This window comes from Mugil cephalus, chromosome 15 (genome assembly GCF_022458985.1).
Source record: "Mugil cephalus isolate CIBA_MC_2020 chromosome 15, CIBA_Mcephalus_1.1, whole genome shotgun sequence".
Taxonomy (NCBI): domain Eukaryota; kingdom Metazoa; phylum Chordata; class Actinopteri; order Mugiliformes; family Mugilidae; genus Mugil; species Mugil cephalus.
In genome coordinates this window covers 21671704-21732651 of record NC_061784.1, presented here as the reverse complement: position 1 = coordinate 21732651, position 60948 = coordinate 21671704, and the positions used below count along the sequence as shown (strand labels likewise).

Genomic DNA, 60948 nt, shown 5'->3' with positions numbered 1-60948 from the left:
ACCTTGGTGCCGTTAACGTGTGACGGGCCAATCAGCGAGCAGAGTTGGTTGAAAGGTTGCTATGAAAACAAAACAAAGAGGATGACCCAGAGACGTTCAATCTCTTCCTTAAATGCCCCGGAAGGAAGGATAACTTGTGCATTAACTATTGTTTTCAACAGCAGTCAGGAAATATTGTTGGCAAACATTTCCCCCTATGTCATAAAGGCGTTTTTATGAATTCTGAAGTTCATAAAAGGTGGATTTTACCAGGACCACCACAGCAGGCATATTGTCAAGCTGAACATTTGCTTTGAGGCATGAGTGAACTATTCAGCAAAGCATTGTAGGATTTCATGTGAGACTGATCAGAGGTAAAAAGGGCAGGGGTTGTCCATCTAAATTGTATGAGGCTCCACATGTACATCAGACAAATGGCCCGTGAACCATCACAACATAATACTTCACCCATGGAAAACACTGCAGAGAAAATAGGAGGCACAACAATGAGGAGAGCCATAAATAATTGATCGCAAACATAACTTCATTATTATCTTGCAAAACGTTTTGTTGCAGTTCTTGGTTTAAGAAAGACAAAACTTTAGTTTTGACAGAGCCATATATAATATAGAATGTGGACATTTTAAGTCATAAACCAAATATAGAAATAAACAAAAACTTACTAATTACTTTCTCTTTGACAAAATACAAAGTGCTGACCATTTACTCACAATACTATCTGTACATAAGTTGATAAAACAAGTGACAGACCGCAGAACGTGCAAGGATATTTAATGTTAAATCAGAATTTCTACTATGGACTTTTAAATCTTAACTTTCGAGGAAAAGTTTTGAGAGAAATTTTCATCAATCCCATGTCTAATTTGCGAAACTGTATTTTAATTTCTCCACAACTAGACGCTAAAAAAAGAACATACTTGAATGTAATTTATCCTTTATTTTTCTGTTGTTTTTTTTAATGTTATGTGATTTATTGAAATTCCATGGGTCGTGACCTATACACAATTCAGTCACGTGACATCAAGTCCTTAGAAACACCAAACCAGGCGTTAATGATTCAAAGTATCCAATTATTAATGTTATCATTGTCACAAATGGAAATAATAGATTGTGTGATTAGTCCAAAAAAAGTGCATCCTTAATGCACCCCTTAAAACTTAAAAGTGCTTAATATTAAAGCTGAAAGTCATCATTTCCTTTTTACTGCAACTTATTACAATCTTAGTTCTGCAAAAAGTTTATATATTGTGAAAAAAATCATGGATGAAATTAATATATTTATGAAAACATACAAAAGGTTAATCAGGCTGAACTTAAGTGTAAAATCTGGCCATTTTTATTACGTTGGCTACATTTGGTGGTACTATGGATACATTTTGTGTAAGGACGAGTAACAACACTAAACTGGATGTTGTGTCCAAGACATTTCATTTTGATATGTTTTGAAGAGAACATCGCTCTCTGCTGGTCTTATTTCCTGTAAGGCCTGATCAAATGAAGAGAAAATGGAAACTACACAAAAGGCTGTTGCTCACATCCAGGTCAACATGTGACTGCAACACAACTAGAGGGTTGTTCGGCAGGAAAACTCTCCTTGACATATTTGTCCCCGTGCTTCATGGTGTTTGTTTCACTCAGTTAACAACTTTGCCGAGGATTCAGCTGAGGATGCTTTTACCATGGTTACTGGTTTAGCAGTAATGAGCAAATGATACAGCAACATTTTCCATTTAAATATGATATTTACAGGACATGATATATATACACATAGGCTCAGCACATAATTGTATTCATAAAGAAACATTGATTTTAGTAGATTTGTCCTCTCATCAAGTGAATCCTTGAAAAGAAGTCAGACAAAAAAGTAGCTGACAGTAGTTTGAATAAACAAGTGATCGCTGATTAAACGTCTTCGCTTAAAACTTAGATGCAGAGACTTTAACTAAGCCCTACCACTTGGCAAAGTAATCGAATTTCAGTTCATTGCTGAAAGAAACATAACATTTATTTACTTTTTTTTTTTTTTTTAATTAATGCTATTTTGAATTAAATTCTTGCTGTGATCCTCTATAATGTCTGTGTGTGTCTGTGTCTTCATGCACACACAAACCCTACATCAGGTCTCATGTTGAAAGTTGCCCTCAGCAGTCACTCAGTCGCAGTTATTTTTGTAGTTTTGTTATGATCAACATGGAGCCATCTGGCAGCCTTTGGTTGTGGAGACTGAACCCAAAAACGTCTCCTTTTATTATTTTGTTCGTGGAATATTTTTGTGCACTTTGACATGTTTGGACCAATTCTTTATACGCACTTGGTACGGTTCAGATCCAGAGCAAGACTGGAGCTATAACAGACTCCAGACAGAGAGATAATGAGGAGGAGGATTTATTGAACTAGTTGGCTGAAGTTTGGCAGTAATTTTAGATTAATCCTGTTAAGTGTCCACTTCCTTGTCCAAACTAAATATGTAGTCTTTCATGTAAATAAATAAACCCGGAATTACCAACGATCACGTGAGCACTGCGTCATCGTCAGACGCCTAGGTACGTTAATTATCAGGTGGAGACGTTTTCAATAAAGATTTGAAAAAAAAAAAAAAAATCAGTTGGAGATGGACAAGAAGATGGAGACGACCGCCAAGGCAGAGAAGAGGTGAGAAAGAAGACCACCACTGATATACCAGTAGAGTTAATGCAACATAATTAATGAGTGTGGCCCATCGGGAACTCTTGTTGAAAATTGGTCAAAGTGTGTTTTCATAAATTTGGGGGAAATAACGGGAGAGGGGTTGCTTTTATAACCTTTTTATTTCGGGGGAAAATTGCTTGGTCACAGTAGCTTCGTTACACGTAAAAGAAACACTCTTAAAGAACGACAAATAAAAAAACTAAATAAAAAGAATTAGCACACGAACAGTGGCTAACTAGTGAATAGTAGTTAGCTAGCTAGTAGCTTAATCACTGGTTTGAAAATTATAGATATTTTTTAAACCAAAGTTTTGACAGAACAAGGAAAGAGCAGGTGTAATTAATTAACATGAAATAATGCCCAAAGGGCCTTTCAACTGTGCCTGTTTAAATGGGGAATGGGATAGCTACATGATTAACAGTATAGACGCCTCAATACGGCCGCCATCTTAGGCTGGGGTTTCTGACCAACGGTCAGACCAACGGTCAGACCAACCGTCGTCAGTGCATCTGACTGACACCAAAATTACTTTTTTTTTTTTTTTCGTTTACAGATGTTCCCGTGAAAGAAACACCGAAACCAATCAGGGACAGGGAAACAGAGGATACCATTTCACAAGTGAGAAGATGTTTCATATTATTTAACCGATATGAACATGTTGTATCTTTAAAGCTAAGTTAACCTCAATTAAAATAGCTGTAGTGGTCAGTGCCTCGGTGCGTTGTATGTGTTATTTCACGCATACTTTTCATGTAACTTTATCTCGTTTTGTTTTGATTATTATGTCATATATGGTATATCATCTCGTATTATTATTTAGTATATTATTATTTTGTTATATTTTATTATTATATATCATTCTGTTTTGATGATGCACACTAATACCTACAAGCTTTTCAGTGGTGTTGCACACTGTCTGCATTTTTACTTTAACCAATCTCTATTGTATCATAAATATATGTCGACATTTATAGTACACCAAACGGCTTGAAAATCGGTCTAAAATCCAGTGAGTTATAGTTAGACTTCTGCCTTCATTGACTCATACAGTAAGCGGACACGACTTACCTCCTGCCCAAGATAAATTTATAAATATATATAAATTCAGTTAAATTGAATATGCAATGAAGTTGTTTCTGACTTGGCCTGTAACTGAGGGTAGACTCCAGTGCTACATTTAAAAAAAATAAATAAATAAATAAAAAAAAATTAGGATGTTGTGAAACAGCCACTGGTGCAAGGCCATACTCATCTTCTGCTACCGCTTATTCTCATTAGGGTCGTGGGGGTCACTGGAGCCTATGCATGGCCACACTTTAAGTACTTAAGTATAAAAATGTGTTGATTCTCTGGCATTTATTGTAGCGTGTTACCATATATACGCCATCATCTTCCTTCTGACAAATGGCTCCACGTATGAATGTATTGTGAGAAGGTGACACACTGCAAGGCCAGTCTTCCAAGAGAACAAAGATTTAATCATGCTGCGGTGGTTTCTGAGTCAAATGTCGTAACCTAACATAATTTCTTAAACTCAGGGGGACCCTCACATAAAAAAGAGATCCATACTGTTCAGTCGTCCTGAATGTAGGTTAGTACAATAATTCTCAGATTGTGTTCCACTCTCTCATCTGGCCGTTTGCCAGGCCTATACAGTAAAATCCTGAGCCTGAATGGAGGATAAAAGTCACAGCTGTGGAAGCAGCAGGCAGTCAGGCAAAAGTAAATGGAGTCATTCTCCAAATCAAGGCCAACTCATTGGGCTGCTGGAGTTGTAACCCAATTATTCCCAGGCCACATGTTTTCAAAGCAGGGGCGTCGGGCAGAGGGGGAAGCCCTCCTTCTCCTGCAGACACCCCATTAAAACATGGAGCATCGAGAAGGCAAGAGAAAGTTGGGAAGCCTTAAGTGTTATTCCACATGACCCAAGTATAAAACCAGTTTCAAATGTTGTGGCTATGGGTAAATGCTGGCATATATTGTAGTGTGGTACATATGGAAAAACGATTCCCGTATGCATGGGAATTCCACTTCCAAAACACAGCTATGGCAGCCAAGGAGGTGTGAATGGAAATAGTATTCATGCTATGCTAATTTTACACAAGGATTAAAACACATTTTATAACCAAGCCAAAACATAAACACTGTTCTAATTGAGTAAGGTGAATTCTTGTAAACGCACTGATGGGTGACGTTGGGACATTTTTAATACTGAAGAGACAGAATTTAAAAAGAAATCTTGGACAGAGTGCACAGCGAGGCAGTGAATAACTAAAAGAGACTGCAGCCTCAGCACAGAAAAACTGAGGCAGGTCTGGAAGAGGAGATGGATGTGGTTTGCACTACAGTGGATCATTTTAGAATGAGCAGTCGTTCCAGGGAACCGTACAAGAAGTCCACACTCATTTAACTCTCATCAACGTACCATTTACTATCCTCCCCATCCACTTCCTTGACTTTTTCCCTTAGTTTCTCATCGAGTCCAAGGACTGACAGCCATCCTGCTCTGTGAAACTGGGACAAAAACGGGACGTCTGACACTACAAATGGGTGAGTTTTTTTTTTTTTTGCCATATTGCAGTTTAAATGCTTTTGATCATTAGTGTATGCAACCTCTAAATGTAGTAGTTACTTCAAGTATGCTGATGATATTTTTTTTCATACTTGACTATTATTTTTTTTTGGTGTATGGCGTCATCATGTGGACATTGGTGGTCAGTGCAGTACTTGAAAATTTGACTTTGACTAACTGGTTTGTGGTAGCAAAAAGAAAATAAAGACAGAAAAATGACAGTCATCAAGCATAAGCACAGTTATTTGTTAAACTGTATATTTAAAAACCCTTTAATAAGCCATCAATGATTTACAAAAACTTGGAGCACTGCAGAAAACAAAAGGCATTGATTTCTTTTATTCGAATGAATGTTTATGCATATTCCACAGTTTTACAATCAGCTCAAGTTTCAAAAAATTGTTGTAATTATCATTGTGCACTCAACTACATTATAAAAACATTTTTTCTTTCTTTTAAACATAATTTATTGTTACAAAAGCAATATACATGGTTTAAGCAAAATATTACACAGTCGAAGTTCAGTGAAATGTACTTTTATCTAGAGCTGTTAATGTGACATGAAGAATACATTTTTTCTATAGTTAAAGTACCAATAAAACTAAAACAAGCATTGGTTATATTTTAAAGGTTGCTAGTTTCACAAATGGCTTCTCGCATATGTGGTTTTGGTTGATACTGCTGCATTCAGAGTGCAGCAGTGTTGCACTTCCTCTTTATAGTCTGGTTTGTTATATGAGGCGAAGATCTATTTAAAGAGGAATCTATTTGTCATCCACTGTGAGCTTGCAAAGACATCAAATACACATCAAATATACATACATGAATGCATAGCGGACTATTCGATTTCAGAGTTAGAGTTAGTGGCAAGGATGGAAAGTGGATGGATGCCTCATTACCTTCACATACTGTAGATTTGAGGCCTTTGTAATGTGAATTATAGTTCTCATGACATCTGTCCTACATTACATAGTGGGTAACATAAATACATTGAACTATGAGCAGAGACTCCTTTCGCCTCTTTCTGTTGTAGGTAGAAATAAAACTGATGAGATCATTGTCTAAACAACAATTCTAGATCACCCATTACATAGGTCAGATGAAAAGAGTATTGACCAGTCTGCACAGTACTGAATATTCTCTCTATGTGTACTTGTGTGCACTACAGTTTATAAAGCATCATTCAACGGTGCCACTGTTTGTAATCGGGCTGGGGACACTCTAACATCTGAGTAGATTATTTCAACTTCAGTGTTGTCTGAAAGAAGTAAGAACAAACATGTATCTCAGGTAAGCCATTACAGTTACAATCAATTACAATTTTACACGAATCTTTTAATGAACTTCAGTCTTGATCAGTGTTTGATTAACTTCTGATTTTTTTTATCACATTTATGTTAGTGTTTGTGATGACATCACACATTTTTTGTTAAAAAACACACCCTTTAAAGCTCATTAAATCTCCAATTACAAACTGCACTTCGACCCCCCCCGCCACCCCCCCCATCCCCCCACCCCCCCCACACCCACACACATTTACTTTGATTCATGCATCTTTGAAGGAACAGGATAAAAGATATAGTTCAAAACCCCTCACCTAAACAGTTACATGCAAAATTTGGCAAGACATTTAATGTGCCTCTTACCTTCAGTCACAGGGCTTGGTGTCTTTTTACAATGCTTTATACTGACAACCACAGCCAGGAAGAGAAATAGAAATGCAATGCCTGCCATCACAGCAATGACCAAAGTGACTGACAAGTGACCTAAAACTACAAAAGTTAAAACATATTAGGCTCTGATACAATGTACATGTTAATTGTCATTTAATGGACTCTGACGTCTAAATGCTTTTGTCTTATTTGGTGTCTATGCATTGTATACATTATGTTGTATACTGATGTATACATTATACATCTTTTAAAGCAGATACTGCTAGGAGATTAGTTTCCCAGTCATTTCAATGCAAAATGAAAGAATTGAATTACATGGAATTTAATGAATGATTTCTAAAAGAAAATACCTGAACTAGAACAGCTTGTGAGCTGGATGACTGTTTGTTCTCTGCTGACGTTGTTTTGCACATCACATGTCAGGTTTCCTATCAGTTCACTGCGTAAACTGACAACAACGCTTAAGGCATTTTGTTTTGCTGTAGCTCTCCTTTGTATCAATAAGTTATTATCCAAAGATAAAATGATCTCTGCTCCATCTCCCTCAGAGGAGCAGCTGACCTTCATCTGTTCTAGTGACAAACATGTCTGAGACACAACTGGTTTAGACACAGGAGCTAGAAAACAGATATATGATCACATTAGTGCCAACAGAAATGTTCAGATGGTAAAACAGTGTTTGTTGTAGCGCTGTAATTTTTAGTCTTACCTTGTATTTCGAGTTGGATGACAGTTTTGGTCAATAACTCACCACTGGTAAAATTATATGTTTCCAACGTGTAACTCCCAGAATCTGCCTTTGTTGCCTTGTTGAGCTGGAATGACCCTTTATTAAAATATGTAAAACGTTCTTTGCCTTTGAAATCCATAATTGATGCTTCTGAATCATTTGTTATGCGGATAATGACACAGCTGTCGTGTGTCAACTTTTTCTTTGTATTTGTTTCCACGGGCAGGTGAAAAGTCAGTGGCTTCCCAAGTTGTCCAACACACAGCTTGTTTTCAGTAGATTCAGTAAAGTTGCACTTCAGATGCCCTGATAGGAATAAAGAAAAAGATATTTTTATACATAAAAGCATTTCATTTTAGTAGAAAAAAGGTACATACACTACCGGTCAAAAGTTTTAGAACACCCTAATTTTTCCAGTTATTTATTGCAATTCAAGTCATGCAAGCTCAATGAATAGCTTGAAATGGTACAAAGGTAAGTACTGAACAGTCAGAGGTTAAAAAAAAAAAAGGTTTGGATACCCAAAACTGAAAAATAATGTACATTTCAGAATTATAAAAAAAGGCCTTTTTCAGGGAACATGAAGTGGGTTAACAATTTAAAGCTGTTCTGCAGCCAATGAAGGTGGAATCAGACTTGAAAGCTGGTGCTACTAATTCCTACAGGTGTTCCAACTTTTCTGGATTACTTACAACCCCCTGTGTCTGCATAAAAGCAGTGTTGGAACACACTGTGGTACCAGACCCTCATGAGCATTTGATGAACAGTATTGCACTGCAGAAAGTAGTGTGTTGCTACAAAAATGACAAGTAACAATGGAAGAGAGACAGACCATCATAACACTTAAAAATGTAGGTCTTTCCTACAGGGAAATTGCAAAGAAAGTCAAGGTGTCAGTGAGTACAGTTTTCTTCACCATCAAAAGGCACTGAGAAACTGGGGGAAACTCTGACAGGAAGCGATCTGGCAGACCCAAAGCCACAACTGATTCAGACAAGTTTCTGAGAGTTAACAGCTTGTATGATAGGCGGGACAACAGCTTCAAGCACTGCTTAATAGTAGTCGTAGTAAGCAAGTCTCATTTTCAACTGTGAAGAGAAGACTTCGAACTGCAGGTTTGACAGGATGAGTTGCAGCAATAAAGCCATTGCTAAGATGTCAGAATAAGACAAAGAGGCTCTCCTGGACCACAAAACACCGCCATTGGACTACTGAAGACTGGAAGAAGGTATTATGGACTGATGAATCAAAATTTCAAATCTTCGGTTCATCACACAAGACCTTTGTACGCTGTTGAGTAGGCGAGAGGATGGTTCCACAGGATGTGACATTAACACACTGGACAAACATGGAGGAGGACGTGTGATGGTCTGGGGCTGTTTTGCTAGATCCAGGGTCGGTGACTTGTACAGAGTGAGTGGCACCAAAACGGCTACCACAGCATTCTGCAGCGCCATGCAATACCCTCTGGTATGCGCCTAGTTGGTCAGAAGTTCATCCTACATCAAGATAATGACCCAAAACACAAGTCCAAGCTATGCCAAAACCACCTCAGGAAAAAAGTACAAGAGGGCTTGAAAACATGGAGTGGCCAGCACAGTCTCCAGACTTAAACCCCATCGAGCTGGTTTGGGATGAATTGGACAGAAGAGTGAAAGCCAAGCAACCTGCAAGTGCCACACATTTATGGGAACCTCTGCAACAGACTTGGGAAGAACTTTCTGAAGAATATTTGATTTCTATTGTAGAAAGAATGCCATGAGTGTGTTCAGCTGTTTTATCCACCAGAGGTGGCTACTTTGATAAGTCAAAAGTTTTAGATACATTTTGGTCTATAAATTGATTCCATGATTTCTTTTTCAATTCAAATTGCTTATTTGTTCTATGCTTTCATTTCAGAGTGCAATGACACAATAAACTGAATCGTTTTCAGGAAAAAGAAAAAGTGTGGTGTTCTAAAACTTTTGACTGGTAGTGTATATGGACTCATTTCTAAAAAAGGGTACTGGACATGTCCTCAAGACCCTGCCGCCAAGTTAAATTAACCAGTCAACCAAACAATTAGAGATGTGACGTTCACAAACAAACTGAATCTTTTGACAGGCTCTTTGAATTAAACAGTAGGAACGGAGTCGCAGTTGCAAGCCATTCTTCCTTTCTTCTTTTTTCCGCTGCATTTTACACAGATGCACACAGAGGCTCCTGCTTTGCTTTGAGACGCTGGTGATGTATGAATGTCTTCATATTTTTTATGTGATAAAGCATATGTCTGTCTAGAATCTATATTTTAGATAAACTGTATATAGACTCAGATATCCCACCAGGAGAATATGTATTTTATATTGTGTCTTACCCTATCACAGTGCTTATTTTGACGATAAAATAAGTTACCGCCAGGTTGGCATCTTAAAAATGAATAAACATCAAAATGAGCCAGCCATTTAGATAGCTGTTTAAAAGAAACTGATCACAAGATCCGGATCCCTCAAAGAGTCATAAATCCCATCTGTACTAACAAGCATGTCTGTCATGTCAGACTGTGGAAGAAGCTAGATAACCTGGAGAAAACCCATGCAGGCACAGGGAGAACATCTAAATTCCAGCCCACAAGGAAAGGCCAGAATCCAGAACGCTTCTGTTGTGAGGTCTTAGTGCTTACTAATGCACCACCAGGCAATGACTAAAATATAAATATTAAAATATTTATAATAATGCAATGTTAAATATTGAACTGTACCTTTTACCAGAGTTGTCATTGCCAGAAATGTGATGACCATGTAGATCCAAATCATTTTCTCCTACAACAGAATCAGTAAAACACTACATGGTCAAGTTAAGTCCAGTCAAACATTAAAACAAAAAAAAAACTTAGTTTCTTCAAGTTTAAATACTAGTGTACTGCCAAGTTGATGCTTATTTAAAATTGAAAAGATAAATATTGCACCTGGACAATGAGAATCAGAATGTAGTTATTTATATACTTGATTGAGAAAATCATATAACAATGACTGAAACACTTTTTACATTCGAGTCTGATTTAACTCACCACAGTTAAAATAGGATGTCTTCTTCCTAGAGAACTGACTGGCCGATAAGTTTCTGTCTGACCACCAGGTGCTATATTTGTCTTCTGAGAAGAAAACTGAGGAAGTAGTTATTTGCACAGAGAAAGGTACACTGGAGAAGTTACAATATTCAAAGCAAAACTGCTCTTTTATCAAGTCACCAGTTCTTTGTTCTTGTTTCATAAAAGCCCAGAAAGTCAGTTTACTAACTTTAACAGCCAATTAGCTTTCTTTGTTGTGTACCTGGCAACTATGGATAGATGAGAACTGGATTTTAGGAAACACAAATCATATCTTGAAATGAGGGCAAATTGTCAGCAGTGGAGTACAAGGATTTATCTGAAAATATTAATTGTATATGCTTGATTTGTATGGTGCATTTAACAGAAATTTGCAGAAAGTTACAAAATAGAAAAACATTGTGCCATACATGGACAAACCAAACATTTAAGGAAAGAAGATCATCCCTAAAAAATTTAGCTTTTTCCTTTTTTCCCCCTTCATTCTGTATTTGACATAAGTAGATGTGCTTATTAAAAGTTTGATAATTTAACTTGACAGCAAGATAATAGTTTACTGCTGATATTGTTTCAGACCCTGAACTTAAAAAGACAGGACAATGCGTCCAACATGGTTACAGCACATACCACAGACATGCATAATACCATAGAATATATTTTTATATATATATTTGCCCAGTTAATCAAAGTTTGTGTACTTACCCACCGACAATTTCTCTTTGCTTATTGTAAAAAACCAAAACAATGCAAAACAATAACTCACAAGTATGCCGCTTACAATTTGGTAAATTCTGCTCAGTTTGTTTCACATGCTGTTGCAATCCAGTTCAGTTATCTTTAAAACAATCCAGAAACTTTTAAGCTGACTAAGTTTAAAAAGACTTTTGAGTAATATTGGACACTATAGACACACTGTAGATCATCTATACAGTTTTAACTGTGAGGATTTGCGTCTTTTCAAATAGAAATTAGGCTCTTTTCTGCACTCTGTTGTCAACACTCACCTTCAGTACGAAGTCTTCTCTGTGCTTATTCACTGATCTCTGACTTCCACTGACGGCAGAGAAGTGTGGTCTATCTAATGTATTTGTCTTGTTGAGAGCATTGAGGAAGTGAATATTTAGATTCTCTGAACCACTGCTGAGGTACTAGGCTGTTCTTATTTTAAGTTTAAGGTAATTGAGTGATGTTGTATTGTGATAAACTTTATTCTTAACCAGTGGGTAACAAATTATAAATTTACAAAACAAAAATGTGTTCTCTTCCTGTGTGCAGTTAGATATCACTTATCATGTTGTGGTGTTGAAGATCATCTTGGTTGATTTAGTTGTTGAAAGTTATAAAGAGTAGTTTGTTGGTGTGCTAAATATGCAAGGAATTATGAAAGGCCTCCTTTTATTTTGGAAAATGAAAAACACAAGAATTACCAGAATGTAAGGAGAAGGTAGAAGTGTGTTGGCAATATGTAGTTATTGGGAGAGATTAATCACTGAATGTGGAAAGCTGACGTTACCTGATTACAACATATTTAACTCTGAGGACATGGACAGAGGAAATCATATTCTATATCCATGTAATGTTATTATTCACACACTCTTCGCTATGGTCTGCATCAGCAAACTTTAAGGGAACTAAAACAAGTATGAACTTAGACATGAAAACCTACCGTGGGATGGTATCTGTTGAAACCACAGTAGCTGACTGGAGTACCGTTTTAGCTACAAAGACAGAATAATAGCCCAGAGGTGCAGAACACAAAAGCAAAAGCTAAGTAGAGCAGATATGGTTGCAGTATCTTTTAGTTTGTCTAAGGGTTCTGATAGGAGAACATTAAGCATGAAAACCAAAACTGGTTGGACTACTTATAAATATATAAAGCCATCTACTATTGAATAGAAACAAAAGTGGACATTTGAACATCCATGCTTCAAGTTTTTTGGAGGACAGCAGCTCTTCAGCATATTATCTGTGTAGATAAGAAAAGATACGTAGTAATGCACAGTGAATTGTATTTTTGTAGCTGCAGCCAGTAGAAGGGAGTGTCTGGGGTGGCTGGGCAGTTCCAGGTTCTTCTTGGCCCTTAACCTGCACCGTTTTGATGTAGACTGTTAAGGTGACAGTGACAGCTGGTTAATAAAAAGCCTGGTATTTAGAGTAAACACATCACACTAAACTGGAGACTGGTACCACAGTGGAAACATTTTATAGTGTAAACTGCTGTTTTTACTGAACAGCTTGAAAGCTTGAATTTGAGAACTTTTGGCTCCATCGTGTGGTCAGAAATGTTTCCTACAGGTCTCTCAGTCTAGACTTCAAGCTCCCTTGTAATAAGTGACAAAACCTGCCTTGTGAAATACACAGATCAGCCACATTAAAACCACTGATAGGAGAAGTAAATAACATTGACTATCTTGTGACAATTCAGCTTTTGGACCTGAGATTCATGTTACTTAGACATGTAGCACCCACTCAGACCAGACCAGGCCTCCTTATCCCGTACTAATGACACTCCAAGCAGGAAAATGTGAAGAGCAGCACAAGGTGTTGACCTGGCCTCCAAATTCAGTCGATCCCAAACTGATCAAGTATCTGCGGGATGATCCGCAGAGAGCCCTCCTCTCAGCCCATAGGACCCACAGGGCCCCGCTAACAACACTGTGTAACCAGACACCACAGAACGACCCATGTCCATTCTTTGATGAATCTCAACTGTTTGGGAGCACATCATCAGGAAGGTGGTCATAATGTTATGCCTGATCGTGTAACTTGAAGACCAAAGAAGTAATGCTTGTTACCTTTAATGGCCGTTGTCTCCATCATGTGGTCAGTGATGCTGACTGCATTGCTACTGACTAAATTCGGTTGTTGTCAAGACATCCCAGGTATTCCACATTTTAAACATGAGCTCAGTGCTGAATAATAGGGCAGTTAATGATCATATTCTAATATGTATGGAAAAAAACTATTCATAGCTCAGAATCCCAAGCAGTTTCTGGACATTTTTTGTTTCTGTCTCATTTTTACTCACTGTGTTCCCATTTTTTTCTGTAGAGTGAAATCCTGAACCTCTATAAATTCAGGACTTGGCTATAGGCTAATGTAAATCAATGGCTTGATGCAGTGTAACAAAATTTAAAAGCTATAAGTCATTAGAAAATGACAAAAATGGAAATTGCATTTCTCAGGTTTTTCTTTTTAAAGTTTAAAACATTTTTGTCCTTGAATTTCTTGTTAGTTGACACAGACAGTGAACACAACACTCTGAACATGACTTATTTAGCATAAGCACATTTCTTTATTACATAGAATATTTATTTACAAATTCGACATTAAGCCACACATGATTACAAAACTTTACAAATCTACTGACAGCCAATGCTTTGTTCAGTTGAATAACTTTGCAATTAAATGCATCAAAGAAAAATATTCTGCAATTTTAAAAGATTCATGTTTCTACTGTAGTCCAATCAACCAACCATTGAAACTTAATGTTCACGTTGTGTTCAGAATAGGTTGAACTGTAAAGGTCCTGGTTTCACAAGTGGCCTTTCAGACATGTGAGTTTAGTTAGCATTTGCTGCATTCAGAGTGTGGTCTTCTTTTGGGTTGTTGTAGACAAACCTCTGAACAGTTTCCTCTTTCTGTTTCATGTATGAATCAAGGAAGTGGCTATTTGTCATCCTCTGCCAGTGAACAAACACATTATAAAACAGGTATATACCGTATGAAGCAGACCTTAAATTTAATCTGTAAAGTGCCACCACTGGACTCTAGAGCAGTAGAGTCATTCTCTGGAGTGACGAATCATGCTTCTCCATCTGGCAATCCGATGGATGAATCTGGGTATGGCGTAGGGGTGGGCGATAATGCAAAAATATCATATCACAATTTTTTAAAAATAAAATCGCGATTTTGATTTTATCACAGTCTTAAATTGAAAAGTGAAAAACAGACAATTTAGTCCAAAGAACCTTTCTTAACAGATTTTATTTTAAATAGTCGCTGTTTTGCCTACAGGTTTGTTGTGTTGCCACCTGACGTGCGAACCTGTTCTGTGCGAACTTTGCACAAAACATTTGCCTGCGCTTCATCAGTTGAGGAAAATCCAAACCAATTCCATATAATGGAAGTGGAATTTTTTTTCAGTGACCAACTGCATTTGGCTTTCAGCCATGGCTCTCCATGCGGCTACTGCTGCACACATAAACAAGGAGGGGGGTAAGAAAGCGCATCACTGCCCGTAATTCACTATGATTGGCTGGTCAGATTGATGACGTAATACCTCTGGTGGGTCGGTGCATCAGCATAGAACTACAATTTATAGAATGTGCCCTCAACGATCCCACGACCTCTGCAGTTTGACTATGTTGGATTATGGTGCGAGGTTGGTTTTCAGGAGCTGGGCTTGGTCCCTTAGTTCCAGTGAAAGGAGATATTGGACAATTCCATTCTCCCAACTTTGTGGGAACAGTTTGGGGATGGCCCATTCCTGTTGCAACATGACACACTGGTGCATTCTATGGTGCCTGGCACCAGTGCACAAAGCGAGGTCCATAAAGACATGGTGAGCGAGTTTGGTGTGGAAGAACTTAACTGCCCTGCACAGAGTCCTGACCTTGGCCTGATAGGGATGAATTAGGGATGAATTAGAGCAAAGACTGTGAGCCAGGCCTTCTTGTCCAACATCATTGTCTGACCTGACAAATGTTATCTATGTATAACATTATCTGTAAATGTAATCTGATTAAATCTATGGATTAAGTTCATATTCATGTTAAGGCAGGTGAGCGAATACTTTTGGCAATATGGTGTGTGAGCAGATGATTGACTAATTTTGTCACAAGATGTAAACACAAAAACTTATTTAGAATGGATTCAAGTCAGCAAATTGAGGCCATATGCCTCGAGCTAGCAGAAAGACAACAGCAACCCAAATACCCACTTGTAAAAGCAAAGATATGCAGCACCAACTCTGCCACAGACTAGCTGAGTACTGCTGGTATCCAGCCCAGTAGCAAGGTGTACCTAATAGGACTTGTACTGACTAGTCGGCTTTACTACTGCGCCGTGACACATTTAGCAGGAAGTCGACTAGTCTCTGATCGTGTGATGGTGAGGAGCCCAATGGGTCGTTGCAGCAAACAAGCAGTGTGTAAAAATACTTCACCAAAGATGAAACACATTCTACCGTGACGTGCAGTATGTCAGTCCTGAAATAAAACAAAAGTACTCTTGCGATGTGCAGTCATTTGAAAATGCATCGACTACTGCTAAAGGAGGAGCAGTCCAAATCCTCTCAACAGCAGTCAGTATGCAACCATAGTATTATTTCTTCATTTGATCATGAAAACATCTGATTTGGAAGCTGTCTGGATGAAGTTGTAGGAGAAAATGAAGTTACATACTGACGTGAATGGGGTCTTGTTCTTCCTCATTTGTCTGAGTAGGCGATTTCATCTTTAGCGACATCTGACAGATGTAAAAAGGGATCATTCAGACTTTTTACTGTTTAAGAAAAGCATAAATAATCAGTATGGGCAGTGAGAGATGAGAATGGGGATAACATGTATCTCTTACCATACTTAACTGTCATGGATCTTCTTGACTTTAAGTATCTGAAACTGAGAACAAGAGACAGAGACAAAAGGAGCAGAAGAGCAGCAGCACTTGCTCTCACAGCCACAGTCACAAGAAGCACGGGACAATTATTACCTGAAAAATATGAATGGAAATCCAAATTAGGTCCTGATTTCATGTACATGCTCTTTGTCATTTATAGGTCTACAATGGCAACATGTTTTTTTTTATTATCATTATTTTTTATTTAAATACCTGATTTCAAGGAAATAATTTAAAAATGTACCCCACTAAGTAAAGGAATAAAAAAAATGGCGTGATAATGAATAATTTAACTTTACCTGAAGTGGAACAGCTTGTGAGCTGGATGACTGTTTGTTCTCTACTGATGTTGTTTTGAGCATCACACGTCAGGTTTCCTGTCAGCTGACCGTGTAAACTGACAGTAACATTTGAGACGTTGTGTTTTGCTGTAGCTCTGCTGTGTATCAGTGAGTTATTGTCCAAATGTAAAATGATCTCTGCTCCATCTCCCTCAGAGGAGCAGCTGACCTTCATCTGTTCTGGTGACAAACATGTCTGAGACACAGCTAGTTTAGACACAGGAGCTAGAAAACAGATATGTGCTCACATTAGTACCAGCTGAAACATTGCAGTGGTAAAATCTAACAGAAACCTGAAATTCACAGTGTTGGTTTTAGAGCCACTGTTTTTAGTCCTACCTTGTATTTCCAGCTGGATGACAGTTGAGTACAATAACCGACCACTGATAAAGTCATGTGTTTCCAGCATGTAAGTCCCAGAATCTTCCTTTGTTGTCTTGTTGAGCTTTAATGTCCCATCATTAGAAAATGAAAAACGTTTCTTCTCTTTGATACCTGTAGGTGACTCTTCTGAATCATTCAGTAAGTTGATAATGACACTGCCTTCATGCGTCAACGTTTTCCTTGTATTTGTTTTCGAGGGTAGGTAAAAAATCAGTGGCTTCCCAATCTCTCCAAAACACGGTTTGGTTTCAGTAATTTCAGTAAAGTTGCATTCCACATACCCTGATAGAAATATAGAATACGATTTTTTTTATACATTGCATTCAATCAAAAAATGTACATGTATAGACCGATCAGTTTTAAAGAAGGCAGAATTAATTTATTGTCACAGAAACTAGTCATTAACTCAAAGCCATAAGTTAACACGTTTTGAAGCACATCATCAGGTGGTAGTCAGGGTTCTGAACATGTCCTTAGGACTGTGCCGCCAAGTGAAATTAACCAGTCAACCAAACAATTAGAGATGTGACGTTCGTGAGCGAAATTAATCTATAGACAGGCTCTTCGAAGTGAACAATAGGAACCGAGTCGCAGTTGCAAACTGGTCTTCCTGCATTTCACACTGATGCACACAGAAGCTCCTGCTTTGTTTGGAGACAGTGTTGGTGATGTAATTGGTATCATAGTGAGCATAGCACTGTACCTGGCATGCATAGCATCTGTCTGTCTAGAATGTATACTTTAGATATAGTGTATATGGACTCAGATATCCCTCCAAGAAAATGTCTATTGTATTTTGTATCTTACTCTATTGCAGTGCTTATTTTGAAGATAAAATAATTTGCCCCCAGGCTGGCATCTTAAGAATAAGTAAACGTCAAATTGAGCCAGCCTGTTGATTGACTGTCTGAAAGGAACAAGGTCCGGAATACAATCCAGCTCACTTCAAAGAGTCATAAATCCCATCTGTACCAACAAGCATGTCTTCAGACTCTGGAAAAAGCTAGAGAACCTGGAGAAAACCCACGCAGGCAACATTTAAGGCGCACTCACACGAGACAACCATGCAGTGCTTTCCCTCTAAAATCCAGAATCTCTGTCTAGTGTGAGTACAAGTGTTCTATGGTTGGGTTACGCCGCGCTTCCCAGGCATGGCACAGTCTGAAGAGGTGGACTTCATCACGGAACGATTGGTCACACATGTGCACAAGCGCTGTTAACATGATGTGCGGAACGTAACATAACCATCCCTTCATCACAACAACAATGATGGCAGCGGCAAAGAGTTCACGTTGGTCCGATGAAGAGGGCGGACTATTTTGAAGGTAGTCATTGCAGCCTTGTTGTCAGGTTCCCTCTCCATCGCACTGCTGTAACCATGTATAACAGTCACTTTAGTACAGTGTTTCTCAATTGTGGTCCTCAGGATCCACTGGCCTGCATGTTTTAGATGTTTCCTCTCTCCAACACACCTGATTGAAATGAATGGCTCCTTATCAGGTGTGGTGGAAGAGGGAGACATTGAAAACATGCAGGACAGTGGGTCCCGACGACCGCAATTGAGAAACACTGCTTTAGTATGACGTCGCGCCATGTGTATCAAAGTGATGACGTATGTGTCGGAGGCAACTGTGCCTTGGCCCACTTCGTTTGGGGTAATGTAGGGGTGGGCGATATGAGGATATTAAATCTTGAACGATTACAACGTGAAGACGATCTGTCAAACTGCACATCGAGGGCACATTCTATAAATTGCAGTTCTATGCTGATGCGCCGTCGCACCAGAGGTATTACGTCGTCAACCTGACCGACCAATCTTGGCAAATTACGGGCGGTGACGCGCTTTCTTACCTGCCTCCTTGTTTATGTGTGTAGCGGTAGCCGCATGGAGAGCCATGGCTGAAAGCCAAACAGAGTTGGTCACACTTCAAAATTCCACTTCCATTATATGGAATTGGTTTGGGTTTTCCTCAACTAATGAAGCGCAGGCAAACGTTGTGTGCAAAGTTTGCACAGAACAGGTTTGCACGTCGGGTGGCAACCCGACAAGGCTGTTCAATCATTTGAAGAGGAAGCATCCCGAACAATATGCTGAGAGCCAAACAGCGAAGGGCCCAATGGCACCATAGGCGGAGGCAGCAGCTAGTGTAAGACCAAAACATAAACACAGGCATTTAACAAAGGCACTCCGTATGACAAGTCCAGCAAGCGATGGAAGGAGGTAACAGAAGCAGTTACCTTTTACCTCGCAAAAGATGTGGTACCTTTTAAGAAGGTAGAAAACAAGGGGTTCAAATGCCTGCTTAAAGTAGTTGACCCGCGACCCGTTTGAGCTGCCCAGACGAAAATAATTCCCCAACACTGCCACGCCACGTCTCTACTCTGAATGCCAAGAAAATATTGTCTGTTTTTTATTTTTCAATTTAAGATCGTGATAAAATCGAAATCGTGATTTTATTTTTAAAAAATCGTGATATGATATTTTTGCCGTATCGCCCGCCCGTAGGGTAATGTGAGTGCAGGCAAGTGGGGGACAGTGCAGGGGGTGTCATTCCTGCCTCGGCACGGAATGTGAGTGCACCCTTAAACTCCAGTCCACAAAGAAAGGCCCAAATCCAGAGCCACTGCACCACTGGCCATGACTAAAATATAAATATTAAAATATTTGTAATAGGGCAACATGAAATATTGAACTATACCTTTTGCCAGAGCTGTCGTTGCCAGAGATGTGATGATCATGTAGATCCAAATCATTTTCTGCTGAGACAGAATCAGATCATCAGTAAAACATTACATGGTCAAGTTAAGTCCAGTCAAACATTTAAAAATGAAAAAAAGAAAACTTCAGCACAAATATAAGTAAACCAAGTTTAAATACTAGTGTAATACCAAGTTGATGCTCATTTAAAAATAAAATTAAAAATATTGCACCTGGACAATGAGAATCATTGCGAAAATCATGTAACAATGACTGAAATACTTTTTACATTAGAGTCTGATTTTTAACTCACCACAGTTAAAACAGGATGTCTTCTTCCTAGAGAATTGACTGGCAGATAAGTTTCTGTCTGACCACCAGGTGCTATATTTGTCTTCTGAGAAGAGAACTGAGGAAGTAGTTATTTGCACAGAGAAAGGTACACTGGAGAAGTTACAATATTCAAAACAAAACTGCTCTTTTATCAAGTCCCCAGTTCTTTGTTCACTTATCATAAAAGCCTAAAAAGGCACTTTACTTACTTTAACGGTTAAGGAACTTGCTTGGTTGTGTACTTGGCAGCTATGAATAGATGAGAACTTTTAGAGAATTTTAGGAAACACAAATATCAACACGAATTAAATCTTTGTAGTTTACTATTGACAACTTGCTCTTTCATTTATCTGAAAAATTCATTGTCCACGCTTGTGTTGTATGGTGCATATCACATCAAGTACACCAGGATAATAGTTTACTGATGATATTGTTTCAGATACTGAACTTTGAAAGTGAGACAGGACAGGGCCACCAACACATAACACAAACATACATAACACAATACAATATATTTTTATATAATACTTTTGCCCAGTTAATCAAAGTTTGTGTACTTGTAGTTATCCACCTAAAATGTAAGTCTGTGTTTTTTTGTTTTTTTTTTTAAAAAAAAAAGCTTTTACTGTAATATGATGCATCTTTAAACAATCAAATAAGAGAGACATTTAGGTAATATTGAACAATATAGACACACTGTAGATCATCTATACAGTTTTAACTGTGAGGATTTGCGTCTTTTCAAATAGAAATTATGCTCTGCACTCTGTAATAATGTTGGCATCACTCACGTTCAGTACGAAGTCTTCTCTGTGCTTATTCACCACACTTCTCTGACAGCAGAGAAGTGTGGTCTATCTAATGTATTTGTCTTGTCGAGAGCATTGAGGAAGTGAATATTTAGATTCTCTGAACCACTGCTGAGGTACTAGGCTGTTCTTATTTTAAGTTTAAGGTAATTGAGTGATGTTGTATTGTGATAAACCTTATTCTTTACCAGTGTGTAACGAAACATTACAGATTTACAAAACAAAAGAAGTGTTATCTTCCTGTGTGCAGTTACATCTTACTAATCATGTTGTGGTGTTGAGGATCATCTTGATTGATTTAGTTGTTGAAAGTTGAAAAGAGTAGTTTGTTGGTGTGCTACATATGCAAGGAATTATGAAAGGCCTCCTTTTATTTTGGAAAATGAAAAACACAAGAATTACCAGAATGTAAGGAGAAGGTAGAAGTCTGTTGGCAATATGTAGTTATTGGGAGAGATTAATCACTGAATGTGGAAAGCTGACGTTACCTGATTACGACATATTTAACTCTGAGGACATGGACAGAGGAAATCATATTCTACATTCATGTAATGTTGCACATTTATTATTCACACACTGTTCGCTATGGTCTGCATCAGCAAACTTTAAGGGAACTAAAACAAGTATGAACTTAGACATGAAAACCTACTGTGGGATGATATCTGTTGAAACCACAGTAGCTGACTGGAGTACAGTTTTAGCCACAAAGACAGAACAATAGCCCAGAGGTGCAGAACACAAAAGCAAAAGCTAAGTAGAGCAGATATGGTTGCAGTATCTTTTAGTTTGACTGAAGGTTCTGGTAGGTGAACATTAATCATGAAACCCAAAACTGGTTGGACTACTTATAAATATATAAAGCCATCTACTATTGAATAGAAACAAGACATTTGAGAATTGCTTCAAAACAGTTTTTTGGAGGACAGCAGCTCTTCAGCATGTTAGCCGTGTAGATAACAAAGTATAAGGTTTTATTTGCGCACTTATAAAGTACTGTGCAAAACTTTTAGGCAGGTGTGGAAAACGTACTGTCAACTGAGGACGCTTTCAGAAATGGAAGTGTTAATGGTTTATTTTCATCAATTAACAAAATGCAGTGAATGGACAGAAGAAAAATCAAAATCAAATCAATATCTGGTGTGACCACGGTTTGGCTTCCAGACAGCATCAATTCTAGGTACGCTTGCACACAGTTTTTGAAGGAATTTGGCTGGTAGGTTGTTCCAACTAACCGCAGATCTTCTGTGGATGTAATATATGTTCACGTTCGCAGGTAAGATCTACGCTATCCCTCAGACGGCTCCGTTTCTCTTCTTCTTTTTCTACGCCCGGGTTTCTTGGATGTGTTTGTTCTGGGGTCACACACCAGCGCAGCGGGGGTGGATGAAAATGCTGATTCCAATCGCATTATCTTGGTGTCTCAATCGGACAATAAGAACTCCCATTTTAATTGGAGTAATGTGTTTACATGCACTTAAGTCTCCTGTTATAGTCCGATTAAGGCAATAATTTGTTTTTTTCACGTGCATGTAAACGTACTAACTGTGTTTCTAGACACCACAGGACACCCTGAGACAGCCCATGTCCATTCTCTGATGAGTCTCAACTGTTCTGAAGGCACAAGAGAGACCTACACGTCATCAGGACATCAGGTCATAATTTTATGCCTGATCGGTGTAACTTATAGGCCAGAGATGTAATGATTATAGTCAGTGGTTCCTGAGTTGGTTGTTACCTTTAATGGCCTTTGTCTCCATCATGTGGTCAGTGATGTTGACTGCATTGCTTCAAACTCGGCCTCCGTACTGGTACTGACAACAATCAGTTGCTGTCAAGAGATCCTAGGTATTCCACATTTTAAACATTAGCTCAGTGCTGAATAATAGGACAATTAATGACCATACTAATATATGTGGAAAAAAATCTATTCATAGTTTAGTGTCATAAGTTTAAAATGTTTTTGTCCTTTACTTGAATTTCATGTTTGTTGACAGACAGTAACCACAACGCTCTGGACTTTGTTTAGTGTGAGCACATTTCTCTATTGGAATATTTATTTACAAATTTTACAATAAGCCACACGATTACAAATCTACTGACAGCCAATGCTTTGTTCAGTTAAATAACTTTGCAGGTAAATGCATCAAAGAAAAATATTTTGCAATTTTAAAACATTCATGTTTCTATTATAGTCCAATCAACCAACCATTAAAACTTAATGTTCACATTATTTTCAGAATAGGTTGAACTGTAAAGGTCCTAGTTTCACAAGTGGCCTTTCAGACATGTTCAGGCTGCATTCAGAGTGTGGTCTTCCTCTTTTGGGTTGTTGTAGACCAACCTCTGAACAGTTTGCTCTTTCTGTGTCACGTATGAATCAAGGAAGTGGCTATTTGTCATCCTCTGTCGGTGAACAAAGACATAATAAAAATAGGTGTATATACTGTATACTGTATAAAGCAAACCTTACATTTAATCTTTAAAGGCACAGGTGGATGGTTTCTAACCTTCATGTAGTTTGGAGACCTTTGTCATGTAAAATCTTGTGTTTGTTGTACATGATTTGAGCTACACGATATTGCCAGAAATATTCACTCAGCCATCCAAATAACTGAATTTAGGTTTTCCTATCACTTCCATGGCCAAGTAAGGCAGCCCTGAAGGCAAAGGGATGTTTAAATAATTGCTCTGGCTCAAACGCTTTGGTAACCGTGGCAACAGAAACACAGAACATCTGTTATTTCACAGTTTATTTATCACAACAGCAATACAGTTGACAAAAATTTTGAAGACTGGGATGCAGCAGAAGAGAAAGAGAGAAGAGAATATGAAACAAGTAGGTGATACCGGATGTTAAGGATGAGATTAACACAAAGAAAATCACGAAATGGGCAGTTAAAACACTTAGAGACTCCAAATGCTATGATGGACATGCCAGTGTCTCTCAAATTTTACAATCAATGGCAATGTTACATTTAATTTTAAATAGCTATTTTGTTACTATTACCTCTTGCCCACTGCCATATCTGTCTTGCTGTCTTGCTTACCCTCTTGCTTGATTTCCTTTCTACACATTAAATAATTAGAGTGAATGGTGGATAATATTTCTTGCAATAAAAACGATTTAGGAAACTGTGGACTCTGTGGAAATTTCCCATTATCCTCTGGACACACGCAGTAATAAGTGCACTGGCCTTCTAAAATTATACTTTGTATCACGTAATGTGATGTTAAGCAATCATCTCCGCTGATTAATAACTGCTGCAGCCGATCGAGCTGCTGGTTCTACCATAGACTACTGTGCGGCCACAGCAGGTTTCCCTGGCAACGCCTGTGAATAGGAGATGTTAAATAGTTCGCTCAGCCGCTTCTTGTGAAAAACTTTAAACGGTAAAAAACGACATTAACATATTAATAATTGACCTAATATTTATTTATTTCGTAAGTGACCATGGTGTCCATTATCAGAAATTAATGGAAGCAACGGTTCACGCCTCTGCATTGTCCATCCATTTCTGATAATGGACACCTCATCGGGCATTTTCCCTTACTTAAAAGCTGTTGATGGTGCTGATTTATATAGACTATGTAGGCATATCTTTAGTCCACAGTATTGATAAGCTCATGTGTTTACGTTCACTTCTCTTGTGTTCTATCAGTTGAAACTGTTGCTGTAGTTGTAGAATGTGTCATTAATTTTATTTCCAAGCGAGAGCCACATATTAGACAAGTCAGATTGTCGGTGTTTATGGTGTTGATGTGGTCTCTGGCCAACAGTAGTCTGTGTTCAAGTTACCTCTCAGAGGAAGCCATAGCTTCTTTTGTCTGAAAAGCTACAATATCTATTCAGGTCGAAGATGTAGATTTAACTACTACTTTAGTAAAGCATTACTTTCTACTGTGTTTTTATGTGCGATGTCATCAACTAGTCAACATTGTTTCGACTTTCACTGCATATTAGTCGACTTTAAAAAAAAAAAAAAATGATGAAACCCCAGTAGGCCTATCTAGTAAGGTGGCCAATGAATTTATGTTAATATGCAACCGGCAATGTTTGTTGCTCCCATAGTATTGTTTCTTCATTTGATCATGAAAATATCTGGTTTGGTAGCTGCCTTTAAGATTAATAATGACATTAAAGATAGGTATTGGATGAAGTTGTAGGAGAAAATGTAAAAAAAAAAAAAAAAAAAAACAAGAAGAAGAAAAAAAAGTCACACCGTGTTGTGAATGGGATCTTGTTCTTCCACATTTGTCTGAGTGATTTCATCTTCAGCGACATCTGACAGAAGTAAAAAAAAAAAAAAAAAAAAAAGATCATTCAGAATATTTTTTATTTATTAAGAAAATGCATAAATAATCAGTACGGGCGGTGAGACATGAGATTGGAGAAATCATCTATCTCTTACCATACTTAACTGTCACGGATCTTCTTGACTTTAAATATTTGCAACTGAGAAGAAGAAATAGAGACGAAAGGAGCAGAAGAGCAGCAGCACTTGCTCTCACAGCCACAGTCACAAGAAACGTGGGACAATTATTACCTGAAAAATATGAATGGAAATCCAAATTAGGTACTGATATCACGTACATACAGTGGTCACATGATAATGAATGATTTCTTGGAATACTCCACCTGAACTGGAACCTGAACTGGAACATCTTGTGAGCTGGATGACTGTTTGTTCTCTGCTGATGTTGTTTTGAACATCACATGTCAGGTTTCCTGTCATCTGACCGTATAAACTGACGGTAACATTTGAGACATTGTGTTTTTCTGTAGCTCCGCTGTGAATCAATAAGTTATTGTCCAAAGATAAAATGATCTCTGCTCCATCTCCCTCAGAGGAGCAGCTGACCTTCATCTGTTCTGGTGACAAACATGTCTGAGACACAGCTGGTTTAGACACAGGAGCTGGAAGACAAACATCTCTTTCAGTTCTATTTCAATAATGCTTTTAACATTTTATTGATAAATTAAGTGTATAAAATATTTACTCATTTGCAAATTTATTTCATTGTAGCCAGCTAAATCCATTAATATTTTTGATTTGAAGAACGCAACTACAACTTTTTCTCCTACCTTGTATTTCTACGTGTATACTGATTTCATTCAAGCGAAGGCCAGAAGTGGAATTAAATGTTTCCAGCAGGTAATCTCCAGAATCTTCCCTTGATGCCTTGCTGAGCTTTCTTGTTGCATTGTTATTGTTTGTGTTAATGATGCTACCATTTTTTCTCAAATTAAATTTAGTTGAAGTGGGTAGGTAAAAAATCAGCGGTGCCCCAAGTTTTCCCAAACACTGTTTGGTTGTTGGAGTAGGATTAGTTAAGTTGCATTCAAGAGAACCTGATAGGAACAAAAAACAGAATACACATCAAACATTTTTTTTTAACACGGTATGAAACGAGCCCTGATCATTTCTACTTAAATGTGAAGAAAGCTCTCTGGTGTTTGTTTCCAACTTATTTCTACGTGCAATCTGTTTGTAATTTTAACAACTCGTGGCCTTTTCAGGAGAAAATGCCTCACAAAAACTTCATCTACATATCTTGTACCTTGCATTACATTCCATTAAATACTGTATATGGGCATCGGTAATTGCCTATATAAAATCATGATGAGCCTACATGCTTTTTAAGACTGAAATATTTATAGTAAAATATTAGTTGGTGAAATATTAAATCTTGAATTGTACCTGTTGAAAGTGCTGTTGTTGCCAGAGAAGTGATGATCATGCAGATCCAAATCATTTTCTGCTGTGACAGAATCAACGTATCAGTAAAACATTGTGTGGTATCACATGTAGTCTCATGACCAATTCATTTCTAATTACTAATAAATCTATAAAATAAATGCAAATATGAGCTTTGGGTTTCAAACATATTTTCTGTGCCTGTTAGTATTAATCATAGTCTCATTTACATGGAAATCATTTTACTGTTGTTTTACCAATGAAATAATCTTTAAGACGGGGAAGTAAGTTAAGGAAGTTAAAGAAAGGCAAAACAAACGACCAGTTTAAAAGTTCATTAGTTTCATACTCGGTTTCTTGTGTACTTTCAAGGATTTTAAAAAAATTAAAATGATGAGTTAAACTAATGGAAATCTATACATTCTTAACTTTTAAGTAATGTTAGCATCACTCACCTTTAATACAAAGTCTTCTGTGGGGCTTATTGACTGGCCTGTGACATTTCCACTGATGGTGGTACCTGCTATACGCTCTGTGTTATGTGGAGAGAACTGAGGAAGTGAATATTTAGATTCACTAAACCACTACTGAGGCTCTTGGCTGCCTTCATTTTTAGTTTAATGCAATCCAGCAATGTTTTGTCCTAAAGAGGCAAGAAACTATATTTTTAAGCAGTGGGTGTAATTTTACATTTACAAAACAGACGTGATCTTCCTGTGTGCACTTACATCTTACTAAGCATGTTATGGTGTCTGAGATCATCTTAATTCATTTAGTTGTTGAAAATTTTAAACAGTAGTGTGTTGGCATTCTAAATAAATGAAGCGGTTATCATAGAGGTCTTCTTTCATGTTGTCAAATGAAAGGCACACAGAATGTAAAGAGAAGGTGGAAGTGGAAGTGTGTTGACGGTGTGTAGTTATTGGGGGAACATTAGTCACTGAATGTGGAAAGTAGATGTTTCCTGATTAAAACACTTTCAAATCTGAGGACATTGAGAGAGGAAATCATATTCTACATTCACATAATGTTGAACGTTTTTTATTCACCAGCTATTCCGTATAGTCTGCATCACCAAAGTTTGTTAAAGGAAACATGAAAACATAATGTGTGATGTTTTCTGCTTAAACCACAGCTTTTTTTTATTCTCAGCCTCTCACACAGTCGTAGGCTAGTGTATATTTTTAACTCCAAATAGAATGCAGCACGCAAAAGCAAGAACTAAACTGAGGAAATGTGCTTGCAGTAGCTTTTAGTGTGACAGAAGGATCTGGTCGGAGAACATTACACATGAAAGTCAAAACTGGTCGGACTACATACAAATATACAAAGCCACCTCTATGGACTAGGATCAAAAGTGGACATTTGAACATACAAGCTACCCTTTCTTAAATGTGAATAAAAATCCCCATAATAAAAACAAAATGTGCATATAATTATACATATACACACACAAACCCCAGCCCATAATCGCCCAACATTAGTGTTTCCAAAAAGATATATATGAGTCTTCCTCCCCTCACATGATATAGGCACCTGATTCTGAAAATGGCCCCAGAGCTGTTAAATTTCCCTTTGTTTTCATTCAACTTTGCTATCACCATTTCATAGTAGACATTACAGTTTTCCTGTAATCTCTTTCCAGACAGGAAAACCTAATGAACACTTCCACAGTGACCGTAAGAAGATACCTGCCTGTACATTTCACTTCCAAAAGAGGTTGTTCTGTTTAAAGCCCATTTTATGCAGTCTTACTGGTATATAATACAATAGTTTTTTGAGAACAGCAGCTCTTCTATATGTTATCCATGTAGACTATTAAGGTGGTTAGGAAACTGATATTTAATGTTAACGCAACGCTTTAAACTGGAGAGTAGTACCACAGTGGAAACTTGCTGAAACTAGTTTACTTATTGCAGAGTCAGGCCATTATGTGTTGTATGTAGCTTCATCATGTGGTCGGAAATGTTCCTTTTAGGTCTTGCAGCCTAAACCTCCAGCTTGCTGGTAATAAATGACAAAACCTCCAGGTGTCATGATAGAGCTCACTTTTCATAGTCAGATCACTAATAGTCATTTCTGTGGAGGAACAAAGTGCTAAAAAAAAAAGTTTCCAAAAGAACAACGGATGTGATGATATTGAGATTGAGTGACATGACAAAGAAATTTGATCAAAGAAGCAATACACAAAAACTGCATTTGTGAAATAACTCACAGACCAAAGATAGAATATATATATGTAGGATATTTATAAAATATGTATTTATAGAATATTTATTTACAAGTTTTACAGATTTTACACATGATTATAAAACTTTACAAATCTCCTGACAATTGTTCAGTTAAATAATTTATTTGGAACTAAATGTATCAAAGCAGAATATTCTGCAGTTTTAAAACCATTTATTGCATCTGTTATTGTCTAGTAACCATTAAAACTTAATGTTCACTTTATGGTCAGAATAGGTTTCGTTTCCAAGGTGCCTGGTTTCACAGATGGCCTTTAAAACATGTGGTTTTAGGTAGCATTTTCTGCATAAAAGTCGTGGTTGTCTTTTGGGTTGTAGAACAACATGTGATCAGTTTTCTCTTCCTGTTTCACGTATGAATCAAGGAAGTGGCTATTTGTATTCTTCTACCAGTGAAAAAAGATATGTAATCATTTAATCACATGGCGGCAACTCTGTGCATTTAGATCTGTACACATATTCAAGCCAATCTGCTGAAACCATCTTTAGGGTTTACAGACAATGGCGTGAAAAGAGAACATATACAGTAAACAACAACAGTCTGGGTGGTATTCAAAAGACCACTAGTAAAAACAGAAATATGTAGCACCAACTCTATCACAGACTTGCTGATCCTGTTCCTGCTGGAACTGCCCATCCTTTTTATGACCAGTGTACCCATGTTCAGATGGCTTCTTTCAGCAGGATAATATCACAAAGCTCAAATGACCTCAGTTTTATTGAACACGAGGTCCCTATTATTAAATGGCTTCCACAGTCAACAGAGCTCAATCCAATAGAGCACCACTGGGATGTGGAGAAATGGGAGACTGGTTTTTGAATCCAACAAATGTGCAGCAACTGCATTTTACGATCATGTCATAAGGAATGTTTCCAGCACCTTGTTGAATCTATGTGAAGGAAAATGTGTCTGACCTAGTACTACCAAGGTGTACCTAATAAGGTGACCAGTGAATGCTTAAAAAAGTAAATGAAGACATCGCCCAATGTTTGTTGCGGCCATAGTATTGATCATAAAAACATCTGGGTTGGTGGCCAACGTTAAGATTAGGGTTAGATATTAAGGCTAAAAATGGTGAAGTTGGTTGAAGTTGTAAGAAAAAATGTTACATTTCGATGTGAATGGGGTGTTGCTTTTCATTTATCCGAGTAGGCGATTTCATCTTCGGCAACATCTGACAGAAGTAAAAAGAGATTGTTCAGAATATTTTTTCTTTATTTGTGCTGAATTATTTATGCAGAATTTCTTAAATTGGGCAGAAAGACATGAAAATGGGGAGAAAATGCATCTCTTACCATACTTGACTGTCATTGATCTCTTTGACTTCAAGTATTTGAAACCAAGAAGAAGAAAGAGAGACAAAAGGAGCAGAAGAGCAGCAGCACTTGCTCTCACAGCCACAGTCACAAGAGAGATGAGACAGTCATTACCTGAAAAATATGAATGGAAATCCAAATTAGGTACTGATATCACATACATACTCTTTGTCATTTATAGGTCTACAGTGGTCACATGATAATGAATGATTTCTTGGAATACTCCACCTGAACTGGAACCTGAACTGGAACAGCTTGTGAGCTGGATGACCATTTGTTCTCTGCTGAAATAGTTTTGAACATCACATGTCAGGTTTCCAGTCATCTGACCGTATAAACTGACGGTAACATTGTGTGTTTCTGCAGCCCCGCTGTGTATCCATAAGTTATTGTCCAAAGATAAAATGATCTCTGCTCCACCTCCCTCAGAGGAGCAGCTGACCATCATCTGTTCTGGTGACAAACATGTCTGAGACACAGCTGGTTTAGACACAGGAGCTGGAAGACAAACATATGATCGAAATCTCCTTTCAACTCTGCAAACTATAACCACTGAGATGATAAAATATGACAAATACTTGTAGTTCCTAGAGTACTCATTTGCAATCTTTTTAACCTTTTTAACCAGCGAAAGTCCATGAAAATTAGATTTAAATAAAATACAGTATTTTTATCTTACCTTGTATTTGTACAGTGATGTTGATTTTATTCAAGAATCTGCCAGTCACTGAATTATATATTTCCAGCACGTAATCCCCAGAATCTTCCTTTGATGCCTTGTTGAGCTTCAATGTTCCATTATTGAAAAATGTCATTTTTTTGCCTTCTTTGTGATTGACATCCAATACGTCTGTATTGTCAACCAACTTAAAAATGATATCGCTGTCCTTCTTCAAAGTCAACTTTGTAGTTGAAGTCGGTAGGTGAAAAATCAGCGGTGCCCCAAGTTTTCCAAAACACTTCTTGGTTGTTGCAGTAGGATTAGTTAAGTTGCATTCTACAGAACCTGATAGGAACAGAAAACAATACACAGTTAGCATTTTGTATGGTATGACATAGTAAAATAGTGGTTCATCATTTCAACTGAAATGTGAGGAAAATATGCAGCTCTCTAGTTTATCTTTCCATCCTATTTCTACCTGCAGTCTGTAACTTTAACTACTTATTACAAGAGAAAATGACACTTGCATCTACACATATGGAGTAGGCGACTGAATGACACAGTTACCTTGTATTACATTACATTAAATACACTGCCTTGCCAAAAAAAAGGTCACACATTTCTAAACACACAAGAAGAAGCTTCTGCGATGTCACAAGATTTATTTCCATACGGTTTCCATACGGTGATGCATTAATTTTTCCCCAAGATCTTGTCTTGACGATGGAAGAGTCTGACCACTGAACAAAGCCTTCTCCACCACATCCTAAAGATTCTCAGTGGGGTTAAAATCTGGACTCTGGTGGCTAATCCATGTGTGTATATATATCATGTCTCATGCTCCCTGAACCACATTTTCACAATTTGAGCCCCGTGAGTCCTGACGTTGTCATCTTGAAATACGCCCATGCCATCGGGGAAGAGGAAATCCATTGGTGGAATAACCTGGTCATTCAGTATATTCAGGTAGACAGCTGACCTCATTCTTTGGGCAGAATGATGCTGACAGGTAAAATATTAGTATTAGTGCAGTATTAAATCTTAAATCTTGCATTGTACCTTTTGAAAGTGCTGTCGTTGCCAGAGATGTGATGATCATGAAAGTCCAAATCATTTTCTGCTGTGACACAATCAAGTTATCAATTAAACATTGTGTCTCTGTAGTGTACTGTCAAGTGGAGCTTTATTTCAAATTAACTAAATATTACATGGAACAGCAGAGATACAGTTTCAAACGCAGGACTTCATATAGTTAAGAATATGATTAGACAACTGCTAAAGATGTTTCACATTTTCACCACTGTCAACATTAGTAGGATCAAATTCAAAAACACTCACCACGTTTACAGTAAGGCTTCACTTTCCTGAGAAGAGAATTGAGGAACGAGTTATTTGTACCAAAACACTAAATTAACAGAACTTACATTTGATTTGAACTTACATTTTAAATTGGTAATACTGTGTGCCTCTAAGTTATTCCCTTGTTTGTTTGTCTTCTAGATGAAATGTTAAATGATAGCGAGGGACTCGATTGTCAAACAACTTTTCAAGAGCTCATCCTTTCCACAGTAGCTGTAGATTGACAGCTGGATAATGGTTTCATCTCAGCTGACATTGCACGCTAAATTCTATATTTCCTTTTCTCACGTTTCAACGGGCTCTGACTGCACGTCACACCACATTTAATAGGTCAGTCAGACCATGGTAGGATGTGGTTTGGACATGTACTAAGCAATGAGTCTCGGCTCTGTTAGATAGGACTTAGTTATTACATAACTCAAGCTTTTTCAATTGACTGTAGGTAGACACCAATTAACAGTAGGCATCAGAAACAAGTTGTAATTCCCATGTTTCATCGGCAACGCACAGAATCATCAAGAGAGGATTGCAGTACTCCTTTATGTGTAGTGTTAGCACGGTGTAACTCGACAAATTGTAAGCCGATAATCTGCTTATTTGAAAATATCTACTAATATCTAAAAAAAATATATAACTTTCAAACCAAATATTGAAATTCTGTACTTTTTAATGTTATCATCACTCACCTGAACAACAAAGTCTTCTGCGTGGTTTCTTGACCTGGCACACAGCAGAGTGACGTGTTCTCTCTGCTCTATGTGTCTATTGATGTGGAGTGAGGAAGTGGTGTTTAGTTTCACAGAAATACTACGGAGGTACTTGTTTCTGAAGTAAAAGCCCCTCTTGTTGTATTCTGGTAAAGAGAAAGTAATATAATACACAGTGGGTGTGATTTACTAAACTGTGTGATGTACAACTCACATGCGTGAACTTTCTGTGTGCAATTCCATCTTTGGACATTTGAGCACTGGAGATCGGTTATTCGGTTGTTGGTAGTTAAAAAAAATATAGTATTTTTTTTTTTTTTATAACATATAACAGGTATGCTACTACTAAGGAGTTGCGTACAAATTCAGAAATAAATACTAAAGGCAGATCAGGAAGATTTCTTCTGTTATTTGCTTTGGAGCATGGCAGTAGCACTCTTTGAACATTATGTTTTTTGTCATAGAGATTCTTTATTCAAACCTATTCCTGAAAAGGAAATGGGTGACAGGCAAATGTATGTATTTCATCCCACATAGTTTTATTTCACTGTTAAAGATTCCGTGACCAAAAAGAAAGTCTGTGTACTTGGACATAAAAACCCTAAGGTGTGACAAAGTGTGTTAAAACCACAGCGCTTTCCATTTAAGTCACAGCAGCAGGCCCTAGTTTATTTTTAGCTGTGAAGAAAGAATAAAAGAGATGCCATGAATTAAACAAGAGCAAACCATGGTGGATGTAATCACTGTATCTTTACACTGACTGTTGGGATCTGGTAGGAAAGCATTAGACACCACGCTGACATAGATGTTGGTACTACAGAGTAGATTTGATAATACAGATGTTGTTATTGCTGGGTTTCCTTTTTATATGAACAGTTTGGCTCCACCATGTGGTCAGAAATGTTTCCTACAAGGCCTCCAGCTTGTACTTGTAGTCCTAGAGTGTAGTTCTCCAGAAGCTGTAAAGAACTCCAGATGTTACTCTGGAAGAAGTGAATAACCCAATGGACCAAATATTTACATACATGTAAAAATACAACATACATACAAAACTAAATCACAACACATTATGAAAATACTCTTGAACTATTAATAATAAAATGAAATATAACTAAATATGTAATGGGATGTTAAATTGTGCAACACCATTATACACTGTTTGATAGCGAATGAAAAAAAATGACACTTGATTTTGCATCAACAATTTTTCTCTGTGTATCAAATTCACTGGAATATACTTTGTATTTGCTGTTAATGATTATACAGATGTATCATGAAAATAAATTGCCGTTAAAATCTTAACTTCATGCTGTATAGTGGAGGTTCAGTTTAAAAGTCCCTGGTTTCACAAAGGCCCTTTCAAATATGTGGTTTTAGTCGACACTTATTTGCACATGAACTGTGGTTGTCGTCTTTAGAGTTGTTGAAGACAACGGAATTTCTGAGCCACAGGTGTGAGTTTGCTCTTCCTGTTTGTTGTCTTGTTTTTGTGAGATGAACCTGTGAGAGACCCGTGCACAAAGACCGAATAACAAGGGTGTATATATACTGCATGAACAGTGGACCTGAGCTTTAAGACATTAAGAATTAGCAGTGATGCATCGTGGATGGATGCTGTGTAACTGTAGTAGATTTAAAAGGTGATGTAATATGAAATGTAGCATCATTTACTAGTTGACCTCTGATCTACTTCACATAGGCTTTAAAACTGGGTTGTAATTCCTGTGGTCTTTAAGGTTACAACAATGAATGAAGACCAATTAGAGAACATTTTAAACTATGAGCCTAAGGTTAATGTTTGACTCTTCTTAAACTAGAGACCACCTTCACCTGTAAACACAGTAATAATGTTCAGTTTGTATTCATATCTAGGTCACATGAAAGGACCAGTGAGACTTTTCTAACCTTTAAAGATCTATACATGATTATGTTGATAACTGCTTCCTGAGTATTTCTTTAGACTATATGAATTACATCAGCGTGCACCGATCAGCCATAACATTATGACCACTGACAGGAGAAATAAATCATGTTGACCACATCCTGTTGCAGACACCAAAGGACACCTTCAGAAGGCCCATGCCCATTCCCTGATGAGTCACAACAGTTTTGGAGGTGCAAGGGAGACCTATACCATATCAGGAAGGTGGTCATTATGTTATGCCTGATCGGTGTACAATTAACAAATATGAACAAATAAGGTGGCTCACAATAAAAGACAGTTATCTATGTGAGGAAAGTTTCGAAATAACTGTTTGGGAGAAAATGAAGTTGGATTTTAAAGTCAGTTGTGTCTTGTGTATCTTGCAGCCGTCATCACTTTAACATCAGAGTAGATTATCTCATCTTCAACGTCATCTGAAAGAAGTTGAAAAAGTTTATCCTCCATAATAAATGTTTTGTTGTAACAACACTAATGAACTAACACCTGCGTGATTTTCAGAACGTTCACTGTACGTATTTTACAATTTTACAGTTAAATATCATTATGGGTCTTAGTGAGCCTGAAGGTCAATGACCTGATAATCAGTAGAGCTTTTACTGCATCTCTCACCTTTACTAACGGTCACAGGGCTTGTTGTCTTGTTTCTTGGTGTCTTGTTGAAATGTTTGATTCCAAGAAACACAGCCAAAAGGAGAAGTAGAGTGGCCACACTTGATATCAGAGCCACAGTCAAAGGAGAAAGATGAGAAGAGATGTTATCTAGAAAATACAATCATTAACACAGATTAGGCAGTGAAATCATCTACATACTTTTTTATCTAAAAAGGGAAATTAATGAATTACCCGAACATCTCATGAGCTGGATGACTGTTTGTTCTCTACTGACGTTGTACTGAACATCACACATCAGGTTTCCTGTCAGCTGACCGTATAAACTGACCTCAACATTTGAGACATTGTGTTTTTCTGCAGCTCTGCTGTGAATCAATAAGTTATTATCCAAAGATAAAATGATCTCTTCTCCATCTCCCTCAGAGGAGCAGCTGACCTTCATCTGTTCTGGTGACAAACATGTCTGAGACACAGCTGGTTTAGACACAGGAGCTGGAAGACAAACATATGATCAAAATCCACTGTCAGCTCTGTGTACTGTATACTGTATAAAACACAACTGAGATGTTAACATATACCTGTACTTCTACCAATGCTAATTTAAAGTGTTTTTATTCATTTGCGATTTATTTTTTAACGAGTTAGATTCCATGAAAAGTGTATTCTAATAATGCAACGACCTGACCTCAGAGAAGTGGATGTAAAATGAATGAATGAAAAAAGTTACATTTTTTTGTCCTACCTTGTATTTCTATGTGGATGTGGATTTTATGGACATATAGGCCAGTGGTGGAATCATATGTTTCCAGCTGGTAATCTCCAGAATCTTCCTTTGATGCTTTGTTGAGCTTCAATGTCCCATTGTTGAAAAATGTAATTTTTTTGTCCATTTTATTATTAATATCCAGTACGTCAACATTATCAGCTAACTTAAAAATTATTTCATTATTCTTTTCCAAAGTAAATTTTGTAGTTGAAGTTGGTAGATGAAACATCAGCGGCTCTCCAAGTTTTCCAAAACACTGTTTGGTTGTTGCGTTAAGATTAGTTAAGTTGCATTCTACAGAACCTGAGAGGTACAAAAAAACAAACAAAATACACAGTAAAAACTTTTCCATGGTGTATATATATTATTTCATTTTAATAGAGGTGGTAAAACAATGGTTGATAGTTTCCAGTTAAATGTGAGGATAATATGCAGCTTTCTACCATGACGGTAACTATACAGTAATTCACAGCCATAAGTTCACTCTGTGTATGTATTCAACCTATTTCTATCTACTATCTTTTATTGAGTTTAACTCAAGTCCTTTACAGTTAAAATGACTCAACTCAAACTTCAGGTAGAAAAATTGGGCTCCAGCAATCTTCTAAATAATTCTTCTAAAAGTCATGATAACCTACAACATGACATCCTTTTAATGCTTCAAATGTTAAAATAAAGATATTAATGTTTCTTCAATCTTAAATCTTGAATCGTACCTTTTGATAGACCTGTCGTTGCCAAAGATGTGATGATCATGTAGATCCAAATCATTTTCTGTTAGGAATGAAATTCAAAACACATTTACAGTAGAATATTTTTTTAGATTATTTTCCAGCTGATAGGTTTCCCACAAACAACTGCTTGATATAACTTTGTATTTTGCTCGTCTGAGAAGAAAATGAGTGAGTTATTTGTTCTCAGTTTACTATACTACCCATGTAGAAGGAAAATAAAATATCATTCTTTCTTGTATTGTGCATTTAACCGCGAGTAATATAATTTTTTCCATTAGGTAGTTGTAAGATTTGCAACATTTTACAAGGGGTAAAAAAAAAATCTGTACTCCCTCAAAAAAAAAAAAAAAAAATGGTTAAAATGTGTCACAATGAGTTGTTTGCTTGATTTTTAGATGAAATGTTAAATGACAGCGAGGGACTTGATTTTCAAACTAATTTTCAAGGGCTCGTTCCTTCTATGTTTTCTTCGCTCACATAAGCAGAGACGATAAGGCTGTACAGCCATGTTTACTCATCAATAATAGAATTAAGATCCTAATATGTAATCAAGTATACTATAATTAAGTTAAAATAATAATTAAAAAATATAATTTAGTTAGGACAGAACAAAATGAGTCACGTGGTTCGGACACATACTGTCTGCAAAGAGTCAGAAGTGAAAGAGTTGTAATTCCTACATTTGGTCATGTTTGTAGTTTTAGCACAATGTCACTTGACAAACTAATCTTCAGGACAGAGTGTTGATAACAGTATCATAAATGTTAATATTTGCTGCATGTTACTAATAATTTGGAAAGCCTGTGTTGAAACACAGATAATAAGTGAAACTTTCGTGTAAACGTGTTTGAGGAGTTTATTTCGAAGTGAAAGTTAGAATGAAGTAATTTTTTATATATCTGATAAATGATAAATTTCAAGATTTTACACGCTTTGTAGATTAACTGTTGTGATACTATGACGGTACCTTTAAAATCCATTTCTCATGAAAGCAGAATGATCAACAAATTAAACCTTGATTTGTTTAAACTAATGAATTCTGCACTTAGTAAGTAAAGTCACTCACCTTCAGTATGAAGTCTTCTACGTTTCTTATCAACTGTCCTCTGACTTCTCCTCTGACAGCAGGGTAGTGTACTGTACCTACTCTATTTGTCGTGTGATGTGGAGAGAATTGAGGAAGCGGGTATTTAGTTTCACTCAACTACATCTGAGGCACTTAACTGTCAATCTTATCTAGATTTACTCACTGTTCTTTAGTCTAAGAAACTTTCTGACTGCGGGTGGCTGTGTGTGATGTCACATTCAAAAAATAAACTGTCAATCTTATCTAGATTTACTTGTCTCTCAGACAGTTTAGTTTTAGTTTGACTGTGGTTGCCTGTGTGTGTGACTTCACATTTAGACATTTTGGGCAACTGATCTCAACACTTCAGCTTACTTTAGTAGATTGTGGTGTATAAATTAAATATGCAATTCATTTTGGAAAAGAAATACGATCATTTCAGGATGACAGTGGAGACGGGCCATGCAGACAAATGTAGAGAGGAGATTGTCAGTGAATGTGAAAAAGACCTGCTATTTGTAATAAGTTAATATTGAGAGCAGACCAGAGAAATGTGCCAGTGAATTTCTGTTATTTGTTGCGGAGCATGGAAGTAGCACACTTTGCATATGTTGTTTTCTTATTTAAGGTTACTGTATGTCACACAACAGGTTGACAACTCTCTCTTTTATGGGTTATGTTGTTACTACCATATCCATAGTGTGTTCTCTGACACCTTAAACAGAACCCAATGGAGAATGATAAAATATGAAAACACAAATTGAGATTATTGCTCCTCTTATTGGCATCAAAATATTGCATTACAGAACTCCACCAGGCTACTCATTTACATGCTTTATTCACACATATCACATGCTCTTTAAAGACATAAAAACTCTAACGTGTGATGGTTCCCAGTGAAACCACAGCTATTTACATTGTGTATCTCTGTTTCAGCCACAGTAGCAGGCTCGAGTTTATTTTTAGCTGCGAAGAAAGATTAAGACAAAAGCAAACTATGGTAGACTATGTGCATTAGTAGTAGCTTTTTACACCGTGTCTGTGTTTGATGGCAGTAACAGCTGCATTGGAAACAGTCTGGTATTTAAGTAAAGACACCACACTAAAATAGACATTGGTACTGCAGAGTGGATCTGCTAATACAAATGTTGTTATTGCTGGGTCTCCCAGTTATATGAACTGTTTGGCTCCACCATGTGGTCAGAAATTTTTCCTACAAGGCCTCCAGCTTGGTGTTTTGTAGTGGTTGAATGACTTCCAATTTTCTGTAGTCGCCTAATATGTGGTGAAAGTCGAGCTGATGTTGACTAGTTCATGATGTCATACATATAAGCATTGTAGAAAGCAATGCTTTGTAACATTTAAATCTATATTCTTGACCTAAATACATATTCAGGGCTCCAGACTAACGTTTTTTACTTGGGTCACAGTGGCCCCTAATTTAAAATGTTTGGGGGCGCAAGCAAAAAATTTAGGGGCGCACTGTAAATCGACTTTGAAAGTGAATACTCACATTTCCTCTCATTTTCACTGTATTACTGATAAATACTTTGATACTAAATACAGAAACTACAATGTTTTAAATTTGTGTTTTATAGTGCAACTATTTTGACGCCAGCTAAACATAACAGACGTAACTGTCTCTTATGTTTATGTTGTGTCAAAAGCAGCCTCTTGTCTTCTAAATGCAACTGGAAGTGAAGTTGCACTTTCATTGCACAGGTCCTGGCACATTTTATGTTTCAGACTGGCAGTGTGTTTGATCAGTGTGTCTTGTGTTAATTGTGTAGTCCCAGTATTATCAGCAAATTTCGTGTTCCCTGCATGTTGTGGGTATCGACCAATGGTATCGACAGCAGAATTTCCTGCTGTGAGGGCTGCGTGCCTGTTTTTTCCTTCCTCTTCCTCCTTTTTTGTCATTTATTTTTTATTGATTTTGTATAAACAAACAAACACTTAGACAATGAACATGAAGTCCTATGGACAAGTGCAAAAATACCTGAGGAAGAAGTAAAGACGTACACAAAGGGACTGGTACCCACCTCTGGTCATGAAAGTAAGCAATAAAATCAAAAAAGGGTGAAGTGTAAAGTAAGTAAAAGAAGGTATTAATGATAGTCCAATCGAAGTTTCTCTAGGCCAACCAGATATAGCAAATTGAAACCAAGTTATTTTTGATGAAAACACAGATTCTAGGATTTGATGTATTCGTAACCATCTCTCTCACTCACAAACACACAAACACACACACACTGGCCCGTCTCCTTCTTTTGGAGTTAATGGCGGGTGGCAAACCAGCTCACTTGGTGCATGACCACCGACTACTGAGCTGAAATGTGGAGCAGAAGTTTGTTCATAATAATTTTTTAAAAATCGTTAAATTTATCGGTTGCACATATGCCAGTAAATGGAACATTTATTCACAGTGTCTCAAATTTTAGGGGCAAAATGCAACTATTTAGGAGCAGTCTAGAGCCCTGATATTGTAGCGTTTCACACAAATTCAGCTACAGGGACTTTTCTCTGAGATAATTGAAGCTTGAACACAGTCGGCTGTCGGCCGTAGCATAACTTCAGTCACTTGCATGGTGCATTCACTGACATCAAGGACAAAAAACTCACTCTACAACCACAGCAACAACATCAACTAATAGAACACAACAGAACTGATCATAAACACATGCTGTTATTAATATTGTGCACTGCAGAAATGCACAGCCTATAGCTGTCAGTGTTGTTACTGTCACATGATCAGTGACTAGTTGACTTCCTGCTTAAAGCGTAATTGCACAGCAGTAAAGTCGACTCAACTATGTTCCCTGCAACAGTGAATCAAGAGTGGTTTGAGGAACGCAGTTAAAGTCCAAATCTTGGACTGCAAGCTCCACAGATCTGCAGCCATCTGTGGGTTGTGCTGGACAGATAAGTCCAATTCATGGAGGCCTCACCTCACAACTTAGGCTTTATTAATCCCCAAGTGATAGTTCAGGTGTCTTACAGGACTTTAAGGATCTGCTGCTAAAGTCTTGTGGCCAAAGACCAAAACACACCTTTAAAGGTCTAGTGAAGTCCATGCCTCTACAGGTCAGGGTAGTTTTGGCTGTAAAGGTGGACCTATATAATATTAATTAAGTAGGCATCATGTTCTGACTGATATTTAGTCCATTTTTGTCTTAATTCCCACATCCAGAGAACGTGCTACAGGGTCAAGGGCATCCAAGCATCACTGATGTGGACTAAAAGCTGACCCATGTGGTCCACTGAAGCATTAACCTGATAAGCTTAATTGTGCATACTCATACTTTATTTGTGTTTTGATGTCAGTTCAGCTTCTTATAGTACTGACATAAAAAGAAGGCTTTTGCCAAGTGCCCTCTACATTATTGTTGAACAGAGAAGGAAAACTAAGACACTATTAACACCCAGAGGGACTTGATGATGACTCGTTGGCCCCATCATGTGGCCAGTGATGCTTACTGCAATATTTACAACTCATTTACTCAACCTGTCATTTATACCAGATCGTCCACATCTTAACCATGAGCTCTGCTATGACTCAAGGCACAGTTACTAATCATAAACCTCAATTAATGGTGAGATTAAACAGTGTTGTTCTTTCTTTTATTTCATATTTGTTTACACTGACAGTAAACACAACACTTGATTCATCCATTTTATACCGAATCCTTTATTAAACTTTAATTGATTGCAAATCTTACAATAAGCCACACATAATATTAATACTTTCCCAGAATTAATAAAACAAATTATAACTTATGAATTGCATGACTGTTCAAGTAGATTTTGTAGTTTCATGTTCACTCTGATGATTTTTCCATCGTAAATGGACAAACTATTTACATACACGTAAAAATGGTCGTAAAAACAGGTCTACATTTATTGGTTCTGTTAAACATCATCTTCAGAAATTCATGTATATAATTTATGCTAAACATTACCACAACATGCGTTATGAAAATATTGTTGAACTAATAAGAAATTGAAATATAACTAAATACATCATCATACACTCTTTGATAGTGAATGAAAAACAAATGCTGCTCAATTTTGCATTAAAAAAAAAAAAATCTGTATATCAAGTTCACTGGAATACACATTGTATTTACTGTTAATGATTATACGTAAGAAGTTATTCATGAAATCATGAAAATAAATTGCCATTAAAGCCTCGTGTTAACTTCATGCTGTATAGTGGAGGTACAGTTTTAAAGTCCCTGGTTTCTCAAAGGCCCTTTCAAATATGTGGTTTTAGTCGACACTCACTGCATATGAACTGTGGTTGTCGTCTTTCAGGTTGTTGTTGAAGAGAACGGAATTTCTTAGCAGCAGGTGTGAGTTCAGCTCTTCCTGTTTGTTGTCTTGTTTTTGAGATGTGACTCAAGGAAGTGGTTATTTGTTAGCCACTACCTGTGTATATAAGTATAAGTGTATATACTGTATGAACAGTGGACCTGAGCTTTAAGACATTAAGAATTAGCAGTGATGCATTGTGGATACTGTAGATGAACAAAGAAGGTGGCACACAATAAATGACAGTTGTGAAGGAAAATTAGAAATAATGTTTCAGGAAAAAATGAAGTTGGATTTTAAAGTCAGTTGTGTCTGGTCTTCCTTGCAGCCGTCATCACTTTAACATCTGAGTAGATTATCTCATCTTCAACGTCATCTGAAAGAAGTTGAAACAGTTTAAATATATCTTCCATAATCCTTGTTTTAAACTGTCATAACACAGAATAGTAACAACACTAATAAACTAACACTTACATGATTGCGGTTCACTGTACGTATTTTACAATTTTACAGTTAAATATTAGGAGAGCTTTTACTACATTACTCACCTTTACTAACAGTCACAGGGCTTGTTGTCTTGTTTCTTGGTGTCTTGTTGCTTGTTGTCTTGTTGAAACATTTGATACCAAGAATCACAGCCAAAAGGAGAAGTAGAGTGGCCACACTTGATATCAGAGCCACAGCCAAAGGAGAGAGATGAGAAGAGATGTTACCTAGAAAATACCAACATTAACACAGATTACGCAGTGAAATCATCTAAATACTTTTTGTCAATAAAATGAATTTATTACCTGAACAGCTTGTGAGCTGGATGACTGTTTGTTCTCTGCTGACGTTGTTTTGAACATCACATGTCAGGTTTCCTGTCAGCTGACCGTATAAACTGACAGTAACATTTGAGACATTGTGTTTTTTTGCAGCTCTGCTGCGAATCAATAAGTTATTGTCCAAAGATAAAATGATCTCTGCTCCATCTCCCTCAGAGGAGCAGCTTACCTTCATCTGTTCTGGTGACAAACATGTCTGAGACACAGCTGGTTTAGACACAGGAGCTGGAAGACAAACATATGATCAAAATCCACTGTCAGCTCTGGAAACTTCATTTATTTTTAACCATCTAAATTCCATTCAAATTTGGTTTTAAAGAATATAACTAGAATTTATTTCTCCTACCTTGTATTTCTACATGGATTCTGATTTCATTCAAACGTTGACCAGAAGTGGAATTAAATGTTTCCAGCAGGTAATCTCCAGAATCTTCCCTTGATGCCTTGTTGAGCTTCAATGTTCCATTGTTGTTTGTGTCAATGACATTGCCACGTTTTAGTAAGTAAAGTAAGTAAGTAAATTTAGTTGAAGTTGGTAGGTAAAAAATCAGTGGTGCCCCAAGTTTCCCCAAACACTGTTTGGTTGTTGGAGTAGGATTAGTTAAGTTGCATTCAAGAGAACCTGATAGGAACAAAAAACAGAATACACATCAAACATTTTTACATGGTATGAAACGAGCCTTGATCATTTCTTGATAATTTCCTCACATTTAATTTCTTAAAAGTGAGGAAATCTTTCTCGTGTTTGTTTCCAAACTATTCCTATGTGCAGTCTGTTAGTAATTTTAACTCATGGCTCTTTCAGGAAAACTTCTACACATCTGGAGTGGTCGACTGAATGACACAGTTGCTATTGTGTTACATAAAAACACAATACATAATGTCAAATATTAGTGTTAGTACGATCTTAAATCTTGAAATGTACCTTTTGAAAGCGCTGTTGTTGCCAGAGATGTGATGATCATGTAGGTCCAAATCATTTTCTGCTGTGACAGAATCAAGTTATTAATAAAACATTGTATAGTGTCACATGCAGTGACATGGGGGGATTAGGACAATACCAAAAGAAGGTTAAAAAAAAGAGAAAATTATTAAACCATCATCATAAAATATAATTTTTTAATATAATATAGTAGTAAAATATGTGATCTCTTTGTGTGTTGTCTTGATTTTGTCTGTAAATTTTAAATATCTGCTTATCAAAAGGTAAATAACATTGACCAACCAACCCTGTGATTCTGCATGAAATGGTTTAGTACTGCCTGAGCTGTCGATTGCACAGGCAGCAGGCCAGTCACAATGCTATTCAGTAGCAAAGGAAACAGGTTTTACGATTTATTGCATGGGACTAGATGTTGTGAGATGTTTGCATTTTTTAGCTGTACAGCCAGGCTCAAACTGCACATTATATCACATTAATTCAGCTATGATGTGTTTAACAGAATTAAGATCCTAATATGTAATCAAGTATTACCATGATTTAAAAATATAACTAAGATCAAAATGAGCCACGTGGTCCGGACACATACTGTCAGCCAAGAGTCAGAAACGAGAGAAATGTTTGAAGTTGGAAACACAAAATCCTCATCATGAGGATTACTGGGTTGTGATATTATGCTGATTTAAGTGCAGTTTTGGCACAATGTAACTTGCCAAATTATACATGTGTATAACTTTGTACACATCTGCGTATTTGAAAAAGATTTTAAATCTGAGTCAATTTGAACTCACTAAACTCATCACTGTTAAACTATAAAACCCTCAGAAGAGGTTGTTGATAACAATGTTTTTTATTTTTATCAAATATATTTTTGGAGTTACTAATAATTTACAAACAGAGATAATGAGTGAAAATGAGTGAGTGAAAAACCCATGTACAATTTGACACAGATGTATTTTATTTCTAAGTGGAACTAATAATTACTAATAATTAATTTTATATCTGTTAATATGTCAGAATTTTACATCCTTTGTAGGTTAACTGTTGTAATACTATGCAGGTATCTTTAAAATGAAAATATCAACAAATTAAACCTTCATTAGTGTCATAGTTCATTTTCTTGATGTTTTTTAAACTAATGAAATTCTACAGTCTGTCCATTCTTTAAGTAAGGTCACTCACCTTCAGTATGAAGTCTTCTGTGCGTCTTACCAACTGTCCTCTGACTTCTCCTCTGACAGCAGGGTCATGTATCGTACCTACCCTATTTGTCTTGTGATGTGGAGAGAATAGAGGAAGTGGTTATTTAGTTTCACTGAAATACATCTGAGATACTTAACTGTCGATCTTATCTAGATTTACTCACTGTTCTTTAGTCTTGGAAACTTTTTGACCGTGGGTGGCTGTGTGTGATGTCACATTCAGAAAATAAATTTTGACAAATCTTAACACTTAACATTTATGTGATCATCTCACTTAAGTAAATTGCAGCGTATAAGTTCACGAGTTGTCTGAATTTATTGAAAGTGGAACCGAATGTTTGGAATATCTTAATTTCAGGATAACAGTGGACACAGATCACGCAGACAAATGTAGAGAGGAAATGGAAGTATGTTTGTAATGTGAAGTTACTGTTGTCACACTCTTTCATGGGTTATGTTGTCAAATATCCATAGTATATTTTCTGAAGCCTTAAGCAGAACCCAATGGAGGATTATAGAATATGAAAACACAAACTGAGATTATTTCTCCTGTTATTGTTATTAAAATACTGCATTACACAACTCCATTAGACTACTCATTCACACACAACACATACTCCTCAAACACAACATCCACTGCGTAACATGCAGACAGAGCTGTCTTCTTCTGTCAGGTGCTTTTATGATTATGTGTGGTTTTTATTTCACCGTTAACACAACATCCACTGTTATGAATGTGTATGCATACTTCTTAAATTAACGTACTTATTAAAAATGTTTTTTATTTCATTGTAAACTATATTCTGCATTACCAGAGTTTGATGGAGTGAACGAAAAGAAAGTATGAACTTAGACATAAAAACTCTAACGTGTGATGGTGCCCAGTGAAACCACAGCTATTTCCACTCTGTCTCTGTTTTAGCCACAGTAGCAGGCTAGAGTTTATTTTTAGCTGTGAAGAAAGATTAAGACAAAAGCAAACTATGGTAGACTATGTGCATTAGTAGTAGCTTTTTACATCGTGTCTATGTTTGATGGCAGTAACAGCTGCATTGGAAACAGTCTGGTATTTAAGTAAAGACACCACACTAAAATAGACATTGGTACTGCAGAGTGGATCTGCTAATACAAATGTTGTTATTACTGGGTCTCCCTGTTATATGAACTGTTTGGCTCCACCACGTGGTCAGAAATTTTTCCTACAAGGCCTCCAGCTTGGTATTTTGTAGTGGTTGAATGACTTCCAATTTTCTGTAGTCGACTAATATGTGGTGAAAGTCGAGCTGATGTTGACTAGTTCATGATGTCACACATATAAGCATTGTAGAAAGCAATGCTTTGTAACATTTAAATCTATATTCTTGACCTGAATACATATTCAGGGCTCCAGACTAACGTTTTTTGCTTGGGTCACAGTGGCCCCTAATTTAAAATTTTTAGGGGCGCAAGCAAAAAATTTAGACTTTGAAAGTGAATACTCACATTTCCTCTCATTTTCACTGTATTACTGGTAAATACTTTGGTAATAAATGCAGAAACTACAATGTTTTAAATTCAGGTTTTATAGTGCAACTGTTTTGACACCAGCTAAACATAACAGATGTAACTGTCTCTTATGTTTATGTTGTGTCAAAAGCAGCCTCTTGTCTTCTAAATGCAACTGGAAGTGAAGTTGCACTTTCATTGCACAGGTCCTGGCACATTTTATGTTTCAGACTGGCAGTGTGTTTGACCAGTGTGTCTTGTGTTAATTGTGTAGTCCCAGTATTATCAGCAAATTTCGTGTTCCCTGCATGTTGTTGGTATCGACCAATGGTATCGAGACAACAACATACTGACAACAAGACTGTTGTCAGTATGTAGAAGGCATTGATTAATGCTGTCCTGTGTCGCCGTCTAACGTGTCTTTGTTCCCAACGTTGTAGAATGAGGAGGTTGCGCAAATTACGTACACGTACACGTCGTTGATGTTCTACGAACAAATGCCACATTTGCGCCTGGAAATGCCAAAGTAAAAGGAAAGCAAGACTCCGTTGTGGACTCCCTTTATGAAAGATCTAGCCAATATTTTTTTATCCAGTGATTGAGTGGTTACGGGACACACGTGGGTTTGTTTACAATGTTGTTCCGCTTGTAAAAAAATGATTTTTTTTTTCAAAGCAACGACTTAACTATCTGACTTTCCTGGTGTGAACACGCCCTAAAATAGACATTGGTACTACAGAGTAGATCTGTTAATACAGATGTTGTTAATGCTGGGTCTCCTTGTTATATGAACTGTTTGGCTCCACCATGTGGTCAGAAATGTTTCCTACAAGGCCTCCAGCTTGTATCTTATAGTTCTCTGATAGTAGCTGTAAAGAACTCCAGATGTCACTCCAGAAGTGAATAACACTGACTTTCTTGTTGTCATTCCACCAGTCAGTAGGTGGGTTACAATGAAACTCGAGCTGATGTTGACTAGTTGATGATGTCACACATATAAGCATTGTAGAAAGTAATGCTTTGTAACAATGAAATCTGTATTCTTGACCTGAATAGATATTGTAGCGTTTAACACACATTAAGTTACAGAGGCTATTCTGTGAGATAATTGAAGCTTGAAGTCTGCTGTCGGCTGTAGCATAACTTCAATCACTTGCATGGTGCATTCACTGACATCAAGGACGGAAAATATTGTGCGCTGCAGACATACACAGCCTATAGCCGTCAGTGTTGTTACTGTCACATGATCAGCAATAATGATGGACAAATAAGTCTGATTCATGTAGTAGTGAAATAAAAAGAAGCATTTTCCAAGTGCCCTATAAAACTATTATTGGTGAACAGAGAAGGAAAACTGAGACACTGTTGACACCCAGAGGGACCGATGTTGTTTCATTGGCCCCATCATGTGGTCATTGATGCTTACTGCATTATTTACAACTCACTCATTCAACCTGTCAGTTATTTCAGATCATCCACAACCATGAGCTCTGCTATGACTCAAGGCACAGTTACTAATCATAAACCCTAATTCTTGGTAAGCTTAAACGGTGTGGTCCTTTATTTCGTATTTGTTTATGCTGACAATAAACACAACACTTGATTCATCCATTATGTACCAAATTCTTTATTAAACCTTATTTGATTACAAAACTTGTGCTACACACTATTTCAAAACTTCAACAAAATTTCTTTAAAAAAACAAACAATGAGTGAAACAACTTATTTTAGACCTAAACTTAATGTTTAAGTAGATTTTGCAGATTCTTGTTCATTATGTTTATTTTTTCCTAAATATAGATGAAATATTTACATACACTTAAAAATACATACAGGTCCATATTAACTGTTTCTCTGAAACATCATGTACAAAAGTTAATGGATATAATTTATGTTAAACATTACCACAACATGCATTATGGAAATATTGTTGAACTAATAATAATGAATTGAAACATAACTAAATACATCATTATACATTTTGTATTTGCTGTTAATGTTTATACAGATGTAAGAAGTTATTTATACAACCATGAAAATAAATTGCCGTTAAAACCTCATGTTAACTTCATGCTGTATAGTGGAGGTACAGTTTAAACGCCCCTGGTTTCACAAAGGCCCTTTCAAATATGTGGTTTTAGTTGACACTCATATGTATATGAACTGTGGTTGTCGTCTTTCGGGTTGTTGAAGACAACGGAATTTCTGAGCAGCAGGTGTGAGTTTGTTCTTCCTGTTTGTTGTCTTGTTTTCTTTAGATGAATCAAGGACGTTATTTGTTAGCCACTACCTGTGGACAGAGACCTAATGATAAAAGTGTGTATACTGTGTGAACACTGAACCTGAGACATTAAGAATTAGCAGTGATGCATCGTGGATGGATGCTGTGTAACTGTAGTAGATTTAAAAGGTGGTGTAATGGGAAATGTAGCATCACTTTATTAGTTGGCCTCTGATCTACTTCACATAGGCGTCTTGATGTCACATGATTTAGCACCTCTGAGAAACTGGGTTGTAATTCCTGTGGTCTTTAAGGTTACAACAATGAATGAAGACCAATTAGAGAACATTTTAAACTATGAGCCTAAGGTTAATGTTTGACTCTTCTTAAACTAGAGACCACCTTCACCTGTAAACACAGTAATAATGTTCAGTTTGTATTCATATCTAGGTCACATGAAAGGACCAGTGAGACTTTTCTAACCTTAAAGATCTATACATGATTATGTTGATAACTGCTTCCTGAATATTTCTTAAGACTATATGAATTACATCAGCATACACTGATCAGCCACAACATTATGACCACTGACAGGAGAAATAAATCACGTTGACCACACCCTGTTGCCAGACACCAAATGACTCTTACGTAAATGACACTCTCAGAAGGCCCATGCCCATTCTCTGATGAATCTCTGTTTTGGAGGCACAAGGGAATATTAGGAAGGTGGTCATAATGTTATGTCTGATCGTGTAGGTTTAATGAAGGTGAACAAATAAGGTGGCTCACAATAAAAGACAGTTACCTGCATGAAGGAAGGTTAGAAATAATGTTTCAAGAGAAAATGAAGTTGGATTTTAAAGTCAGTTGCGTCCTGTCTGTCTTGCAGCCGTTATCACTCGAACATCTGAGTAGATTATCTCATCTTCAGCGTCATCTGAAAGTTGGAACACGTAAATTGTATCTTCCATAATCCTTGTTTTAAACTGTCATACATGTTTTAAACAGTAACAACACTAATAATTGAAATAGACACAGCTTTTATGATCTTAAAAACTCAAATTCACTGCACGTATTTTACAGTTCTTAAATATCAGTATGAGTCTCAGTGAGCCTGAAGGCCAATGAAATGGTAATCAGTAGATCTTTTACTGCATCTCTCACCTTTTCTAACAGTTGTGTTGTTTCTTACTGTCTTATTGAAACGTTTGATTCCAAGAATCACAGCCAAAAGGAGAAGTAGAGTGGCCACACTTGATATCAGAGCCACAGTCAAAGGAGAGAGATGAGAAGAGATGTTACCTAGAAAATACAAACATTAACACAGATTAGGCAGTGAAATCATCGACATACTTTTTGTCTAGAAAAAGAAAATGAATTAATTACCTGAACATCTTGTGAGCTGGATGACTGTTTGTTCTCTACTGATGTGGTTTTGAACATTACATGTCAGGTTTCCTGTCATCTGACCGTATAAACTGACGGTAATATTGTGTTTTTCTGTAGCTCCGCTGTGAATCCATAAGTTATTGTCCAAAGATAAAATGATCTCTTCTCCATCTCCCTCAGAGGAGCAGCTGACCATCATCTGTTCTGGTGACAAACATGTCTGAGACACAGCTGGTTTAGACACAGGAGCTGGAAGACAAACATATGATCAAAATCCACTGTCAACTCTGAAAATCTTTACAGTATATATGTTTCAATTCCAGACTCCTGTGAAACAATCTCATCAAAACAGTGATGATGAAATATTAACAAATACACACAGTACTGAGCAAAAAGGTAGGTGTGGGAAAGATGCTGTAAAGTAATGCTTTCAAAAATATAAATGATAACTGTTTATATCTTTTTTGTTTGTTTGTTTAATTATTTACAAAATGCAAAGTGATCAAACCAAGAGACTCAACTATGCATGAAAACATAGGAACTAGGGTGCAGAAAAAATGCAGCAGGTGCTCTGGACTGATGAGTCAAATTTACGCCAATTGACTTGATTTATTTAGCTCTGATCAGAATCAGAATCAGAACAGACTGTTTTACAACAACCTTGCCTTGGTGTTTTGTTGCATGGAAAAAGTACAATAAAACAAAATAAGATCAAATCAAATCATAAACATATACACATTGAAATATACAGAAAAAAATATATTTCGTGTATATACAACAATGGAACATTTATAGTGGGATGGTGGTGGGGTCAGTGTGTTCATGGGGGCCCTTGGCATTGTTCTTGTGCCAAAACCGTTAGCCATGCGAGTGGTCCTACACTTGATGGAGCGCACATTCCTGCCAGAGGGGAGTCTGTTAAATAACCTGTGTCCAGGGTGACAGGGATCACTCACAATCTTAGCTGCACGGTTCAGAGTCCTGGAAGCGTACAGCTTACATACATGAGGGTGGTGTGCAGTGCACATTCTGCAGCCGTGTCATACAAAGTTAGACTGTTTTTGGTCTGGCCTTTTTTGGAGTAATGAACATTCATTTCACTGTTACCACTTTATCTTGGTGTAACTAATAACCATTAGTAGATCAGAAAGTATTTGCTGTTGGGTAAAGGGCTTGTATCGCTAAAGCTGTTCCTTGATTATTGTAATTATTGGTGAAAATAGCTGATCTACAAGCTCACAATGTGTTGCCATGTGTTGATCTTGTAGATGTGCTATTTTCACACTCTTGTATGACACAGTAGGGCATTAATTCATGAAGAAACCACATGTTGAAATCTGGAGATAAAAGGTTTCTGCCCAACACCAGCGAAGTACAGCACGGTAGCATTTCATCTCCATCTATGGGAAAGTCTAGACTAGAGCTATAAATCTGGTAGGAATCCGGTTATTATACAGTAGCATTAAAGTTAACTGTTGTTTTATGAATTGCAACTCCTGATACATCCTGTCAAATTTCCAATTTCAAATATACCTAAATAAATTTGTTAAAAGACTAATATTTTCTGTCTTTATAAAACCTGACCAAAATGAGACGATAAGTTTTTGACTTTCCGTTTCCGTCGACTAACACTAGACTAAACAGATACACATACAGAAATGATTAAAATGTGACTAAAAGCAATAAGAATATTCGTCCATAAGACTAAGACTAATCTTAAGTGGCTGCCAAACACACTGATGCTGTCTTGAAGGAAAAGGTTGGTCACACCAAACATTGATTTGATTTACATTTCTCTTCTGGTCATTCACTGCATTTTGCTAATTGATACATACATAAATAAATAAACTATTAACACCTACATTTTTGAAAGCATTCTTGGTTTAGCATTTTTTTCACACGAACTTTCGCACAGTATTGTATATAATTATACTTTTTTCAAATTGAATCTTTAACCGGCTAGATTCCATTAAATTAGATTTGAATAAAATACAATTCAAATTTTTTGTCCTACCTTGTATTTCTACACAGATTTTCATTTTATGCACGGATTGGCCAGTGGTGAGATATGTTTCGAGCAGGTAATCTCCAGAATCTTCCTTCGATGCCTCGTTGAGTTTCAGTGTTCCATTGTTGAAAAACAACATTTTCGGGTCCTTTTGTGTGTTATTGATAATCAGTTTGCACGTATCATTAACTATCTGAAGAATGATATTCTTATTCTTTTTCAAAGTCAATATTTTAGTTGAAGTCGGTAGATGAAAAATCAGTGGCTCCAAAATTTTTCCAAAACACTGTTTGGTCGTTGCAGTATGATCAGTTATGTTGCATTCAATGGAACCTGATAGGAACAGAAGCAAACGAAATAAAATTTTCTTGGTCTGTATTTAAAATTTCATTCTAATAGAAGAAGTAAAGCAATGCTCCATCATTTACACTTAAATGTGAGGATCATATGCATCTATCTACCATGACTCGGCCTACTTTTTCAACCTATTTATGTCTGCTAACATGATCACTTCAACAAATCTTGAGTGAATGACTGAATAAACTCCATTATATTCCATTAACAATTTGAGTTCCAGCGTCTTCCAGTCAACATAATAAGTCAGGATAACCTACAATACAAAATGATTTTAATATCACAATATTATTACAGCAAGCCCTGTGATGGACTGCAGACCTGTCCAGACTGTACCGACAACTGGGAAAGGTCCAGTCCCCCGAGACCCTCCAAAGGATAAGTGGAAAATGAATGAAAATTAGCAAAAACGTAAATCTTGAATTGTACCTTTTGAAAGAGCTGCCGTTGCCAGAGATGAGATGATCATGTAGATCCAAATCATTTTCTGCTGTGACAGAATCAGTTCATCATTCTAAAGTTGCATGGCTTCATATGTGGTTTCTGTAGTGGACTACCACTCAGAGCTTTATTTCAGTTAAACTAAATATGTCACAAAACAACGTAGATACAATTTAAAATACAAGACTTTTCATGCACAGCAGCGTTAGGATCAGCAAATGTAAAACGGTCACTCACCACATTTACAAAGTGACGTCTTCTTTGTAGATTATTATCTGGGCGCTAAGTTTCTCACTCACAACTCGTTGATATGTTGTATTTTTGTTGTTTGCTTCTTCTGAGAAGAGAATTGAAGAATGAGTCATTTACACTTAGCTAAATATACCGACGCACTAAACACAAGCTTTATTATCTGGCCCAGATGGTGGCAGAAATTCCTCTTTGACAGGGCTCAACAGGCACATATATACATACATACATAGACACACATAATAAAGGACACACATCCAAAAACCAACAACAGACTGCAAGGCCTATTTAATATTATTCAGAGTGGTTATGGTGGAGGGAACGAAAGATTCCTGGTAGATGTTTTTGAGGGTCAGTGGTTTCTGAAATACTTGGCTTGTAATGTGCATTTAACATACAACAGTAGCTTTTCTGATGTATAGTTACAGTAATATTAGTTGTTATACTTTGCTCGGGTTGAAAAATCTGTAATCTCTAAAAGTGGTTAAAAATGTGTCAGACTACAATGAGTTGTTTCCTTGTTTTTTAGATGAAATGTTAAATGACAGAGAGGGACTTGATTGTCAAACTAGTTTTCAAGGGCTCGTTCCTTCTATGTTTTATTTCTCACATAAGCAGAGACAATAGGTTTGTATTGTTTAGATGTACAGCCAGGCTCAAACTGCACTTTACACCACATTTGATTTGAGTTAGTGATTGATTCCGAACATGCAAATGATATGTATATAAGAACTAATAAAACAGAAATGATGACACAAAAAATGGACAGTCAATAAAATCTTTAAAAATATTAAATGAAATAAAAATGCAGCATTCACTAACCACAATGTCATATCACTGTTAAACTATAAAACCTTCAGGACAGGTTGTTGAGAACAATGTTTCTATATTTTTATAAATATTAATGATATTTGCTAAATGTTACTAATAATTTGTCAAAGCCTCAGTTTAAACACAGATAATGAGTGAAAATTTAAAGCTAACATGTGTTAAGATTTTATTTCTAAATGAAAATTATAAGTGTTAAGTCATTTTTTTATATCCAGTCATGATAAATGTCAGGATTTTATGTCTTTCGTCAGTTAACTTTTGTGAGACTTATTTCTCTTGAAAGGAAAATGATCAGCAAATCAAATCTTCATTAGTGTCATAGTTCATTTTCTTGATGTTTTTTAAACTAAGGAAATTCTACAGTCTGTCCATTCTTTAAGTAAAGTCACTCACCTTCAGTATGAAGTCTTCTACGTGTCTTATCAACTGTCCTCTGACTTCTCCTCTGACAGCAGGGTCGTGTACTGTACCTATTCTATTTGTGTTGTGGTGTGGAGAGAATTGAGGAAGCGGGTATTTAGTTTCACTTATTCTCTACTGAGATACTTAACTGTCGATCTCACCTAGATTTACTTACTGTTCTTTAATCTCATACACTTTATTTTTAACAGTAGGTGACTGTGTGTGACATTTAGAAAAGACATTTTATGCATCTGATCTCAACACTTAACATTTATGATGAATAAATGTTCAAGGAGTCAGTGGCCTAATTTCATCTTAGAAAATCAATATTATTAATGAATTATTATTATTAATTATTCTCACAGACAAATACAGAGAGAAGATATGTTTATAGTGTGTAGTGAATGTGAAGTTATTACTTCCAGCTGACGAGGGAAATGTGCCAGTGAGAGTATTATATTCTTTCTGTTATTTTCTATGGAGCATGGAAGTAGACTTTCTACACATTGTTTTCTAATTTAAAGTTAGTGTTTTATCATACAACAGTCTGCATGTGACTGACTCCAGCTTTCATGTGTTTCATTGTGTGTTCTCTGAAGCCTAAAGTAACTTCCATTAGAGGCTCATTAAATATGAAATTATTCTAATTATTAAAATGTTGCGTTGCACAGCTTTATCAGGCAGATCTGATACACTTCTTAATCAAGATAACGTCCACTATATGACATCTGTCATGTGCTTCTATCAATATCTAGATGTAGATGGACTTTAAATATCAATAGAACATACTTTATTTTCAAGTCCCTCTTTTACTCTATAGTCTGCATATCAAAGTTTGTTGGAGCAAACTAAAAGGAAGTATGTACTTGAAAACCCTAATGTGCGATGGTGTGTGTTAAAACCACAGCTTTTTCCACTTGGTGGCTGTCTCAGCCACAGTATGAGGCCAGTGTATGTATTTAGCTGTAAAGACAAAGGGTAAAAGCCCAGAGGTGGGTATATTAAAACAAAAGAAAGCTACAGTAGATATGGTTGCAGTATCTTAGACTGGAGGCCCTTGTCTCAAATACCAAATATATGAAGTTACAGTTCAGTTCTGTTTATATAGATGTAAGGTATTTACACAACCATGAAAATAAATTGCCATTAAAACCTCATATTAACTTCATGCTGTATAGTGGAGGTACAGTTTAAAAGTCCCTGGTTTAGCAAAGGCCCTTTCAAATATGTGGTTTTAGTCGACACTCGCTGCATATGAACTGTGGTTGTTATCTTTTGGTTGGTTCTGTGAAGGTTCTCAGTCATCCAGGTCATGGTAATCTAAAAAGTGCTGAATACGGTCAGCTGGACTTATATGCCATCCATTTTGCAAAATTCCAGAACGTCAGTGGACACAGGCCATGCAGACAAATGGAAGTATGTTTGTAATGTCAAGTCACTCTGAATTGTCAGTGAATGTGAAAAAATTTCTGCAAATGTTGCAGTAATTTTGAGAGCAGATGAGGGAAATGTGCCAGTGAATCTCTGTTATTTACAGAGGAGAATGGAAGTACGACACTTTGCACATGTTGTTTTCTGATTTAAAGATACTGTTGTCACTGTTTGACAACATGTGTTAAGTTGTCACTACCATATCCATAGTGTATTCTCTGAAGCCTTAAGCAGAACCCAACTAAAACAGACATTGGTACTACAGAGTAGATCTGTTAATACTGATGTTGTTATTGCTGGGTCTCCCTGTTATATGAACTGTTTGGCTCCACCGTGTGGTCAGAAATGTTTCCTACAAGGCCTCCAGCTTGTATCTCTAGTTCTCTGGTAGTAGCTGTAAAGAACTCCAGACATCACTCCAGAAGTGAATAACACTGACTTTCTCGTTATTGTTGCACCAGCCAGTGGGTGGGTTATACATGTTATGGTATTTTGTAGGGGCTGACGTTGAGTAGTTGATGATGTCACATATATAAGCATTGTAGAAAGTAATGTGTTCTGACTGATATTTAGTTCATTTTTGTCTTAATTCCCACATCCAGAGAACGTGCTACAGGGTCAAGGGCATCCAAGCATCACTGATGTGGACTAAAAGCTGACCCATGTGGTCCACTGAAGCATTAACCTGATAAGCTTAATTGTGCATACACATACTTTATTTGTGTTTTTGATGTCAGTTCAGCTTCTTATAGTACTGACATAAAAAGGCTTTTGCCAAGTGCCCCCTACATTATTGGTGAACAGAGAAGGAAAACGAAGACACTATTGACACCCAGAGGGACTTGATGATGACTCGTTGACCCCATCATGTGGCCAGTGATGCTTACTGCAATATTTACAATTCAATTATTCAACCTGTCAGTTATTCCAGATCGTCCACATCTTAACCATGAGCTCTGCTATGACTCAAGGGGCAGTTACTAATCATAAACCTAAACTAATGGCGAGATTTAACAGTGTTGTTCTTTGTTTTTAGTTCATGTTTACACTGGGAGGAAACACAACACTTGATTATGTACCAAATTCTTTATTAAACTTTACTTTATTACAAATCTTCCAATAAGCTACACATCATTTCAAAACTTTGCCAAAATTGCTGGAAAAACAAACAAACAAATTAGTTAAATAGCTTATTTTAGATCAAATCAATATTTAAGTAGATTTTGCAGTTTCATGTTCATATTGATTTTTTTCCTGAATATGGACTAAATATTTACAGACATGTAAAAGTAAAAACAGGTCTACACGTTCTCCAGCACATCATGTACAAAAATGCATGTATATAATTTATGCTAAATATGAGTTATTTACTAATTAAATCACAACAAACATTATGAAAACATTGATAACAAAATGAAATATAACTAAATATGTTACTGGCATGTTAAAGTCAAAATTGTACAACACTGTTTGACAGTGAGTGGAATAAAATGCTGCTCAATAAGGCATCAACAAATTTGCTCTGTATATCAACTTTACTGCAATATATAGTGATTATACAGATGTAAGAAGTTATTTACACAACCATGAAAATAAATTGCCGTTAAAACCTCATGTTAACTTCATGCTGTATAGTGGAGGTACAGTTTAAAAGTCCCTGGTTTCACAAAGGCCCTTTCAAATATGTGGTTTTAGTCGACACTTGCTGCATATGAACTGTGGTTGTCGTCTTTCAGCTGTTGAAGACAACGGAATTTCTGAGCAGCAGGTGTGTGTTTGTTCGTCCTATTTGTTGTCATGTCTTATTTTATTTTTATTTTTGTCATAATGTTATGCCTGATTGGTGTACGTTTAACAAAGGTGAACAAACAAGGTGACTCATAATGGTCAGAAAAGATGTTTCAGGAGAAAATGAAGTACGACTTTAAAGTCAGTTGTGTCTGGTCTTCCTTGCAGCCGTCATCACTTTAACATCTGAGTAGATTATCTCATCTTCAACGTCATCTGAAAGAAGTTGAAAAAGTTTATCCTCCATAATTAATGTTTTGTCGTAACAGCACTAATGAACTAACACCTGCGTGATTTCCAAAACGTTCACTGTACGTATTTTACAATTTCACAGTTAAATATCAGTATGGGTCTTAGTGAGCCTGAAGGTCAATGACCTGATAATCAGTAGAGCTTTTACTGCATCTCTCACCTTTACTAATGGTCACAGGGCTTGTTGTCTTGTTTCTTGGTGTCTTGTTGCTCATTGTCTTGTTGAAATGTTTGATACCAAGAAACACGGCCAAAAGGAGAAGTAGAATGGCCACACTTGATATCAGAGCCACAGTCAAAGGAGAGAGATGAGAAGAGATGTTACCTAGAAAATACAAACATTAACACAGATTAGGAGTGAAATCATCTACATACTTTTTTATCTAAAAAGGAAAATTAATTAATTACCCGAACATCTTGTGAGCTGGATGACTGTTTGTTCTCTGCTGATGTGGTTTTGAACATCACATGTCAGGTTTCCTGTCATCTGACTGTATAAACTGACGGTAATATTGTGTTTTTCTGCACCTCTGCTGTGTATCCATAAGTTATTGTCCAAAGATAAAATGATCTCTGCTCCATCTCCCTCAGAGGAGCAGCTGACCTTCATCTGTTCTGGTGACAAACATGTCTGAGACACAACTGGTTTAGACACAGGAGCTGGAAGACAAACATATGATCAAAATCCACTGTCAACTCTGAAAATCTTTACAGTATATATGTTTCAATTAATGCTTCAGTGAAACATTTAACTAATTTTCTCATCAAAACACAGTGATGATGAAATATGTACATATATAATATATGCAAATTGGCCCTTTAACCAGCTACATTCCATTAAATTAGATTTGAATGAAATACAATTCAATTGTTTTGTCTTACCTTGTATTTCTACATGGATGCTCATGTTATGCAAGAGTCTAACTGTGGTGGAATCATGTATTTCCAGCTGGTAATCTCCAGAATCTTCCTTTGATGGCTTGTTGAGCTTCAATGTTCCATTGTTGAGAAACGTCATTCTTTTGTTCTTTTTGTTATTCTTATCCACTGCATCAAGATTATCAGGAAACCAAAAAATTACTCTCTTATTCTTTTTCAAAGTAAATTTTGTAGTTGAAGTCGGTAGGTGAAACATCAGCGACTCTCCAAGTTTTCCAAAACACTGTTTGGTTGTTATAGTTGTGTTAGTTAAGTTGCATTCTACAGAACCTGATAGGAACAAAATACAAACAAAATACACATTAAAAACTTTTTGAGGTGTATATATATTATTTCATTGTGATGGTGTGAGGATAATATGCAGCTTTCTACAGTAATTCACAGCCATAAGTTCACTCTGTGTATGTATTCAATCTATTTCTATCTGTTATCAGACATTTCCAGGAGAAAATCTCTTCAACATGATCACTTCAACAAATCTTGAGTGAATGACTGAATAAACTCGACTACATTCCATCAAAAGTCTGAGCTTCAGCAATCATCCAGTCATAAAAAATCATGATAACCTTCAATAGAACTTTTAATGCCTCAACATTTTAATATCCAGATATTAATATCAGTGGAAACTTAAAAGCTGAATTGTACCTTTTGAAAGAGCTGCCGTTGCCAGAGATGTGATGATCATGTAGATCCAAATCATTTTCTGCTGAGACAGAATCAGTTCATCATTGTAAAGTTGCATGGTGTCATATGTGGTTTCAAGACTTTTCATGCACAGCAGCATTAGGATCAGCAAATGTAAAACGGTCACTCACCACATTCACAAAGTGACGTCTTCTTTGTAGATTATTATCTGGGCGCTAAGTTTCTCACTCACAACTCGTTGGTATGTTCTATTTTGTTGTTTGCTTCTTCTGAGAAGAGAATTGAAGAATGAGTCATTTACACTTAGCTAAATATACCGACGCACTAAACACATTTTTATGTACTCGTATTTTCACATGTACATTTAATGTGGCTTGTAATGTGTATTTAACATACAACATTTCCTTGTTTTTTTAGATGAAATGTTAAATGACAGAGAGGGACTTGATTGTCAAACTATTTTTCAAGGGCTCGTTCCTTCTATGTTTTATTTCTCATATAAGCAGAGACAATAGGTTTGTATTGTTTAGATGTACAGCCAGGCTCAAACTGCACTTTACACCACATTTGATTTGAGTTAGTGATTGATTCCAAACATGCAAATGATATGTATATATGAACTAATAAAACAGAAATGATAATACAAAAAATGGACAGTCAATAAAATCTTTAAAAATATTAAATTAAATTAAAATGCAGCATTCACTAAACACAATGTCATATCACTGTTAAACTATAAAACCTTCAGGACAGGTTGTTGAGAACAATGTTTCTATATTTTTATAAATATTAATGATATTTGCTAAATGTTACTAATAATTTGTCAAAGCCTCAGTTTAAACACAGATAATGAGTGAAAATTTAAAGCTAACATGTGTTAAGATTTTATTTCTAAATGAAAAGTGTTTCTAAGTGTTAAGTCATTTTTCTATATTCAGTCATGATAAATGTCAGGATTTTATGTCTTTTGTCAGTTAACTTTTGTGAGACTGATTTCTCTTGAAAGGAAAACAAATCAAACCTTCATTAGTGTCATAGTTCCTTTTCTTGATGTTTTTTAAACTAATTCTACACTTTCTTCATTCTTTAAGTAAAGTCACTCACCTTCAGTATGAAGTCTTCTACGTGTCTTATCAACTGTCCTCTGACTTCTTCTCTGACAGCAAGGTCGTGTACTGTACCTATTCTA

The 60948-nt window shown here is 36.7% G+C and overlaps 3 protein-coding genes and 5 long non-coding RNA genes across 12 annotated transcripts; all 8 read right to left on the bottom strand.

Annotated features, from left to right (window-relative positions):
- Positions 1-6852: 6852 nt before the first annotated feature.
- LOC125021830 lies at positions 6853-11022 on the bottom strand. The gene is made up of 5 exons (XM_047608056.1): positions 10710-11022; positions 10401-10461; positions 7643-7969; positions 7284-7550; positions 6853-7032 (listed from the first exon to the last, which is right to left on the bottom strand). Exons 2-5 carry the CDS (start codon positions 10453-10455, stop codon positions 6866-6868), a joined length of 816 nt encoding a protein of 271 aa, XP_047464012.1. The 5' UTR covers positions 10456-10461; positions 10710-11022; the 3' UTR covers positions 6853-6865.
- A 3008-nt stretch (positions 11023-14030) lies between these two features.
- LOC125021831 lies at positions 14031-45348 on the bottom strand. Its single transcript, XM_047608058.1, has 6 exons — positions 45305-45348; positions 44108-44165; positions 43529-43804; positions 16667-16933; positions 16326-16460; positions 14031-16217 (listed from the first exon to the last, which is right to left on the bottom strand). Exons 2-6 carry the CDS (start codon positions 44160-44162, stop codon positions 16180-16182), a joined length of 771 nt encoding a protein of 256 aa, XP_047464014.1. The 5' UTR covers positions 44163-44165; positions 45305-45348; the 3' UTR covers positions 14031-16179.
- On the bottom strand, positions 17795-20943 carry LOC125021832. The gene is made up of 5 exons (XR_007114373.1): positions 20915-20943; positions 20333-20372; positions 20104-20187; positions 19792-19849; positions 17795-18462 (listed from the first exon to the last, which is right to left on the bottom strand). It is a non-coding gene; the product is annotated as an uncharacterized LOC125021832 (long non-coding RNA).
- LOC125021833 lies at positions 23668-27130 on the bottom strand. Of its 2 annotated transcripts, XR_007114375.1 has the most exons (4): positions 27084-27130; positions 26632-26689; positions 25342-26282; positions 23668-25214 (listed from the first exon to the last, which is right to left on the bottom strand). It is a non-coding gene; the product is annotated as an uncharacterized LOC125021833 (long non-coding RNA). The 2 variants fall into 2 exon arrangements; XR_007114374.1 differs by having other exon boundaries at positions 23668-26282.
- Positions 28873-32974, bottom strand: LOC125021829. 4 transcript variants are annotated; one of them, XM_047608052.1, is made up of 7 exons: positions 32901-32974; positions 32194-32219; positions 31915-31975; positions 30874-31200; positions 30423-30692; positions 30174-30308; positions 28873-30052 (listed from the first exon to the last, which is right to left on the bottom strand). In XM_047608052.1, exons 3-7 carry the CDS (start codon positions 31967-31969, stop codon positions 30015-30017), a joined length of 825 nt encoding a protein of 274 aa, XP_047464008.1. In that variant the 5' UTR covers positions 31970-31975; positions 32194-32219; positions 32901-32974; the 3' UTR covers positions 28873-30014. The 4 variants fall into 4 exon arrangements, with proteins under 4 accessions (XP_047464008.1, XP_047464009.1, XP_047464011.1 ...); XM_047608053.1 differs by having other exon boundaries at positions 31915-31972; XM_047608055.1 differs by lacking the exon at positions 32901-32974 and adding an exon at positions 32297-32468.
- LOC125021836 lies at positions 41717-42960 on the bottom strand. The gene is made up of 2 exons (XR_007114378.1): positions 42904-42960; positions 41717-42731 (listed from the first exon to the last, which is right to left on the bottom strand). It is a non-coding gene; the product is annotated as an uncharacterized LOC125021836 (long non-coding RNA).
- Positions 45349-53208: 7860 nt separating the features above from the next.
- On the bottom strand, positions 53209-54750 carry LOC125021834. Its single transcript, XR_007114376.1, has 3 exons — positions 54696-54750; positions 53460-53559; positions 53209-53268 (listed from the first exon to the last, which is right to left on the bottom strand). It is a non-coding gene; the product is annotated as an uncharacterized LOC125021834 (long non-coding RNA).
- Positions 54751-59781: 5031 nt separating this feature from the next.
- On the bottom strand, positions 59782-60908 carry LOC125021835. Its single transcript, XR_007114377.1, has 3 exons — positions 60864-60908; positions 59930-60028; positions 59782-59817 (listed from the first exon to the last, which is right to left on the bottom strand). It is a non-coding gene; the product is annotated as an uncharacterized LOC125021835 (long non-coding RNA).
- Between the last annotated feature and the right edge of the window lie 40 nt (positions 60909-60948).

Bases quoted from the DNA above. Each gene is read 5' to 3' on its own strand.
- LOC125021830 (XM_047608056.1), bottom strand. From the start codon at position 10,455: ATGATTTGGATCTACATGGTCATCACATTTCTGGCAATGACAACTCTG. The intron at 7,970-10,400 runs GTACAGTTCAAT...TATTCCTATCAG, and splicing joins AATGACAACTCTGGTAAAAG to GGCATCTGAAGTGCAACTTT. The intron at 7,551-7,642 runs GTAAGACTAAAA...TCTGTTTTCTAG, and splicing joins CATCCAACTCGAAATACAAG to CTCCTGTGTCTAAACCAGTT.
- LOC125021829 (XM_047608052.1), bottom strand. From the start codon at position 31,969: ATGATTTGGACTTTCATGATCATCACATCTCTGGCAACGACAGCACTT. The intron at 31,201-31,914 runs GTACAATGCAAG...TGTTCCTATCAG, and splicing joins AACGACAGCACTTTCAAAAG to GTTCTGTAGAATGCAACTTA. The intron at 30,693-30,873 runs GTAAGATAAAAA...TTTGTCTTCCAG, and splicing joins CATCACTGTACAAATACAAG to CTCCTGTGTCTAAACCAGCT.
- LOC125021831 (XM_047608058.1), bottom strand. From the start codon at position 44,162: ATGATTTGGACCTACATGATCATCACATCTCTGGCAACAACAGCGCTT. The intron at 43,805-44,107 runs GTACATTTCAAG...TGTTCCTATCAG, and splicing joins AACAACAGCGCTTTCAAAAG to GTTCTCTTGAATGCAACTTA. The intron at 16,934-43,528 runs GTAGGAGAAATA...TCTGTTTTCTAG, and splicing joins AATCCATGTAGAAATACAAG to CTCCTGTGTCTAAACTAGCT.